General features: G+C 40.1%; 1 protein-coding gene across 1 annotated transcript; it reads right to left on the minus strand.

The window, feature by feature from the left end:
* Nucleotides 1-1,461: 1,461 nt before the first annotated feature.
* On the minus strand, nt 1,462-47,507 carry SMARCA5 (SWI/SNF related, matrix associated, actin dependent regulator of chromatin, subfamily a, member 5). The gene is made up of 24 exons (XM_062199556.1): nt 47,267-47,507; nt 44,029-44,103; nt 39,063-39,229; nt 35,293-35,393; nt 33,042-33,142; nt 31,686-31,865; nt 29,896-30,051; nt 29,677-29,808; nt 25,835-25,903; nt 21,562-21,671; nt 18,513-18,739; nt 16,780-16,901; nt 16,546-16,698; nt 13,950-14,082; nt 11,511-11,659; nt 11,234-11,353; nt 10,348-10,458; nt 10,027-10,140; nt 9,546-9,668; nt 8,705-8,837; nt 7,730-7,848; nt 7,099-7,311; nt 4,164-4,271; nt 1,462-2,733 (listed from the first exon to the last, which is right to left on the minus strand). The coding sequence occupies exons 1-24, from the start codon at nt 47,441-47,443 to the stop codon at nt 2,668-2,670; spliced, it is 3,159 nt and encodes a 1,052-aa protein (XP_062055540.1). The 5' UTR covers nt 47,444-47,507; the 3' UTR covers nt 1,462-2,667.
* Between the last annotated feature and the right edge of the window lie 24,582 nt (nt 47,508-72,089).

Here is a 72,089-nt window from a genome sequence, read left to right on the forward strand (position 1 = left end):
TCCCGGGCCACAGCAGAGAGCTGGCCTGGAAGAGGGGCAACCGGGACAGAATCCGGCGCCCCAACCGGGACCAGAACCCGGTGTGCCAGCGCCGCAAGGCGGAGGATTAGCCTGTTAAGCCACGGCGCTGGCCTATCCCAGGTTTTAACAGTAACTTTTAAACTACTACTAAGATGATAGTAAATATTGCATTTCATTTACCAGAGTATCATATAATCATCCCAAAAGATATGAGGGAGCTTCAAGTTAATAGAAAATTCACATTACCAGTGTAGCACTTAGGATACGGCAAAGTACCTGTGTTCAAGTGCCAGCTCTGCTCCCGATTCTAGTTCCCTGATGATGCACACTCTGAGAGGTTGCACATAATGGTAGTAGTTGAGTCCCTAATACCCACCTCGGAGACAGATTGTTCCTGGATCCTGGTTTCAGCCTGGCCCGGCTCCAGCTAATGTAGGCATCCATAGAGTGAACCAACAAATTGGAGATTTGTCTCTCCAGCTTTCAAACAGAATAAAAGGAAAATTGAATAGTATCTTTTAATTCCCACGAACTTTTCTGAAGACCCGTTACATATAAGGACTTATTCAACCAGTAAATAAAATATTCTGCTTAGTGGATTGTTGTGATCTTGCCACCCCTATGACACAAACCTTTCTAGGCTGGGTTCAGGCACCATCCTACCAGTTTAGGGCTTTCTCTTCCCTAAGAAATTTTCGATTTGAGTCTATCATTCACCTCACCATCAATTTCTCTTGTAAAACAGGTAAGTAATTTTGAGCTCAGTCACTGTTGCGTCTTCCTTTAAAAGGAAACATGAACACTTTGAGACAAACAAGCAATTATAATGCCTCAAACACCATTTAGCATCGGCTAAATCATAATGCTAAGTTTGGATATTACTTTTTCATACCTTTTTTCCAAGTTTCCCTTTTGTTTCTTTTATATTTGAATCCCCAAGTTTTCTGTGACCAGCACAATATCTGATTCATTTTGCATTTCCACTGTGACCTTCTAAACTTCTCTTCCTCTTGAAAACATCACCTTTATGACCTCCATAAATTTCTCGTTCGTCTTCAATTTTTTCAATTAAAATTCCAAAAATGAAGATCACAATTCTAATTATGCTTTTTTCAAGGAAGGTAATTATTATTTTTAACTGTTAAAATTCAATGTTGTTTGAAAATCTATTTTGAGAGAGCAGGGGATAAATTCAAATTACTATACAACTTGACACAAACACTGAGTTTTGCTTCCACATTAGCAGCGGCTATCACACATTTCAGAAATTTATGTAGTATTACTGACTTCAGAATTTTTAATTTTATGTGGACAAGTGGAAACAGGAAGTTGAGAGGAAAAAATTTGATTAAGTAAAGATATAGAGAATGTCCTCAGGGAAAAAGTGAATAAAAATTAAATGAGGAAAAATGAAAGAAATGGAAAGAAAAGACCACTTTTAAGATTATAAAAGTTATATTTATTCACGATGCTACATTTATTGCATTCCCTTAGAAAAATGGAGAACTATTTATGTACCCAATTTGCACATATAAAACTTTATACAAATTATGTGTAGCACAATAAAGGCCTCTGGTACAGCTAAAATCCTGACACTACAATTTGGGTATTCCTGCTTCAGGGTCTCCAGTTTATCAAATCTGTTCCATAGAAAATAAAAACTGGCATTATAGTCAGTCTTGCTGTGAACACTTAGAAATTATTTTAAAGTACAATAAAATAAAATTTTCTTTACTCTAAAACTCAAAAATACTATAAACTGGAAGGGGATACATTTTGTTACCAATCTCAATTTAACAGTATGACATATTCACACCTCATTTTGGTTGGGTCTTTCAGAATAAAAAATTAAAAGAAAAACCTTAGTTCTGACATTATCTTTCTAATGTGGCTGCTTCAGAAGGTCATGTCAAAATATTTATCAAATAATTAAAAAATAATAATAATAATATTCCTTTTACAAAATGGTACAATAACACCTTAAGGAACCAGGAAATACTAAATGTCTTTGGCTATACAACTAAAAGCCACTGTTCCAACAGAACAGGGCATATTCACTTCAGAACCAAAGAGAGAAACAGAAAGCATAACAGAAATATGCATAAAAATTAATTATAATTTGTCTTGCTTTTTTCCCCCATTCTACCCACATAATAAGGAGAATGCAATTTACATAATCATTCCAGATGAGACTCAATAGCACTACAAAGAAAATACCCAAATTTCTGCAAAGGCAAAGTGAATTAAAACAATTACACAACTAAGTGAAGACTTGAAGGAACAAATGTTATTTGCAACTTTTTTTACTTTGCTTGTTTGTAAGCCTGACAAGTGTAGAACTTATAGCTGATAAACAAAAAGCCACAAATCTTCACAAATGGAACTATAGAAAAATAAATCAAATGAAACATTTATTAATAAATGAAGCCTATTTTATTACTTCAAGTGTTAATGATAAAAAAATTTCAGCACAGCTGTTGCATTTAAAAAAGTGAAACTACATACTAATGTTTCTAGCTCAGTAAACAGATGAACCTGATGTCTTTGAATGACATAACAATTGAGCATTGTACAGTACATCTTATGAAGACCCGTAAATTAAAGAACTACTGGTTTAAAGTTAGTGATTATGAAACAAATAAGTATTCATAGTTTCAGCTTCTTTTTTCTTCCTCGACCATCAGGTGCTCCATCCATTTTACGCTTCTGTGTCTACAAATAAACAGAAGGATTATTTTTCATGATAAGACCAATGTAAACATGAAATATATCTTCAGCAATATTGTAGCACTTATAGTTAGTAACTGCTACAGAGTAACAGTATGAGATTTTCTTTCCAGACTATACAAATCTTTCAAAATAATCAAGTCTCCAAATAATTCTATTTATTCAATAAAAATATTTTAATGTTTATGTAATTCACAATTAACATTAGTATATCCATACACCAAACAAATGTGTAATGGGCCTTTTTTCAAAAGAAAGCAGTTGGGGCCAGCACCATGGCTTAGCAGGCAAAGCTGCCGCCTACGGTGCCAGCATCCCATTTGGGCACCTGTTTGAGGCCTGGCTGCTCCACGTCAGATCCAGCTGTTACAGACTGGGAAAATAGTGAAGATGGTCCAAATCCTTGGGCCCCTGCAACCGTGTGGGAGACTCAGAGGAGGCTCCTGGCTCTTGGCTTTGGATGGGTCCAGCTCTGGCCATTGTGAACATTTGAGGAGTGAACCAGTAAATGGAAGACACCTCTCTCACGTGCGCACTCTCTCCTTTTCTCTCGTCATTGTGGCCATTTGAGGAGTAAACCAGTGGATGGAGGACACCTCTCTATCTCTGCCTCCACTTCTCTGTAAATCTGCCTTTCAAATAGTAAATAAATAAATCTTTAAAGATTAAAAAAAAAGGCAGTAATACATATTTTGTGAGGGTTGGCACTGTGGCATAGCAGGCAAAGCTGTTGCCTGCAATGCCAGCATCTATCTGTCTAGGCATTGGTTCAAGCTTCAGTTGCTTCACTTCTGATCCAGCTCCCTGGAAACAGCCTGGGAAAAGCAACCTAAGATGGGTCTAAGGGTTTGGCCCCTGCCACCCACGTGGTAGACCTGGATGAAGCTCCCGGCTCCTGATTTTGGCCTGGCCCAGCCCTGGCCATTGCTCTCTCTGTAACTCTCTCAAATAAATAAATAAATATTTGATGTGTGTGTAATTTGTGAATTTTTAAAAGGATGTAATATAAATACCTTATATCATTTAGAGATAGTCATTACTCATGAAAGCAATTAATTATTAAATAAAATACAAGGTAAATTTTTCCTTTAAAATTGTTTGCCTTCAGATTTTAAAGACCATTGAAACAATAGTTTAGAAACTAACAGTAAAGGCTGTAAAGTCACTGCTTTCCTAATCTTCCTTATTCTAAAATTATAACTTGTATCAATTCCTAAGACATACCTTTCCAGTATTACAAACCACCATCATGTGACTTTTTCCCAGACAATACAATCAATTTTGTACTTTTAAATGAAAATTAACTATTTTAAGGAGAGAAAAAGACTAACACATCAGTGATAACCGAATAGCACTGAAGTATTTAAAGAGGAAAATGAAGTTTATATAATCTTTACATATATCCGAATACTTACTGAAGGCTTTGGTCCTCGTTTCTTTTTCTCTGCCTTCTCCTTTTCTTCTAGCTCCATGTTTTCTCTTTCAATCAAAGTAATCAAGGTATTACACCTCCTCTGGAGTTCCTGAGTTAAAAAAATTAATTTACATGGTAAATTTTTACTTTTCAATGCAAGTTTTCCTCCAATTTTAAACAATTTTAAAACAAAAGTGTGTTTGAACATAGTAATAGAAAATCACTCACATATCTTTGATAAAAACAAGAAAAGGAACTGATTTTCATACACAACCTATATGAGAATAAAAAGCAAAATACTAAATTATTTATTACTTCATTCTGTAAGGCATTCTGTTGTATATATTTTTCATAAATCCCTCCTTCACTTAGAAATTAAAGCAGTGAAAATGAAGATCTCATGTAATACTGCTTGGTGGCTGCCTGAGAATTCAGCTACCTAGCACAAATATTTGAGGGTCAGAATCAACTAAAACTTTAAGAGGTATAAACTGTTTCCATAAAAGCATTATCACTAGAATTATAGTAGGTGACATACCACACACTCTTCTCAATTTTGGAAAAAGAACAACAGAGGTCTACAATGAGTTCTTAGCTGTTAACTTGCAATCTATATAAGATTCAGAAAGAATTTAAAGGGTAATGCAGAAGCAGTAAACACTGAAAGAAACAGCAGTCCATCTGCATCACAGTTGGGTAGCAGCTCCATCTCCTTACAGAGCAAAATTGTTTTTCCTTGAAATAAGTGATACTATTACAAGCACAACAGTAAAATCATCCTAAAATACTTTGTAGAACATACAAGACTTAGAAATATTTGCAATAGTATATAAAAATAGAAAGTAATATACTACATCAAAGCTCTGTTTTCCTTAACAGATGAATTATGATGAATGTACCATGAAGATGCTACACATGTGTGGAGGCATAAATCCTACTGAATAAAGACTTTGGCTCATTAATTTACCAAAGGGAGGAGATAAATATATATATACATTTATATATATTAAATCATTTTTTGTGTGCCTTAAACATGGAAACATGTTGGAGGAACCACTGTTTTAATCATAGTATTGTGCTGATAAATCAATGTGACACTATGTGTCACTACAAAAATCATTGCTTATTCAACTACAAATTGTTCCTACTTCAAAAGATATAAAATAAAGCTTACAGCACCTTAATCTTTCTTTTGGTCAAATATTTACACAGTACTTTTATCTTCAAAGTAGCATCACGTTATTTTAATACATTTCTCTAATTAGAGCAACACAAAACAGTAGCTCCTTTCATATTTGTTGAACTCTTAGTGTAGGGTTAACCTTATGATCATTAAGTAAACTGAAAATAGATCTTTGTAAAAATTAAGAGTGGCAATAGAAGAGGGAGGAGGAAGAAAGACTGGAGTATGGGCAGGAGGGAGGGTACAGTGGGAAGTATCACTATGTTCATAAATCTATATATGAAATATATGAAACTTATAAAACTTAAATAAAGTTAAAAAGAAAAAAATGTTTCAGTGGTCACTTTGGAAACACTGCACATCACCCACTGTCTACAGAATGACAACATACTTTAAATATGCTAAGAAATCTTACTATAAATACAAAATGTTTAAACTTTATCCCAGTATAAATCAAACCTGAAAAAAGAATCTTTTTCACACGTTATCATCCTACAAAACACAAATTGAAGTTAAGTATTCAAAGGTGGTGAAATACAAAATAAAAGGGGAATCCACCAAAGCTAAAACTCTCCTGAATCCTAAGGATGTTAGAAATGGAGATGCTTTGTCTAAGTTAGACACTGGGAATAAAAACAAAACTTAACATTAAATCAATACAAAAAAATACTGTTTTACTATACTAAGCCATGTAAAAACTACCCAGATCCAGCATTCTGCAGCGTAGATAGAGAAATTTATTTGCAACATTAAAAAGACATCACATTCAGAAGCTGAAACCAATGATTACATTTCCTTTTTCTTGGAACTTAATTAAAATGAATATCAAAACTAGTTATATCATACACAGTCATGTTGAAAGACATATAATGTTATAGGACAGGACCAATAAACTTTGTCAAAGTCACCAATGATATTAGCTTTTTAAACTGTGGACATGACTGGTTTCCTAAGGAACTGATTTAATCTCTGACACTATTTAAAACTGTAACAAAAATCTACTTAAAAAAAAATTTTTTTTTTTATTTGAAAGTTACAAGAGGATTGGGGGTTGGAGGGGGAGAAAGAGAAAGAGAGATCTTTCATCCGTTGGTTCACTCCCCAAACAGTCACAACAACTATGGCTGGAGCCAGGCCAAAGCCAGGAGCCAGGAGCTTCCTCCAGTCTCTCAAGTGGCTGGCAGGGGCCCAGGGACCAGGGCCATCTTTTGCTGCCCTCCCAGGCACATCAGCAGAGAAGTGGGTGGGAAGAGGAGCACTTAGGCCTTGAACCAGAGCCCTTATGGGATGCTGGTACTGCAGGTGGTGGATTAATCGCCTGTGCCACAGCACTCACCCCTACTTCAAAAACTTTTTACTTCAGTTAAAAAATACTAAACAGGTGTTCAGCATGATGGTTTAGATGCCAGTTTAGACATCTGTGTCCCACATCATGTACCTGGGCTCTGACTCTAACTTCCTACTATTATTGCAGACCCTAGAAAACAGTAGCGTTGGTTCAAGTAGTTGGGTTCCTGCCACTCATGCAGGAGATCTGGACTGAATTCCAGCTTGCCCATCCCAGACAAGCCTATTGTGGATATTTAGAGAGTGAACCAGCAGATGGGAGTTATATGAGACCATTTAAAACTAGGTTTTACCTAGAGTTTTGTCTGTCTGCCTGCCTCTCTCTCACATGAAATTTTTTTCAAAAGATGAACATACTTACACTTAACTTTTTGCTATATTACACAAAAAGGTCTTAAGCACTCACCATTGCAGTTCTGGACTTAAGAAACCAGTCAAATCTAAACTGAGGAGAATTTCGAATACACTGTCGCAACTCATCATAAACATTTTCCTTGTCAAATCCAAGCTTGTGAAGCATACAAATCAGAAAACGATCCTCTTCTTCAGTGTAGTTTTTTCCTTTGTTAGTACCATAGGATATTCTCAATTGATGGAAAGGTGCTTTGTACCGTCCAATCTATAAAAAAGTAATGTTAACTTAAATACAAATCTCTTGTAATCTGTATTTCAAGCTCAGTTTTAGCATAACTCACTCTGTTATATTTCAGATCAGAATTTTCCAACCAGAACACTTCAATTGCATTATATAAAACCTTTGTCCTAAAAGATCTTTACAGTCTTTATCATTATTGTAAGAGGAATAGTCTTAGACTTTAATTCTATTTATTAAGAAGCTAACTTTGTGCCTCTGACCCAGATGTTACCAGTGTAAGATAAATTCTATTGACAGTATCTATTGTCATTAGGTATTAGACTGAACATTTTTCTTTGATGAATTTTAAATCCCCTCTTTTTTTCCATGAAAAAAATTATTGAACTCAAATTCACACGTAGAAGTTATTTTATTAACTACTATTTATTAATATGCAAGGTACCTTTGTGTCAAGTGCCTTTTTGATACTTATTCTTCTTTGAATTCTTGCCTCTCCCCTTTCAATCTGAGCCATAATTTTCTCTATGTCCTGGAGTTCATTGCATCTTTCCCAGAACACAGCTATAAAACAGAAGTTGGGTATGAGGAACAGGTGTAGGAAATGGGTAAAATGTAAGTAACTTGGTAGCACATATGCTGTAGTTTACTTGCTAAGAATTAAATATTTCTACTTATCCTATATCTAATATTAGAAATTAAATCACTTACAATTTCTGTTTCCTTAAATGTAAAAAAATGAAGTGGATGACTTAAGTTAACTTACAACTCTATCTCTGCTGTTCTAAAATTCTAAGCAAACAACTCAGCATAACTACACATATTCAATCTGACAATACAACTTACTTCATGAAACATAAACACATTAATACTTCCGCAGTTACAGAGAAATGAAATAAAAGTGAAAGCTCTCTCAGAGATCTATTCTGGTTTTCTTGGCTAGAGTTAGCTACGGCTTAAAAACAAATACAGTGGGTTGAGCTGCTGCCTGTGATGCCAGCATCACATTTTAGCACCAGTCTGAGTCCTGCCTGCTCCACTTTCAATCCAGCTCCCTGCTAATGTGCCTGGGAAGGCAGCAAATACAGCCCAAGTTCTTGGGTCCCTATCGCCCTTGCAAGAGACCTACAGGAAGTCCCAGGCTCACGGTTTTGGCCTGGCCTAGCCCTGGCTGTTGTAACCATTTGGGGAGTGAACCAGCAGATGAAAGACCTGTCTCTGTCTCTCCCTCTCTCTCTGTAGCTCTGCCTTTCAAATAAATAAATATTTTTAAAGTATTGAGTTTAAAAAATATAAATTACTAAATTATAAAATTAGCTTATTTTTAGTTTTTAATTCAAACTAAGAAAAGAGCCTTCGAACTACTCATTAAACTCCAAAAGCATACATTCTTTTACCTATTAAAACAATCAAAAATTACCTGAGTATTCAATGACTTCTTCTGGAGTTTTTCCTTCTACTTCTCTTGCTATATTTTCAATATCATCACGACCCCATTTCTCATTAGCTTTGATAAACTGGTTAAAATCTCTCTTATTCCAATTGGTAAATCCCTTCACAGCAACAGAAACAGGTATTTAATTACAGCAAAGGGGGAAAAAATATTAGAATTTACTAATGCTCCTAATTATTACTGAAAATAAATTTTCATTAGCTGCTAGTGTATCTTTTCTTATTAAGTTCTTTTATAGTGGTAACCTTTCATGTATACAGATGTCTTTTTTAGCAACATATATGTACTACTTAGATATCCAGGCAACTAAAGCTGTGTGGGTATAACGAATGCTGCATGAAAAGGTGACATTTTTCCTGAGCTATGAATAATTCTTAAAAGTTTCCAGTAAATAACATAAGCTAAAGAACATAACTGAATAACAAAGAAATAAGCGAGTGGGAAAATAAAGCTTTAATGCAAGGTTAAAGGTCAAGTACTAAAAGGCTGTGAATAAACCCTGAAAAGTGTTTGGAAAGTAACAACCAAAGATTTATGATTAACAATGGAAATTTGGTAGCAATGGGAAAGATTTCAAAGGAAAAACAGAAAAAACTAAAAGTCAGGTGTTCAAAAGGCTACAAGTGTAAAAATATAATCTTCTCAGCAACTCGTGACAATATAAGCATGTACCAACTGCCCAGGTTTTACTGTCTCCAGTGTCACCCTCTTTGAAAGCAGAAATGTCCTTAGTATGCTCCCAACGCAACTTAACACAGTATTTCGCAAAGGAACTGCTATTAAATTTTGTACTGACTGAAGGATATACCTGTGTTAAAAGCTTCTCTTTTTCCTCTAACTCTTCATCATTAAGGGGTTCAGCTTCATCAATTTTAAGCTGTTCTTCTTTCTGTGCCTGTGCTGCATTTGGTAAGTCAGGACTTCGAGGTACCTGTAAGATATTTTTCTATGCCATCAACCAGTTAATTTTAAAGCATATGTGATGAACTAAATTCCTAATCAACTAATTAACATTCCACAAGTTCCAATTCAACCATGAAAAGAAACATAATGATACTGCACATTTATTACATTTTTTAAAAACCAGATTAGTTAATATGAGAGTCATTTTCCCTTTTAAAAAGAGTCAACAAACACAAGTTTATAGACTGAACACATACGAGGATACAGTGAATCAATACTCTTTTCTCAATTAGGCCCAAATTAAGCAAAGTTTAATAATTAACGTATACGTCTTCCCTTCACTGTTTCTGGACAGAAAAGGACAGAAAGTGGAGACTTTCAATTACCTTGTACCCAATAGTTTTTCTGTAATACAGAATTTCTTTTTCTAGTAACTCAAACAAACGTGGGGGAAAAAACTGGAAATCCTGAACATTGGGCTGCTTTGGAGGTCGAGGAGCCTAAGAAAAATAAAAGTGATTATCTATTAAAAAGAAATTTCATTTTAAATCTACCCCAATCCTCATTTCATTAATTAAGATAGCCAATTCTCCAAGCAAACGAATGACCTTTCAATGAACTTGCTTTTATCAAACTTCATTTAGAATGTAAGAAGAAATCATATATGTTCCCAATAATTTTAATTTTTTTGTGCTATGTCAACTCACCTTGGGCGCTTTAGGTTCACTAACACGAAGAGCTTCCCTGAAATATGCATCAACAGCATAGTTGGCTTTTCTTTCTCGTTTAGGTGGTTCAATCCACTCTGTGAATGCAATCTAGCATGCAGAAAACAATTCAAAACATCAATAAAATTAAGAGGGATGTTTGTAAATAAAGATACTAAAAAATCCTGGACTATAAACAGTGTGACACTACAGCCTGTGATACTTTGCTAAATTCCATGCGATTAACATACAGCACAGTGTCTAGTAAGCAACATAGGCATTCAGCAACTATTTCTTGCCCAAACTAATAATATTGGCACTTAAGAGGGTGAAATGCTACAGAACTGCATGCTACAATCCAAATTAGAAGAAAAATGTAGATATATTCAGCCCAGAAAACTTCTTAGGTGCACTTCAAAAATACATTTTCCATGAACCTTTTGAAGACCTCTCATATGTCCAAAAGTTAACAAAGAAAACAATGGGTAGAACGTCTCTTCTACCATAGGTATATTCCAATTTTTCTCTATACTAGCAAGTTTTAATGTACTAAATTAAGAAATCTTTCCATTTAACTATTAGCCAATTCTGCTGTTGAAAGGAACGAATCAGGCTACAACAATTTTTGACAATTATTTTCACTTTCAAATATCCTGCTACATAAAAAAATTTAACAGAATGCAATAACTTCATTACATAAATTTTAAAATAATTAAGAGCTTATCAAATTAGAAGCCAACATTAAATTTTACATAATAAAAATACTTAGATGTAAATAAAAATTATTTCTGCTTGAGACAAAATTACAAAGCATTATATCTAACACTTAAAATTCTAAGTTTCCAGTAAAATGAAGCTTTTATGTAACCCAAACTTCCTAAAATACCTTTTGCTTTTCTCTATAATCTTCTCCTTCAAAGTTATACACACTCGATTCTGTATCCATTGTAAAATTTCTAAGTGAGCTTTCACCCATCTTGGAGAGTTTCTCATTCATCTCTGCAGTCTAGAGAACAAAGAAACACATTATATTGAGTACCACAAAATGAGACTTCTCATTATACAAATAAGCTTACCTATAATTCGCTTAAGAACATTTCATTAAACAGTTCTGGTCTAAAACATTTTGTATTAAAAGCTTTATCACTTAATCTACATCTCACCTTCTTTGCACCTCTTTCCAAAATACCATCAATATCCTCATCTGTAATCTCACTTTCCTTTGAAGCAAACACATGTGTTGCCCCATGTCGAATCATTTGAAGCATTTCATCTTTCCCGATTTTGTTCAGATTCTGATCCACAAGTCTCCCTGAAAAAACATTGTGTTGCACAATATTAACCAGACTTTATACTACTGGAAACTTGAAACTTTACACGTTTTAATGTTGTAATTTTTTCTCAAAATATCAATCATTTCTGTTTACTACTTATTCACAGATCACTTTCATTTCTACATTAATGCTAAGTTTTCAACTTGTAAAAGCTTCAAAACATTTCTAAAGCTTACATATTAAGAAAAGAAGCCTGTACTGTCTCAATGGAATGATTTTTTTGTGTGGTAAACATAATGATCTTGGGATATTTGAAAATCAAAATTTGTGCATAATTTTTAAAATTCCACAAGTTTTTGAGGCCAGCATTGTGGCATAACGGGTTAAGCCATTATGCAGGCATCCCATGTGGATGCCGTTTCATGTTCCAGCTGCTCCACTTCAGATCCAGCTCCCTGCTAATGCGTCTGGGAAAGCAGATAAAGATGGTCCCAGTGCTTGGGCCCCTGTATCCACATGGGAGACCCAGATGAAGATCGTGGATCCTGGCTTCAGCTTGGCTCAGCCCCAGGCATTGTACCCATATGGTAGTGAATCACTGGATGGAGGACCTCTGTATTTCTCTAACTCTGCCTTTCAAATAAATAAAATAGACCTTTAAAAAAAATCCAAAAAGTTTCAACGAATGTGCACTATAGATATACAAGTTTTATGGACAAGCATATTACAAAATCCGTCTCGAATAAGTAAAGATAAAAATAATCTTCCTGGGTCTGGCGCTGTGGCATAGTAGGTAAAGCCACTGCCTGCAGTGCCGGCATCTCATATGGGCGCCAGTTCAAGTTCTGGCTGCTCCACTTCCAATCCAGCTCTCTGCTATGGCCTGGGAAGGCAGTAGAAGATGGCCCAAGTGCTTGGGCCCCTGTACCCGCATAGGAGACCCGGAAGAAGCTCCTAGCTCTTGGCTTCAATTCGGCTCAGCTCCAGCCGTTGCGGCCATTTGGGGAGTAAACCAGAGAATGGAAGACCTTTCTCTCTCTCGCTCTCTCTCTGCCTCTCCTCTCTCTCTCTGTGTGACTTTCAAGTAAAATAAATAAATCTTTTAAAAAAATAATAATAATATTCCTATCACCAAAATTTACTAAAAAGTTAACTATTTAACATTAGTTTCTAAAACTTCCTGATCTGTAGAACTAAAAATTTACTTATAGCTTCCTTTAAAACTGATCTGGTGTAAAAAAAAAAAAAAAAAAAAAAAAAACACAACAACAACAACAAAACCTGATCTGGAATGAGAACTCAAAGTTTTGTTCAACCAATCCAAAACAAAATCCCACCGCTCTCACCTTTTAGTCTTATTTTTTTTTTTCTTTTTTTCTTTTTTTTTTTTTTTTTGACAGGCAGAGTGGACAGTGAGAGAGAGAGACAGAGAGAAAGGTCTTCCTTTTGCCGTTGGTTCACCCTCCAATGGCCACCGCGGTAGCGCGCTGCGGCCGGCGCACCGCGCTGTTCCGATGGCAGGAGCCAGGTGCTTATCCTGGTCTCCCATGGGGTGCAGGACCCAAGGACTTGGGCCATCCTCCACTGCACTCCCGGGCCACAGCAGAGAGCTGGCCTGGAAGAGGGGCAACCGGGACAGGATCGGTGCCCCGACCGGGACTAGAACCCGGTGTGCCGGCGCCGCAAGGCGGAGGATTAGCCTAGTGAGCCACGGCGCCGGCCCTTTTAGTCTTATTTATGTAACGGTTTACTTGATGTCTCCCTTCCACTAAAGCATAAATTCCTTCAAAGAAACAATGCTATGTTCCACTCATCATTACATTCTCAGCACCAAAACAATGCTTGGCATCTTATGGGTGCTCAATAAATATTTGCAGATATGAAAAAATAACAAAACCAGATTTCTTTATTCCTTCAGTAGCCCCCAGAATAATGACAAACACATGGCACATGTAAATCAGAACAGCCATAGCTCCATTTAATGTGTACCACCCTGAATAGTCAGATGCTTTATAATACTTTAATCCTTAAAAAAAATCCTAAACAGTATTTACTTCTATCGTCATTTAACAGATCAGGCAACAAGATCAAGTAGTGGAAGATACATGCTACCTAGCCAAGTCAATATTAAAGCTTCAGTTTTCCTGAGCCTAAAACCCATCTTTTTAACAGTAAAACTAAAGTTCAATATCTCTAAAATACAAGACATCTCTGTAGGCTACTAATTTGACTAAAACAGATGTTTAGTGACAATCTCCTTAAAATTTTTAAAACAAAAATAGGTTGTATCAACCCAATCTAATAAATTTTTCAAGTTCTATGGCTCACCTTGTTGAATGACTATTGAGTCCAGTCTGAGTTTCATCTCAGCTCGTTCTACTATTCTTTCTTCCACGGTGTTATCAGTTATGAAGCGGAACACTCTGACAGTCTTAGTTTGTCCAATTCTATGGGCTCGATCCTAAATCAATTACCATGTTATTTTGAATATGGTTAAAGTCACTTAACTAACATCTGAATGTGTACACTGAGAAACAAAATTAAAATATCCTTAGTGTTTTTTAAAATATGTAACAAAATATAATAGGTTCATATTACATTAATACTTTTTAAATTCTGTTTAAATCAAATTACTTGCTTAGCTCAAAGAAACCTTTCAAGAGGTACAAAACACATAATTGCTGAATCTATGAAAAACCATCAGATGAATTTTGCCATGTTATTATCAGATAAATGCACATCTCTAGATAATACAACAAAGAGTTAGATGAAATATCTTTCTCTTGGGGCTGGCGATGTGGCATAGCGGATAAAGCCACTGCCCACAGTGCCAGCATCCATATGGGCGCCACTTCAACTCCATTCCAGCTCCCTGTCAATGGCCTGGGAAAGCAGTAGAAGATGGCTCAAGTCTTTGGGCCCCTACACCGATGAGGGAGACCCTAGAGAAGCTCCTGGCTTCACAGCTCTGGCCGTTGCGGCCAATGGGGGAGTGAGCCAGCGGATGGAAGACGTCTCTCTCTCTCTGCCTCTGCTTCTCTCTGCATAACTCTTTCAAATAAATAAATAAACCTTAAAAAAAAAATCTTTTTTTCTTGGGCTTAAATTCAAAATGTTTTTCTACCTAAACTGAATCCAAATTTTCATTGCTATTAGAAATGATATGAAAAAATAAACTTCACAAGCAATGTAAAAATCCTAGTGCCTTTAAATATTACAGTTAACTAAACAATTCTAATTATTTAAAGCCACTTTCTACTTCATTCATAAAACATTCCTCCAAAACATCTCTTCTTATATATAACTGATCAATTTTCACTAGCTACTCTTACAAGGACTACAGGATGAGTGAACCATGCTAAAAAGTTAACAAAGCTGGATTTATGGTCACCAACATCATGTATTAAGACATCAGCAGTACCAAACTTAAAAAACTATGTTTTTTGGCCGGCGCCGCGGCTCACTTGGCTAATCCGCCGCCTGTGGCGTCGACACCCCTGGTTCTAGTCCCAGTTGGGATGCTGGATTCTGTCCTGGTTGCCCCTCTTACAGGCCAGCTCTCTGCTGTTGCCCGGGAGTGCAGTGGAGGATGGCCCAAGTGCTTGGGCCCTGCACCCGCATGGGAGACCAGGAGGAGGCACCTGGCTCCTGGCTTCGGATCGGCGCAGCACGTCTGCCATAGTGGCCATTTTGGGGGTGAACCAACGGAAGAAAAACCCTTCTGTCTCTCTCTCTCTCTCTCACGGTCTAACTCTGCCTGTTAAAAATAAAAAAGGCCAGCGCCGTGGCTCAACAGGCTAATCCTCCGCCTTGTGGCGCTGGCACACCGGGTTCTAGTCCCGGTCAGGGCGCCGGATTCTGTCCCAGTTGCCCCTCTTCCAGGCCAGGTCTCTGCTATGGCCCGGGAGTGCAGTGGAGGATGGCCCAAGTCCTTGGGCCCTGCACCCCATGGGAGACCAGGATAAGCACCTGGCTCCTGCCTTTGGATCGGCGCAGCACGCCGGCCACAGCAGCCATTGGAGGGTGAACCAACGGCAAAGGAAGCCCTTTCTCTCTGTCTCTCTCTCACTGTCCACTCTGCCTGTCAAAAAATAAAATAAAATAAGAAAAGAAAAGAAAATTTAAAAAAACTATGTTTTTGTATTAATCTACAAATCATAAATTTCCTCAATGTAAGAGCAGCCTTTCTGATCTGGCCAGATGCTTCTACATAGGAGTTTAAATGTTCAAGAATCTAAAATGGCTAGACATAGGCAGGCTAGCATGTGGCACAGTGAGTTAAGCCACCACCTACAATGTGGGCATCCATTAGACATATCCCCTATCGAAGTGCCAGTTCCAGTTCCCTGTCACCCATATGGGAAGCCAAGATAGAGTTCCTGGCTCCTGGCTTTTGCTTGGCCCAGCCCCAGCTATTTGTCTTTCGGGGAATAAGCCAGCAGACAGAAGATCCTCCCCCTGCCCACTCCCCACCCCCTCATAGCTCTGCCTTTCAAATAAATCTTTAAAAAAAAAAAAAAAGTCAAGAAAAGCTAGTTGCTAACTGAACCCATTTATTTCCCTTTGCTTCTGAGACACAATTATGCTATCATTTACCAACTCCCTTACAATCACGCTACAGACTTTTTGGTCTCAGCAGTAAATGTCGGGGCACTTTCAGGTCTGACTCATTAAAATTTCCTGGGCAATCTTCAAGTGCCTCTCTTCCCCTTCTGCCAGGAGGAAGCACACAACAAAGCAGAGGACTCTAACATCTTAAAATACAGATGGGCATACCCTGATTAGATATAGATCACCTCAAAAAAATCCACGTGCCCAATCAAAGTAAAATAAAATTCTATGTCATGAAGTCATTAACATATGCAGAATTAGCTTGCCTGATGTTAAAAAGCTAGTAAGCACAGATATAGTTGTTATTTCTTACCATAGCCTGAAGATCTACTTGGGGATTCCAATCTGAATCATATAAAATTACTACATCAGCAGTAGCAAGATTGATGCCAAGGCCACCAGCACGTGTGCTTAACATGAAAACAAATTTTGTGCTGTTTGGTTCATTGTATGCATTAATAGAATCCTATGATACAAATAAAACAAGTGTCAGAAAATATTTGACCTGATTTTTAAATTAATCCTCCCATCCCATGATTTTACTCACTTGTCTCTCATCATGGGGTGTCTGCCCATCCAACCTGCAGTACTCGTAATTTCTCCACATGCAATAATCTTCCAAAATATCCAATACCCTTGTCATTTGACTGAAGATTAGCACTCGTGAACCTGTTGATAAATATGATAGCTTGGTATCATAGGTTTCAAAAGATAAAAATTTAAAGACAGCCAAAACTAAGACCAATCAAGAACCTCTCAATTCCAAGTTACCCACTTGGCTATGTAGCCAAGAAGAAAAGTCTACATTATTAACCAAATCAGTCACTCTCCACCTCTTCCCTATTATGATAGGTAGAAACAATATTTATATAGCACAGTGAGGTAAACAGAAAAGTATTTCCTCTGGTCTGAGAGGTCTTACCATCCCAAAGACTGGAAGAATCATTAGGTTGTTACCCCCACATACACAGGAGTCTTTAATGGAAATATGTATTATGAACAAACTGTGCATGGACTTCAAAAATTTTAGACCAAAATAATCTTTTAATTCTACCTATCCAGAAACTTTCTGAAGTACCCTCACATATTTAAAAATAATTTTTCTTCATCTGACAACTCTTCCATTCATAATCACCACTACCCCTAACTCAATACCCCTGGATCCCATTCCTATTTGAAGGATCATAAATGTAACACATGTACACTGATTATCCTTCATTATTTGCCATTATTCAAATTATATGATTGTCTTCCATTTCTTGAGCCAGTTGTGCAACACACCGTCAGCACAACATATGAAGATAAAGGGATCATTTGAAAAATAACATTAGACATGGATTTCAAAATTTAAACACTAAAAGCAACCTATCTTTAAATTCTATTTTCCATGAATTTTCTGAGGCACTCTCATAACAAAGGGTCTGGGAACTCTTTATGATAGGAATATTCTAGGCATTTTATGACAAAATGCTAAAACTTCTAGGAAAGCATAAACAAAATGTGAACATTCGCCCAAATGTAGGTGTGGTTGTTCTAACTCCTGATCACCTTCTAAGAGACTTGAGCCTGTGAACTCAAACCCTAGAGAAATGGAAGACAGCCAGGATGCTGTCCTTGCAGTAATGATGCCCTGCAATTAGTTTCCAGTTAACGGGACCTTTCAATAAACCTCAGTTGCAACCAAAGAACTATCAACCATGACAAGGAACATCTACTGTAGGCTGGTCCATTATAGAAAGAGCAATTAACAACCCCACTGTTTGCCTCTCCCCACATACAGACAACAACCCATTTGGGAAGGAGCATGGGGATGTAACATACTTCCTTAGTCAATAATCAAGTGTTCTTCAATTTTCAGTAAGGTATTTATTCTCTTTCAATGTAATTGATAACTAGACATAAATCTGAATTGTTTAAATCTGACTCAATGCCATGTACTCAACCTGCAAGAAATATATAAACCCTGTAACCAAGCAGGCTTGTAGAAATGACAGCTCAGGCAACTGAGTAGTTGTTTCTGGATTTAAATCCTCAGACTAGCTGAATAAACTTCAACTTTGATTTTTCAACCAGACTCTTGATTTTTCAGTTAACAGGCCTAAAATTAGGGTTTGGAGAGGAAGTGAGCTCAGCTGACAATGGAAAGACATTTTTAATGTTCTAGACTTCAACATTAGAAAATGTCAAGAGTAGACATTTTTAAGTGTAGCACTCTCTCATTTTAACGTTGGAATTTTTAAAGTTTTTAATATTTTTCAATTAGACGCCAGTAACAAATACCTTGTTCTTTTAATTTAGGGAGCAGTTTGTCTAATACAACCATTTTGCCACTGTTGGTAACTAGATGCATATCTGTTGTGTAAGGTGGACCAGGCTCAGCTCCATCAAAGAGATACGGATGATTACAGCATTTCCTCAATTGCATCAGGATGTTCAATAACCTCATTTTGTCCATCTTCCCTGCTGAATTTAGGATATCTATATCCTTCATTAATATCCGAGTATACCTGTTAAGAAAAAAATATTTTAAAGGAAATATGTAAGGGAAAAATAATCTTTTACCAATCCCTTCCCCATCTCAATCCCAAATACCTGTAAGAAACAATCTAACAACTTCCTAGGTGAGATTAGGAATCTAATATTTATAATCACTTTTTTTTCTCTATTGTCTAGTGTTCCTAATACTCTCACTTGTTTTTTAATTGTTTGTTGGTTTTTTTGAGAAACAAAGGGACAAAGAGCTGCCACCTACTGGTTCTCTTCCCAAATACACAAAACCAGCCAAAGCCATGAGCCAGGAACTTGATCCAGGTCTCCCACTTGGGAGGCAGGAACCCAACCACATGAGCTATCACCACTGCCTCCTAGATCTGCACCTTCAGGAAGCTAAAGTCTGAAGCTGGTAGCAGGTCAGAACCCAGGCACTCCAAAACAGGATTGTGGGCATCCTAATAAAAAGCTCAATTACTGAGTCAAGCACACAACCCTAGTTTATAGTTTTTTTGCAACACACAGTACCACTACCAATTAGAAGACACATGCAACCTAGCAACATTTTGATGAATAGACTACATATACAATGTTGGACTCCTAAAATTATATAATCTAATAACTTCAAAGTTGTCATAATATAAACATAACAAAACTGCCTAACAATACATCTCTCAAACCACATTCCTATTGTTAAGTGACACATTACTGTACTATATAACAGGCAGCTGACATAGCATTTTGGTAATAATCCTAAGATCTGAGAAGGGAAAAAGAATCATGAGAAAGTAAGGCATTAAGATGAATATAATGTGATTTAAACATACGTATAAATATATAAGGGAAGATATGAAGCACAGTCATGGGCGAGGGCCAGATCTTAAGAAATCATGAAAGCACACTAAAAACTTAAATTATCCTGAAGGATGAGTAACATGTCAAAACACCAGAATATCATGACTCTGACTCTTCTCAACAAAATATGAGCAACTTAAATGTCTAAGCAAGCATTATTTTAATAGCATAATTTTAATAGAGGGGCACAAAATATTCTTTAGATAGACCTTTCCATGATTCTGATAAAAGTTCAATATATTTAACTAAGAAGGATTTATATTACTTTAGCACTGACTCATGTCTCAGTTCTATTGTTTTAGAGCCATTCAAAACAAGCCTAATACTTTGCTACCCTATAAATGCTTTTCAAAAATGTTCAGGATATTTAGGATTGCCCATCTTCTACTGTGGATCTTTCTTTTCCAAATAACATGCTAAGTTCTCTACATGATATCTTTTAAGTCCTTTCACCAACAACTTTGAAATACTCATAATGAAAATATGGAACTGAATATATCTGATATGGTGAGAACAGCATAAAAAAAAGGTGGCTCCACTTCCCTCCTTTGAACATTACATTTACATTAAAATAAACTAAGGTAATATATATATATATTGTTGACAGGCAGAGTGAACAGTGAGAGAGACAGAGAGAAAGGTTCCTTTGCCATTAGTTCACTCTCCAATGGCCACCGCGGCCGGCGCGCTGCAGCCAGCGCATCACACTGATCCAAAGCCAAGAGCCAGGTGCTTCTCCTGGTCTCTCATGGGGTGCAGGGCCCAAGGACCTGGGCCATCCTCCACTGCACTCCCGGGCCATAGCAGAGAGCTGGCCTGGAAGAGGGGCAACCGGGACAGAATCCGGCGCCCTGACTGGGACTAGAACCCGGTGTGCCGGCGCCGCAGGCAGAGGATTAGCCTATAGAGCCAAGGCGCCAGCCGCTAAGGTAATATATTTTTAAAAGATTGATTGATTGAATGATTTTACAGACAGGAACAGGCAGAGAGAGAGGAAAGTCTTCCATCTGCTGGTTCACTCCTGAGATGGCCTCAACGGCTGGAGCTGGGCCAATCAGAAGCTGGGAGCTAGGAGCTTCTTCTGGGTCTACCACATGGACACAAGGGCCCAAGGACTTGGGCCATCTTCCACAGCCTTCCCAGGCCACAGCAGAGTTGGAAGAGGAGCATCCGGGACTTGAACTGGTGCCCATATGGGAAGCCGGAACAGCAGGTGGCAGCTTTACCTGATATGCCACAGTGCCAGCCCCAAAGTAACATATTTTTTACAGTATCCACTTCACATTGTTGATTCATGTTAAGCTTTCTATCTCCAAAAAGCACTAATATTAAGTCAAGTGGTTTCTAACCTTTTGAATTTCAGCTATCTATGAAATTTTTAAACTAAACAAATTTTAATAATGAATTATAAAAATCAACTTAATTTTGCCCTATAAGTATGTTCAAAGATAGTTACCATGTATCATCACCATTTCACACAGGGTATTTTGCTCTAAAATAAAATTTAAAAAAATCCATCTAGAATGGAGAATCTTTTAAGCTAAATAAATGTAGCAATCTAGAATAAAAGAAAGCACATAAGTATTCTCACAACTCTACAATCAATCTACTCCTTCAGAGGCTAGCACTATTCGATGACTCAGAATTTATGAACCACCAACTTAATCACATATGCCACAAATTTCCTTAAAAAAAAAAAAACAAAAAAAACCCAGGCTTTACAAGAATCCCTGTTTAAATCTCAAATTTAATTTTTGGATTATCATAAATCTTTTATCCTCAATCTGTCATCTAACAGGTCCAAGAGTTTGTATCACAGAGTTGCTGAGCAAGTTCCAGTTTAGATTATATGACCAGAAAACACTTTTCAGGTTGATTTCGATTCAGCATACAAGAATTTCATGAAAAGACTGATAAATCAGAAAAACAAAATACCGTACAAGTGAAAATTAGGGAAAAATCAAGAATGATATCAAACACATACCATTCCCTTTGCATTTTACTAAGACCCACATAGATTTTTACTTCCTTCTTCGGAGGCAAACTTTTTTCAACATCAGCCTTAATTCGACGGAGGAGAAATGGACGCAAAACCTTAGAAAGAAAAAAAAGACACATCCTTACCTGTAATATTACTATTAATTCAGAATCTTAAAATTATCTATTAAATATCTAGGAAAAAATTCTCTGCTTTAGTATCAAAGCAATTTTTAGGACTTCTGCCTTCCAAATATATAATGTACAACTAGGCTTCTGAACAGCAATAATAAGCGGTCATTATTTATTCAATATCTAAATGAGAATAATTTACTATGCTCTCATAAAATACTAAAAGTAATAGTAAATTTTCAAGATAGTGTTTCCAATATTTACTACTTTTCAGGTTTAAAACTAGCTACTAAAATGTAGGCTGTCGCCGGCGCCGCGGCTCAGTAGGCTAATCCTCCACCTTGCGGCGCCAGCACACCGGGTTCTAGTCCCGGTCGGGGCACCGATCCTGTCCCGGTTGCCCCTCTTCCAGGCCAGCTCTCTGCTGTGGCCCGGGAGTGCAGTGGAGGATGGCCCAAGTCCTTGGGCCCTGCACCCCATGGGAGACCAGGAGAAGCACCTGGCTCCTGCCATCGGATCAGCGCGGTGCGCCGGCCGCAGCGCGCTACCGCGGCAGCCATTGGAGGGTGAACCAACGGCAAAAGGAAGACCTTTCTCTCTGTCTCTCTCTCACTGTCCACTCTGCCTGTCAAAAATTAAAAAAAAAAAAAAAAAAAAAAAAAAAAATGTAGGCTGTCTAACACTGCTTAAGGAATGGCTGGGTCCACATCAAAATCTTTGTGGTCAGCTTTTAAATTTACTAACATAAATTATGAAGAAAATACCCGAAGTATACAAATCCCAAGAATCCAATTCAATACATTTTCATTAAGTAAACGTATCTATGTAATCAGCACCTAGGTAAACAGAACACCCTAGAAATCCTTGTGCCCTACCCCAGTCACCAACTCTCTCTCCCTTTCCTCAAGGATAAGCAATACTCTTACTTTCAAATATAATAAATATATTTTAGCCTATTATTTTTAACTTCATGTACACACTCATTCATTATATATACTCCTTTCTATCTGGTTTCCTTTACTCAAAATGTTTTTGAAACGTAAACAAGTTGTATGCAGCAGTTCACTTTAAAAAAACTGTTTTAAAATATCTATAAAGTTAAAATTATCTTTTTTTCTATTTTGTACCATTCTATTCTATTTACCCTCTCTGTTCTATTTACATTGACTTATAAAGATATTAGCTATATCACAAATTAAAAACTGGTGAGAAAAATAATCATCAAAATTTGTGTAATAGCACCATGTAAGGAAACTATAGTTGTATTCAATAATCAACACCAACAGCCAGCCATGTGGAGTGAAGACCTTGTGTCCCACTAACTGCCTTCCAGAATTACCTTGATAAACCCAGGTGAAACTGATGAAGAAACTATCTAGTTAACCCCTAAATTCAGAAATTGTTGTTAAAATATCAGCTATTAAGGTGTATTGCAGAGGGAGTAGGGGCCTTGAGGGTGGTGGTCTGCAGCATTAAAAAACGGATACATTATGTAGGTTACTCATGCCTCGTCATACCCACGCTGACATTTTAATCTGACTTTCATTATCACAGGCACTTATACTGGGAATTTCAGAGTAAGAAGCAAAACAGAGTGGAGAGCAGCTAACAGATCTCTTCTCCCTGACTCCATAAGAGCCTCTTTAAAAGCTACCCTCTAACAAAATAAATAGCAAAGTCAAAACAGCTTGATTTTGTTTTGTGGGTTTCAGTTTGTTTCACCTTTATTACCCACTTATTTATTAAAGGAAAAGTCAACAGCACAGGATTAAGGGGAAAAAAAATAAGAAAAGAAAAAGCAAACTCCTCTGCCCCCCTTTCCACCATTAAGACCACATAAGTGGTCCACAATTCTTCACAAAAGTCAGTCAAATGTTTAGATGCCTGAATGATATTCAAATTAAAATAAAGGTACCTAAAAGATTATTACTTCCAAGGATTTAACAAAAGTCTCAGTACACAAAAATGTTAAAGTGCCTTATAGTTATCTTCCAATCAGGGGTGGGGAACATCTGGCCCATGGGCTATGTAAGTTTCATGAAACCATCTGGTCCAGCCCTGCAAAGGCAACACAGGTGGGACTTAAAATTCAGTAACTCTATAGCAAGCTAATTTTCAAGTTGATAATATTGCATGGCTGGCAAATAATGCTACAAATATCCAGACAGCTCTTGGCAAAAAAAAAAGTTTCCCCACCTAAGACTTACATGAAGAAATATTTGAACATTCATAAGCTTAAATTTCTTTTCCTGATATCCATTACAAATAGGCATTGTGTAAGTAATATAAAGAAAAATGTAAATTTCCAGTCTTAGTGTTTACAATCCACCAGGGAAACACCTGTGTTTCAATAGCTTTTGCAAAGTCCTATACAGCATTAGAATGTTTATTATTAAAGATGGAATACACACTATTGAGTTCCCAGGTCAGCCCCAGCCTGGGTGTTCAAGAAAAATGATGTCACCAAGTCTTGTGCTGGATCAGCAAAAGGGATTCTAGATGTAGTAAAAAATCATAAACACAGACTGGAATTAGCACAGTGTTTGCAGAAAATTTACAGTGGGGCCAGAAATACTACTGAATTAAAGCTTCATAAACAATAAGTGAAACAGAAGTTTGAGTACATTAGAAAGGTCAAGAATGGAGGAAAGCAGCAGGGTGTGATTTTGCAGCAGAGAACATCTGCAATGTCTAGAGACATTTATGAATGTCGCAACTGGAGGCGTATCATTACTAGCATGGAGGAAGGCCAAATGTCAGGGATGCTGTAAACATACCATAACACAACACACAAAACACACAAAAACCACCATCTCACACCAAACAATTACATAGACCAACATGTCTATAGGGTTTGAAAATCACCGTGGAAGGTCATGATGGGCCTTTACAGTGACACATGACATGCTTTTACAAGTTTTGCTTTATTCTGCTTGACCAGGATATCTTAATGTGAAGTCTCTTTTAAAGAAACTTCTTTTGAGGCAGGCACTGTGGCAAAGCGAGTTAAGCTCGTGTCACGTGTTCAAGTGCTTGGCTGCTCCACTTCCTATTCAGCTACCCAATGACATACCTGGGAAAGCAATATAAGACAGACCAAACATTTGGGCTCCTGTCAATCATGTGGGAGACCCAGATGGAGTTCTAGGCTCCCTGGCTTTGTCCTGGCCCAGCCCTGTGTATTGTGGCCATTTGGAGAGTAACCAGCAAACAGAAGACCTGTCTCTCTTTCTCTCTGTAGCTCTCCTTTTCAGGTAGGTAATCAATCTTTAAAGCAAAAACAAAATTTCTTGACCTACCAACTGTCATTTGTGAATTTTCATCAAAAACAAAATCAGAACAACTCTGTTCATAATGCACATATACACAGTGACTAGATTTGACAACAGATGGACCTTTAGCCCTTTCAGAGGTGAATTTATTACAGTCTCACATGGAATTAAAAATCTGTCTGTGGAAGTCATTAAGGAATTCTTTTTTGATTTTTTAATCCTAAGCAATTACCTTTCTCCCTGATTAAATTAGGATTCTATCATGAATTCTAGTAGTAAACCATATACTTCCTATCCACATAAGAACAAACAGGATCAGTGGTATGGTGCAACCAGGTTAAGCCACACTTGCAACACCAATATCCCAGGAGTGCTGATTCCACTCCTGGCTGCACCAGTTCTGACCCAGCTCCCTGCTAATGCACCAGGGAAAGCAGTGGAAGACCAAACTGCACAGCAGCATAATTCAAAAATCTGATTCTAAACCCAGTATGTCTTTTGTTAAAATAAAAATAACCTACCAAGTTGTCTCTTTTTCCCCACTGAAAATATGCTGGGAGTTGGCATTAAGCAGCACGTTAAACCTCCACCTGCAAATGCTGGCATCCCACATGAGAGCTGGTTCAAGTTCTGGCTGCACTACTTCTAATCCAGCCCCCTGCTAATGTGGCTGAGAAAACAGCAGAAGATGCCACCCATGTGGGAGACCTTGAGGGGAGTTCAGAGTCCTGGCTGCAGCCTGGCCCATCCCCAACCATTGCAGCCATTTGGAGAGTGAACCAGCAAATTTGAAGATCCAGCGCACACTATCTGTTTACTCTTTCAAATAAATAAATTAAAAGAAAAAAAGCTTTAACATTACTATAACACACTTACCATATGCAGCCTCTCAACTAGTTTTTGATCCCCAAGGCAGTTGTTTGTATCAAACCAGGAATCAAAATCCTAGATTAACAAATAAATACCTTAAGATCAGACATAATATTAACAACAAATACCATATAATGTCAGTTACAATGATTGCTACAATCAGTACATTTGAGTTTTGATCCATAAAAATCATTTATCTGAAACCACTAATTTTCATGTGTGTCACTGTTAATAATTTGAACAAGTAGTTTAGGCATACTAGTTCCTAAACATTTTTCTCAAAAACATCAAGATGACAAGTTTCAGTGAAAAAACTGGAAACAAGGCAGCTCAGTGGCGAAGCGTGTAAAGCCACAGTATGCAGTGCCAGCACCCCATATGGGTGCCAGTTCACGCCCTGGCTGCTCCACTTTCAATCCAGCTCCCTGTTAATGAGCCTGGGAAAGCAGCAGAAAATGGCCCAAGTGCTTGGGCCTCTGTACCTACAGGGGAGACCCAGAAATTCCTGCCTTCAGATCATCCCAGCTCCAACCATTACAGATATTTGGGGAGTGAACTGGCAGATGAAAGATCTCTCACTCTAACTCTGCCTTTCAGATTAAAAAAAAAAAAAAAAAAAAATGGAAATGACAGCCAAAATATGGACTCAACCTAGGTAACCTTGTCAGATACATAAGAAAATGTGGTATATATACATACAATGGAATATTTATTACTCAGCCATTAAGGATGAGATTCTACCATTTATATCAAAATGGATACATGTTGAGTGAAATAAGCTGGACACAAATACTGTTCCCATATATGTGGGAGCTAAAATTAAAAAAGAAAAAGAAAATGAAAAAACAAGGTGTTGACATTGTGGCATAGCAGGTTAAGCCACCATGTGTGGCAATAACATCCCACATGAGGGCCAGTTCAAGTCCCAGCTGCTCTACTGCCGATCCAGCTCTCTGCTAAAGCACCTATGAAAGCAGAAGATGGCCCAAATATTTTGGAATCTGCCACCCACAGGGGAGACCAAGATGAAGCTCCTGGCTTCAGCTTGGTCCGGCCTTGACAGCTGCAGCCATTTTGGGGGGTGAACCAGCAGATGCAAGCTCTCTTTGTAACTCTGCCTTTCAAATAAATAAATCTTAAAAAAAAAAAAAAAAAAATTGTATGCTATCAGTAGTGCTGTAAATATAGTTTCAAACTATGTTTTACATCTTTGGCAAACCAATGTTTACGAATGATATGCCACTATAGTTTTAATGTGATTACTTTAAAATTTACTGTATATGTGTGAAATGGTCATATTTTCATTATTGTTTTATAGCCCTTGCCTACATTCCTACAGAAATAGTCTTTATATTTTATTTGTTGAATTCTTTAATTACTGAAGGATTAAACCTTTAAATATCATGTAAATAAAAAATAGCATCTCAAAAATTAAAAAAAGAAAAAGGGAGGGTGAGGGGAGGAGAGAATATCATTATATTCTTAGAATTATATTTATGAACTACACTGAATCTGCTCTTTTTATCAATATGTTAATATGAGAACTGATGAAAACTGTGATGTAGTAATTATCATGCATTTGCGGTGATCCTGAGAATCTAATGTATTAAGTCCTTAAATGAAAAAAGAAGAAATGGTTGGAAAGGAAGTCTTAGAGACAGTCAGAAAATGAATATTCTTGAAAAATATCCTTCCTCATTTTCATAAAACCTCAAAAATTAAAATAAAATCACTCCGTAATTTTGCTTTTATGACCAGACTACTCAAATACAAGGTTTCCAAAGCAGTGTCAATTCAAATTTAACTAATACCAAATATGTTATCACTAGTATCTCATTAGTATTTGGGTATGATTCAAACAAGAGCAGTTTCCCAATTCCTACCTTTTGAACCTATGTATTAAATAATCACTTTGTTTTTGAAATTAACATAAGCTCAGAATTCCTTGTTTTAACTAAAACAAAACTTTAATAGATTATACATCATGTATCAATGTAGTAAGAAATTATCTCTAAGATATCAAAATATGTAAAAACTAAAATTGCTTTCAGACTTCAAATACATCTTTTTGTAACACAGACTTCATTTATTCTTTTAAGATCAACCTCAACATAACAACCCATAATGACTGCCCTTTCAGAACTTCAAATTTGTATAAATGGACTAATAACAACATGGAGTTCTTCAAAGCTCCAGTCCCCAGCCCCACTTAGTCGTGGGAACAAAGATTCAAAAATGAGCTCTGGTCCAGAAAAAAACTGTATATACCAATAGCACTCTTCACATACTTTTTATGTTCATAGGTAGAACTGATGGTACAAACAGCTAATCTCACCATTGCTATTACTTTTAAAACTGCAAATAATCGGCTGGCGCCGTGGCTTAACAGGCTAATCCTCCGCCTTGCAGCGCCGGCACACCAGTTCTAGTCCCAGTTGGGGCACCGGATTCTGTCCCGGTTGCCCCTCTTCCAGGCCAGCTCTCTGCTATGGCCCGGGAAGGCAATGGAGGATGGCCCAAGTGCTTGGGCTGCACCCGCATGGGAGACCAGGAGAAGCACCTTGCTCCTGGCTTCGATCAGCGAGATGCGCCGGCTACAGCGGCCATTGGAGGGTGAACCAACAGCAAAAAAGGAAGACCTTTCTCTCTGCCTCTCTCTCTCTCTCACTATCCACTGTCACACACACACACACACACACACACAAAAAACTGCAAATAATCTACAAATGTAAAGATTAGATTGTAATGATTTGTTAAATTATTCTGTAAGAATGGCTAGACAGATTTCATACTTGAAGGCCATCTCTGGGACTTAAACACATAAAATTTTAGACATCCAAATTCACTTCAGGAGTACTTTTACCTAGCACCTTGAAAACAAAAGCTGTCAGGGGCCGGCGCTGTGGCACAGAGGGTTAAAGCCCTGGCCTGAAGCACGAGCATCCCATATGGGCACTGGTTCGAGTCCCAGCTGCTCCTCTTCTGATCCAGCTCTCTGCTATGGCCTGGGAAAGCAGTGGAAGATGGCCCAAGTCCTTGGGCCCCTGCACCCACGTGGGAGACCCAGAAGAAACTCCTTGATTCAGATCGGTGAAGCTCTGGCCGTTGTGGCCATCTGGGGAGTGAACCAGTGGATGAAAGACCTCTCTCTCTGTCACTTTTTTATTTTATTTTATTTTATTTGACAGGCAGAGTTAGACAGTGAGAGAGAGAGAGACAGAAAGGTCTTCCTTCTGTTGGTTCAACCCCCAAATGGCCGCTACAGCCGGCGCTGCGCCGATCCAAAGCCAGGAGCCAGGTGCCTCTCCTTGTCTCCCATGTGGGTGCAGGGCCCAAGTACTTGGGCCATCTTCCACTGCCTTCCTGGGCCACAGCAGAGAGCTGGACTGGAATAGCAACAACCGGGACAGAATCCAGCGCCCCATCTGTGACTAGAACCTGGGGTGCCGGCGCCGCAGGCGGAGGATTAGCCTAGTGAGCTGTGGCACCAGCCTCTCTGTAACTTTTTCAAATCAATAAAATAAACCGGAAAAAAAAAAAAAAAAAGGAAACAAAAACTGTCAACCTAAAGCCACTGAACAAAGTTAGGCTGATATAACTACCAAAGAGGAGTGATAATGTGTCATTCCAGTTAGAGGAAAGAATGATTTAAATGAGATTGAAACCAAAAGGTCCAAAAGTAAATTCTCAGAATGCACAGACAATTTAGTAGGGTTACATTATATTAATCAAACAAAAAACATGAAAAATTAATATTATCTAATGCAGTGCTGAAAAGTAAACCAATTCTATTACAAAACTACATAGCATTAAACAAAACATTATTAACCAAGAAAAAAAATACTTACATCAGCTGAATTAAACACATCTGGCAATAAAAAATTAAGAAGTGACCAAAGCTCATGCAGGTTGTTCTGAAGTGGTGTTCCAGTTAATAACAATCGATTTGTAGTCTTGAATTCCCTCACTATTTCTGACAACTGAAAGAAAATAAACAAATTCATCATCAGAATATTAAGCATATTAAACCACATTCTTAAAGAAAGGTATATCTGATACTGAATTACCTTAGATTTTTCATTTTTGATCCTGTGAGCTTCATCTATAACTAAGTATCTCCAATTAAATTTTTTGAAAACAGACTTTTCTTTGATAAGCATTTCATAAGATGTTACACATACATCCCATTCTCCTGGTAATAAAACGTCTCTGACAAAAGCGGCCTGTGTAGCAAGAGAATTACATCATTGAGAAATCAATTACACATTAAATTTATTGGTGACAAGCAATCTAAAATATAAAAGGTGGAAGACATATTAAAAAGGGGTAGCGATATTATACAAGCAGTTAAAACAAGCTTTCCTATCAATGAAGTAGCTTCATTAATCACTTAAATGTCAGAGCCATTAAGTTAAAAAAAAAAAACTGGCAAACTTGTAATGTATCTTCTAAGATCCCACTAGCTCTTGAAATTCTTGGGATATGAATTTATGTAAAGGAGAACGGGATTATTAAGTAAAACTGAAGGACAGTTTACAATAAACATTTTTCATTCTTTCAGGCTTATATATGTATTAACATATTGTGTTATTCTCATTTTACAGATAAGGAAAGATGAAAAACAAAGGTTAAGTAACTGAATCTCAAAACATAAAAGGCAATTTGGTAACTTAAAATATCCAAAGTACCTAAAAAATGAGAAAAAAAACTCATCAGTAACATATCAAATGAAGGGAAGACAAAAGTACATATTCCAGACTATATGAATACATTTCCAAATCTGAACTCTATATTCTTAATAGTGTCATTATTTCCACATTTCCTCTGCAAAAGGGTACTGTCAACTGATTAAGATTTTAACTTATTTTGTAGATTTCATAACTCACCAAGTTACTGTAACTGACTCAATCCATCTTTAAAAACTACTATTCTAGGAAAAGGCATGTAGCACAGCAATTCAAGACAATCCTTGGGATGCCCACACCTCCTACAGTATTGCCTGGATTCAAGCCCTGATGACTCTGCTTCCGAGTTCAGCTTCCAGGGAAGCAGCAGGTAATGACATCCACTCAGGAGACCCACACTGAACTGCAGACTCCTGGCTTCACCTGCCCCAGCCCAGCCCTAGCCATTGTGGGCATTTAGAAAGTGAACCAGCAAATCAAATCGCTCACTCACACACACGACTCACTTGCTTGCTCTCTCTGCCTTTCAAATATTTTTTTTAATTAACCTCACATACCCAAAACCTCTTTTACAAACAAGAAAATAATTCTAAGAGAGAACATAGCCTTTGATTTTATACACTCACTCCTGAAAAGGGGAGAAATTAGGTTCATATGGCTTTCTAGTCTCTTGACTTATCTTCACTGAGTCTTAAACATCAATATTATATTTTTAAATTATTAAGAGTTGTGAAGATTCTTCTCTTTTTATCCTTCTAGTTATGCCCCAACCTAAGCCTGAATTAAGATTCTTTAAGGGGCCGGTGCTGTGGCATTGCAGGTAAAGCAGCCGCCTACAGTGCCAACACCTATATAGGCGCCAGTTCAAGTCCCAGCTGTTCCACTTCCAATTCAGCTCTCTGCTATGGCCTGGGAAAGCAGAGGAAGATGTCTCAAATCCTTCGGCCCCTTGCACCCACATGGGAGACCCGGAAGAAGCTTCTGGCTTCAGATCGGCGCAGCTTTGGCGTTGCAGCCAATTGGGGAATGAACCAGTGGATGGAAACTTCTATCTCTCTCTCTCTCTCTCCTTGCTTCTCCTCTGTGTAACTCTGAATTTCAAGTAAATAAATAAATCTTAAAAAAAAAAACTCCTTTAATATAAAAAATGTAATAAAAGACTAGAAACTTACTCTTTGTTCTTTATCACCTATTAAACAAACAGACCTAAGTGTTGGTACCCATCTCTTGAATTCACTCATCCAGTTGTGCAATGTAGACTTAGGTACCAAAACCATATGAGGACCAGGAATGTTTCTATAGTGTTTCATGTACCCAAGGAGAGAAATTGTTTGAAGAGTCTTTCCCAGGCCCTGAAAGATTTCAGAATAATCACAAATCAAAACTGGAAAAACAAAAGAGTTTTCATGTGTATAGCTCCCAATATTATATAAGGGTACTTCAAAGTTTGTAGGAAAATGGAATTTAAAAGTGTATTTTGGTGCAAAGTTTCAAAATCCATGCATAATTTTTTCCTAACTCAAATTCTTCACAAGTTTTTTGGATTATTCTTATACAGGACCATCATAAAAGAAACATCACGAAATACAATGCTATCATATGGCAAGAATTTAGTATGTTTCAAAGTTCACCAGTGTCAGTCATATAATCTTTGTAAGTCTATGAGGGAGGTTCTGTTATCACTCTCACAAAGCCTAGAATATTTAAATGATTTACCCAAAGTCACCAGCAAAGATAGAACTGAAAAACATTTCTTTTGACTCCACACTTTCTCCAAACAATTAAGTACATTAGCGCTACAGTACTAAGAAATTTTTAAATCTTCATTATGTAACTTGTAAGCAGTAAACAAGAAATGATACAATTCATGAAAAAACTATAGAAGTCGACACTCTGGGGAAAAATAGTGCTTATTGGGAAAAAACATTCCATGACCTCATTTCTGTTCTATTGAATTAGAAGTTAATGGTCAAACCATTGTATTATAAAAGTCCAATAAAAACAAGTTTCTTGAGGCTGGTTGTCTGGCACAGGTTAAACTGACACCTGTGACACCAGCAGCCCATGGTGGAGTGCCAGCTGGAGTTCTAGCTTCCTGCTAACGCCTAGGAAGACCAGGGATTACGGCCCAAGTACCTGGACCCTTCACCAACACAGATGATCCAGATGACTTTTCTGGTTCCTGGCTTTGCTGGTCCAGCCCTGGCTGTTGCAGCTATTTGGGGAGTGAACCAGTGGATGAAAGATGTGTCTTTCCCTGTCCCTCTCTGCCTTTCAAATATTAAAACAGACAAAAGATTCTCAAAAGTATTACTTTAAAATTCATTCTACTTTGACAGATAATTTCTCAACAGATATATATTCTCTACTTGTACAACTAAAGCAAGCTGCTTTTATCAGTCGACAAGACTAGTCTCCTAACAGTTCTAGATTATAATAAAAAACACATGAAATTACCCTAACTTTTGTAATCTATAAAATATTTAAGTGAAAAAATACAGCCTTTGAAAAAACTATCAAACACATACCATTTCATCTGCAAGGATACCATTGATGCCATTCTCATACAAAGAGATGAGCCAATTTAAACCTCGGACCTGATAATCTCTCAGTTTACCCCACTTTACATCTAAGAACAACAACAAGAAAGAAACCAAAAGCACATTTTAAAGACAAGAAATAACAAGGCATTACACTTTTATGATTCTCATAGGTTTAACTAGAACCAGCATGTATGTACTAACTACTTTTTTTTACTGAATGATTCTCACCCAATGTATTTACTACAAGTTTCAAGTCACTAGATTCTGTGGTTGTGGAGTAGAGTAGGAGCAAATAGAAATATAATATAACCAAGTGCAGGAATGACTGTGGATCTCAGAGTTCCAACCAATGACTCAGTTCCTATGTTAAACCTAAAGACCCTTTTGCTTCCTTATTTCTACTTATGTTGTCAAGTACTTCTACCCAAGAGTTTTGGTGTTTCACAAAGACCAGAAAGATGTTCTCTGGGGTTATTTTCCTCCTAGAAAAAACAAAAACAAAAAACAAAAACAGGAAACAAGCAGAAACTTCCTATTCCTTTACCTTCCATGAGTTATTTTTCCAACAGTTCTTAAATAGACAACATCTCTTTCAGGGTACATATCCTATTTATTTTGCCCCTCAGAATAATTATAAGATATACACACCACAAACATTTGATGATATTTTTTAAAATGCATATATCCAGCACTCCAACACCTTTTGAAAAACAGTGCTATGGGCTGCCACTGTGGCGTAGTAGATTAAGCCTCTGCCTGCCGCACTAGCATTCCATATGGATGCTGGTTCGTGTCCCAGCTGCTCCTCTTGGGATCCAGCTCCCTGCTTATGGCCCGGGAATGCAGAAGATGACCCAAGGGTTTGGGCCCCTCCACCCACGTGGGAGACGTGGAAGAAGCTCCTGGCTCCAGACGGGTCCAACTCCAGCAGTTGTGGCCATTTGAGGAGTGAATCAGCGAATAGATGACCTTTCTGTTTCTCCCTCTCTCTCTCTCTCTCTGTAACTCTTCCTCTCAAATAAATAAATCTTAAGGAAAAAAAAAAAAACAGTGCTTAAGGGTAAAAAGCTAATCAATGCTGGGGCAACTAGTTATACTGTAGGAGTATGAGAAAGAAAAACCCAAGTAGTCCACAACTTCCTTTCTCCCTTATGCCATATAACTAGCTCTGGCCTCTAGCTTCTGGAAAAGAAAAACTATACACTCTGTAGCCACCCCTCCTTCTCCCCACCCCTAACCCCTCACACACACCAAATTCTGAAAATATACACCTTAAAGGGAATGATAAGTTTCTAATGAGATACTTATCTTACTAGTAGTTCAGAGTTATAAACAAGTCAAAATAGAATAGGCAACCATGATGATCACAAAAACCAGTTAGCAAATGATCAGAGGAGGAGGTAAAAAAAAATACTAGGATTCACTTAAAGCAAAGGAAGTCTGTGCCCTAAGACAATCAAGATTATATACAGGCAAAATTCAAACCTGGTTAAACATGCTTTCTCTTGTTGAACTATTAATAACAAATGTATTTCCTAAAAATTGAAACATTAATTACAAAAACATCAGGAAATGAGTGAGCAAAAGTCACGATTATTTTTTAAATTAGTTTTCTTTCCTGGGACAAATATAAAGGCATAAGATTCTGGTTTTATATATACCTTACAATACTAATAAAAATGGCATTCTCTATATTTTTGAAATATAGTATCAATTGGGGCCGGTGCTGTGACGTACTGGGTAAAGCCGCTGCCTGCACTGCTGGCATACCATATGGGTGCCTGTTCGAGTCCTGGCTGCTCCACTTTAATCCAACTCTCTGCTATGGCCTGAGAAAGCAGTAGAAGATGGCCCAAATGCCTGGGCCCCTGCACACACATGGGAAACCCGGAAGAAGCTCCTGGCTCCTGATCAGTCTAGCTCCAGCCGTTGTAGCCAATTGGGAAGTGAAACAATGGATAGAAGACCCCTCTCTCTGTCTCTGCCTCAGCCTCTCTGTGACTCTGCCTTTCAGATAAATAAATATTCCCCACTCCCCCCCCAAAAAAGAAATACAGTACCACAATAATGTAACATTCTATCACCTGTATCAAAAAAAGAAATTGAAGCTTATTTCATAAGCAATAAAAAACTCCCTTTACAAATTATAGCCAAGCCAATTCCAAAACATTACCCAAAGGAAATCTTGTCTCAAAAGGAGACTGTTTTAAAAACCAAATAATTAACTATAACATACATGATGGAGAATCTTCAAATCGAGTGCAAACATTGGTGGCTTTGGAGCTTTCTGTTAACAGTTCTTCATCTTCCTCTTGCTCTGTTCTGCGGTGTCGGTAGCTGTAAAGTTGAAAATTTAAAAAAAAAAAATGGATTTTTTTCACTTTAATCTTAACTATTTCAACATAACAAACAGTTAAGGGTTCACCAAAAACCCTAAAATACAGTTAAGGGTTCACCAAAGCCTTAAAATAATAATTTTTTAACAGGTATCTAAAATCAAGATTTAAATAGTAGAGTAGAAACTTTTAGTTAAGCTTAAATCTAAAATGTTTTACATGGTGCCTAAGTTATACATAAAATTGTTATTAAAATACAGTAATACCACAGATTAACCAGTACCTGATAAACTGAAATGAGTCCAATTTCAAGGAAACATGCACTAAGAGAATCTGATACTTTGTGTTTCAAATTTACCTTTTTAAAAGTTTTCCTACCAAAGGAGAAAATTAAGATCCAGAAAACACATTTTTAAACTTGTAACTCTGACCAAAAGCTACAGAATAAGGACTTGTGTGTTTAAGCTATGATTCCCCTTTGGAATTTATCGGAATTACTCACTTTTTAAATCCCCATGTACAGATTTTTCTTATACTCCAAGAGTGTCCCTCTAAAAAACATTTTCTGAAGTTATAACACTGCCAGATTTCTTACTCTCTAAAATGCTCAGGTTCCTAAACTACTTACTCCCCAATTCTGAAAGTTCCAACTTCATAACCTTAATACTTTCAACAAATATTTTCACAAATTATGCCTGGATCAAGACCTCTAATTCTAAATTATAGCTTAATTTCTTTTTTTTTTTTTTTAAGGATTTATTTATTCAAAAGTCAGAGTTACACAGAGAGAGGAGAAGAGGCAGAGAGATATCTTCTACCCACCGGAGCTGCGCCAACCCAGAGCCAGGAGCCAGGAGCTTCTTCTGGGTCTCCCACGCAGATGCAGGGGTCCAAGTAATTGGGCATAAGGAATTGGGGCCATCCTCTACTGCTTTCCTAGGCCACAGCAGAGAGCTGGATGGGAAGCAGAGCAGCCAGGACTCAAACCAGTGCCCATATGGGATGCTGGAGCTGCAGGCAGTGGTTTCACCCACTATGCCACAGCGCCAGCTCCGTTTTATAGCTTAATTTCTATAAAAGTCAATTCATATTGGAGCTGGTGCTGTGGCACAGCAGATAAAGCCACCACCTGAAATGCAGGGATCCCATATGGGCGCCAGTTCGAGTCCCGGCTGGTCCACTTCCAATCCAGCTCTCTGCTATAGCCTGAGAAAGCAGAAGATGGCCCAAGTCCTTGGGCCCCCCGCACCCTTGTGGGAGACCTGAAAGAAGCTCCTGGCTCCTGGGTTCAGATCAGTGCAGCACCGGCTCACCTGGGGAGTGAGCCAATGGATGGAAGAGTCTGACTGGCTGACTCTCTCTCTCTCTCTCTCTCTCTCCCTGCCTCTCTGTAACTCTGCCTTTCAAATAAATGGATAAATCTAAAAAAAAAGGCCAATACTTAGGACCGGCGCTGAGGCAAAGCAGATTAAGCCACTGCCTGGGACATCAATATGGCAAGAGTCCCAGCTACTCCATTTCTGATCCAGCTCCCAGCCAATGTGCCTGGGAAAGCAGTTAAAGATAGCCCAAGTGCTTGGGCTCTTGCCACCTACATGGAGTTACTGGCACCTGGCTTTGGCCTGGTTCGGCTCCAGCCATTGCAGCCATTTGAAGAGTGAACCAGCGGAAGGAATCTCTGTGTTTCTACTTCCCTCTTTGTAATTCTGCATTTCAAATACACAATTAAATAAATCTTTACAAACAAACAAACAAAAAAGGTCAAGCTTAGTGGAAGTTAATCAGTCTTCTCAAAGGAGCATCCCTCAGAAATTCACACCAAGATAGTACTCAGGGCTTTCTTGCTTGTCAGCTGAGGAGTCTTTAAATAACTCATGGAAAATACGTAGTAAGTGAAAAACTGGGCCCGCACTGTGGCATAGTGGGTAAAGCCGCCGCCTGCAATGCCAGCATCCAGTATGGGCACCAGTTCGAGCCTTGGCTGCTCCACTTTCAATCCAGCTCTCTGCTATGGCCTGGGAAGGCAGTAAGAGACCCAGAAGAAGCTCCTGGCTTGTGGCTCCGGATCGGTGCAGCTCTGGCCAATGCAGCCAACTGGGGAGTGAACCAGCGGATGGAAGAACTCTCTCTCTGCCTCTCCTTCTAACTCTGATTTTCAAATAAATAAATAAATAAAGACCATACTTTATATAAAGACAATTAGGTACGTAACAAAAATTTTAAACTGCTGTGAATTAAGTCATCATAATAGTCCACATAAGCAGAGACTTAAAATAAAAACCCTAATATGGGGTAGGTGCTGTGGCGTAGTAGGCTAAGCCTCTGCTGCAGCACCAGCATCCCCTACAGCATCGGTTTGTGTCCCAGCTCCTCCACTTTTGATCCATCTCTGTGCTATGGCATGGGAAAGCAGTGGAGGCTGGCCTAAGTGCTTTGGCCCAAGCGCTTGGGGGCCCTGCATCCATGTGAGAGATAGGGAAGAAGTTCCTAATTCCTGGCTTTGGCTAGGCCCAGCACCGGCCATTACGGCCATTTGGGGAGTAAACCAGAGGATGAAAGATCTCTCTATCTGTCGCTCCCTCTATCTAGAACTCTCTCAAATAAATAAAATATTAAAAAAATAATAATAATGCAACCCTAATTCATGTATGTGGTTTAGAGACTAAAGCATACTCATGCCAGACCCAGTTCAAGCCTAAATTACTCTACTTCAATACGATTAAACAGGCCATTTAAGCTCTTCCATTTGTTTCCTCTTTAAGGAATGGTATAATACCTAAGTTCTGCACTTAATATAGTTGTTACAACTCAGAAACTATATGAAGCTACTTTTTAAAAAACGGCTTAGGCATATTTTAAAATACTTATACATTTACAGCTACATCTTGCTAAGCCAACTGGAGTAAAATAAGTAATAGCATTAAAATTACTTTTTAATGATTTTTATACTTCTAATTAAAGACTATCATATATGAACTTCATGGTATGCTTTTATCCTAGGGGTTAAGCCACCAATTAAGACACCTGCATCTGTTTCTAAGTATCTGGGTTCAAAATCCAGCTCAAATTCTTGACTCCAGCTTCCTGCTAATACAGACCCTGGGAATCAAGGGTAATAGCTCAAATAACTGGGTTCCTAACATGCACTAGAAAAACCTGAATTGCGTTTCCAGCTTCTGACTTTGGCCAAGCCCAGTCCCAAACACTGAGCATTTGGGCAATAAAGCAACAGGTGTGAGTTCCCTCTGTGTTTATCTGTCTCTCTGCTTCTTAAATAAATTTTTTAAAAATAAGAAGTTTAGGGGCAGGTGCTGTGGCGCAGTGGGTTTAAGCCCTGGCCCGCAGTGCCGGCATCCCATATGGGTGCCAGTTCTAGTCCCCGCTGCTCCTCTTCTGATCCAGCTCTCTGCTATGGCCTGGGAAAGCATTGGAAGATGGCCCAAGTCCTTGGGCCCCTGCACCAGCGTGGGAGACCCAGAAGAAGCTCCTGACTCCTGGCTTTGGATCGGCACTGCTCTGGCTGCTGCGGCCATCTGGGGAGTGAACCAGCAGATGGAAGACTTCTCTCTGTCTCTACCTCTCTCCGTAACTCTTTCAAATAAATATAATAAATCTAAATTTAAAAAAATAAGAAGTTTGGTTCCACTATGAGGTATAAACTATTACTCACTCGCCAACTGACAGTAAGTTCTGTTTCTCATCCTTTTTTATTCTTGGACGTCCTGGTTTCATCTTCAAAGGTGAGGTTGGAGTCTTCTGAGCAGCAGGCTGAATGAAATGTGCAAACAGCTCTGTCTGCTTTAATAAATACTCAAATCTATTTGCTCTGTCGGTTTGCTGCAAAAATTTTAAGACACATTTTAGGAAGACTTCAGATAGCAAAGTTTCAACATGCCTCCATACAATGAACTCAGCAATAAAAAAAAAAAAAAATGAACCACTGTAACATGCAGCAAGGATGAGTCTCAAAAGCACTATGCCAAGTAATAGAGGCCAAACACAAAAGATTACACCCTTTATGAATCCTTCCATTTAAAGTATACAAAATATTAACTAGTGATAGAAAGCAGATTAGGAGTGACAAAGGCAAGGGGCAGTAACTGGGTGCAGACGGGCAAGAGCAAACTTTTGTGGAATAATGGTGTGTAGGTAACTTCATGTATTTGGCAAAACTCACTAAATTGAAAACTGATTTAAATTATACTTTAATTCCACTTAATAGAGTTGTAAAAAAATGAATACACTGTGAAACAGGTGAATTTATTCAGAAGTATAGGGAAATGTACTAGTCATTCTTTTAGGTTGCTTCCCCTGGTAATGTCTATACATAATCAGCCTTAGTTGTTTATGTTTTTCAAGATTATTAAAATACTGAACTGAGAAATGTGTATATGTTCACAACGTGTGCACAATTATATTTCTTATGAATCTAGAACATGTTAGGACTGAAAAGAAACTTCATTTACTTTAATTATGTTCAGGATCAAGATAAATAAGCTCTAAAAATAAACTCAGGCCAAATACTAGACATTCATGGAAAAAAAAACATTATATAGTATTCAAAAATCTCAAGTCATGGGTGTATTGTTACTGTCATTATAAGGGGAGAAAACAGGTACATGCCTTGTTGCTTGAAGGAACGGGAAGTTTAAAATTGAAAGAAAAAGATCTTCAAAGGCTAAAAAAATGGTGACAGGAGAAAAACTAACAGATCTTAAAAAGTGGGAAACTATTACTACAGTAATATGAGAAACCTGAAAGAAATCAAACAGAGCAACCATGGACTCACTTCTTTCTCTGAGACAGAAGGAAACGAGATTAAAAAAAAAAAAAAAACTATACATATGTCTGAGAATAGATGAAATAAATTGAAGAAAGATCTGCAATTTTTTGTGAAGGAACACTGGAAATGAATGTGTCAAAAATACAGAAGTACGATCAGAGCAGTCAAATTTTAGTATAGCTAAATGGAACTGGTGAGCAATAAATACTAAAAATCCAAGAGAATAAAAACCACAAACTTATTCTGCCACCAACCAGCATCACTATTTAGTTTCTGAAGTAGTGATCATCAGCATCCCAGGTTCAAGAATCAAGAGAGTGAGACTTACCTATCATTAGGAGCTAGCAGATGGAAAGGAAGCTTGTTTAGAAGAAAACTCCTCAAATGAAGATCACAAAAGGATGTCACAAAAGGAAATGAAGCTGGGAGACTAAGAAACTTGGGAGAAATAAAAGTTCCAATAAAGGCCATTGTGAAGAAGTATACCATTAGAGAACCACTACAAATTTCTATAATAAAATCAGATTTGTATCATAAATACTACTCTTCAAAAATGTGAAGAAATTTGAAAGACAGAAGATTACAAGAACTGAGACAAAGCCCTCAAAATAGCACAGTAATAGAGGAATACTGAACTAGGGCAATGGGGAAATGGTAAGAGATATTTACCAGACTACACTTGCAAAACTATTAAAAATATGAGGCACTGTCATAGAAACCTTGGGTATGTATTAAGAGGAACTTTCATCTTGCGATCACTGAGGTATGAAGTAAATACTATGAATTAATTCAGTTTTTTATATTCTAAAGAGGTATTAATGGGATTGAAAAGTAAATGTACAAGTAAATGAAAATACTGACTAGAGGCATCTGCACTAGAGATAAAGATTTACAAGTATCCAGTTTAAAGACAAAGGGGGAAAACCAGTGATAAGAATCCAATTATCAGATTTTAACATAGCAAGACAAAATAATCACATAAATAGAAAACAAGTAAGAAAAAAGGATCTCCCAAGGCAAGTAAAGATTTTTCAGAGGTGTTCAACAATGTCAAACACAAGCAAGATAAAAAACAAGGAACTAAAACTAAAGCCACAGAATGGCCAGTTAAATTCATTAGAACAGAGTTAGTGTTAGAATCTGAATTTTGTAAAGGTTTAAAGCAGTAATCACTTTTAAAGTATATTCCATTCATTTTAAGTAGTATTCACTTTTGGGGTGGGTGTTTGGCACAGTGTTAAGACATCATTTGAGGGGCCAGCTCCCTACTAATATTCCTGAGAAAGCAGTGGAAGATGGTCCAAGTCCTCAGGCCCCTGTACTCACTATAGGAGACCCAGAAGCTCCAGGCTCCGGGCTTCAGGTCAGCCCAGCTCTGGCCATTGCAGCCATTTAGGAGTGAACCAGCGAAAAGAAGACCTCTCCCTCTGCCTCTCTCTCCCTCTCTCTCCGCTTCTGCCTTTCTGTAACTCTGCCTGTCAAATAAAGAAACTTTTTTTTTTTTTTTTTGACAGGCAGAGTTAGAGAGAAAGGCCTTCCTTTTCCATTGGTTCGCCCCCCCAAGTGGCCGCTATGGCTGGCGCGTTGCGGCCGGCGAGCTGTGCCAATCCAAAGCCAGAAGCCAGGTGCTTTCTCCTGGTCTCCCATGCGGATGCAGGGCCCAAGGACTTCCTGGGCCACAGCAGAGAGCTGGACTGGAAGAGAAGCAACTAGGACAGAATCCGGCACCCCGACCGGGACTAGAACCCAGGGTGCCGGCGCCGCAGGTGGAGGATTAGCCTAGTGAGTTGCGGCGCCGGCCATAAATCTTTAAAAAAAAAAAAAAAAAAAAAGACACCTCTTGGGACAACTGCATCCTGTACGGAGAGTACCAGGTTTGAGTCCTGGCCCTGCTTCCTATCTAGCTTCCTACTAATGTACACATTAAGTAGTTCAAGTACATTGGTACCTGCCCATGTATGTGAGAGACCAAAATTGAGTTCAGGCCTCCTGGCTTTAACCTGTTCCTGCCCTAGTTGTGGCAGGCATTTGGTGACCGAGCCAGTGGATAGAAAAATCTCTTTCAATTAAAAATCTTTAAAAATTAAAAGCATTTTTAATTCAAAAACAAAAGATTTTTAAGAGAAAGAAGAGACGAGGATAAAGTACATTTCAATAAATACGTGTTAAAGGGTGGGTGACTGGCCCAGAGGTTTAGGACTTTCATATCTTGGGAGTGCCTGGGTTCAAGTCCCAGCTCCAGTTTCTGCTATCCCTTCCAGCTTCCTGATGATGTAGATCCTGAGAGCAGTGGTCATGGCACAAGTGGCTGGTTCTTGACACTCTTATGGGAGACCCAGAAGGAGTTCCTGGCTCCAGCTTGAGTCCAGTCTCACCCACGTTGTTGCATTCAGAGTAAACCAACAGATAGGAGCTTTCTATCCATCTCTCAAATAAACAAAAATTAGAAAAAAAAAAGAGAGAACGCTATAGGCAAGCAGCATACACTATTCTTTGTAACCTATAGAGTATAATGCCAGACAGATGCAAAATAAACACACAACTGAATAATCACTTCTCTGGTCTGCTAAAATATTAAAGGTGTTAACATAATCAGACAGTCACATTGTACTATGTGAATTCATAAAACACTTGCGTTCGATTTACACAGGCAAATAAAATACACAAGTTATAGAACATCATGTTCCACCTAATTTCAATTGGATGTTTGTACCCCAAATTATTTTTTAACTTTTATTTAATAAATATAAATTTCCAAAATACAGCTTTTGGGTTACAGTGGCTTTTTCCCTCCTATAACTTCCTTCCCACCTGCAACCCTCCCATCTCCCGCTCCCTCTCCCATTCCATTCACATCAAGATTCATTTTCAATTCTCTTTATATACAGAAGATCTATTAGCATATATTAAATAAAGATTTCAACAGTTTGCACCCACACAGAAACACAAAGTGTAAAGTACTGTTTGAGTACTAGTTATAGCATTAATTCACATTGTACAACACATTAAGAACAGAGATCCTACATGGGGAGTAACTGCACAGTGACTCCTGTTGTTGACTTAACAATTTGATACTCTTGTTCATGGCATCAGTAATCACCCTAGGCTCTTGTCATGAGCTGCCAAGGCTATGGAAGCCTTTTGAGTTCGCCAACTCTGATCTTATTTAGACAAGGTCACAGTCAAAGTGGAAGTTCTCCCTTCAGAGAAAGCTATCTCCTTCTTTGATGGCCCATTCTTTCTACTGGGATCACACTGGGATCTACTGGAGATCTTTCATTTAGGTGTTTGTTTTGTTTTTTGCCAGAGTGTCTTGGCTTTCCATGCCTGAAATACTCTCATGGGCTCTTCAGCCAGATCCGAATGCCTTAAGGGCTGATTCTGAGGCCAGAGTGCTGTTTAGGACATCTGCCATTCAATGAGTCTGTGCCCCAAATTATAAAAAGTAAATTTAAGGGGGGGGCCAGTATTGTGATACTTCTGACACCAGCATGCTATTATCAGAGTGTCAGTTCAAGTCCTGGCTGTTCCAAATCCAACCCAGCTCCCTAATGTGCCTAGGAAAGCAATGGAAGATGGCCCAAATGCTTAGGCCCCTGCCACCCGCATGGGAGACCTGGATGGAGTTTCTGGCTCCTGGCTTTGGCCTGCTCCAGCCCAGGGCTATTATGGCCATTTCAGGAGTAAACCAGAAGACGGAAGATCTCTGTCTCTCCCTCTCTGTCACTCTGCCTTTCAAGAAAATAAATCCTAAACAAATAAAAAACAAATCCTACACATGGATGTTTACTACATTTAATCACCTAATGAGAAGTTTTTCATTAAACTTTCTATTCATGCACCTAGGACATACCATTTTTTCTTCATAGGTAGGATCTGGTTCTTGGATTTCTTTTTGCTTTCCAGGTGACGCCTCATCAAATACTTCCTGGCAGGAGGGAAAAATCATGGAATTGTTCTTCAAGAATAGACAATACAGCCTTACATACTAATTTCTACCCAAAACACATTCTAAATAATATATTCCTACACCATGCTACCCTCAACTTTCTAGATATTCAAAATGCCACCATCTAAGCTGAAAGGAAACCTGATGAAATGAAATTAAAAACTACAGGGTTAGGAACCCATTTAACCCAGTTATATAAAACGTACATAGATGTTGCCAAGACATGCAAAATATTATCTACATCATCCTAAAATAAAATTGATTGCAATATAAGCCTTCTGGGCAAATCTACTTCTTTTTTTTCTAATAAAAATTATGAAACCTGATTAAATAGTGTATGTGAAAAAAATCCCCTTTTCATCATGAAATTGCATTATCTTCAGTGCTATTACACAAACATACAGATAAGGCAACATTAGCCACTTTGGTAACTACCTTCTGGTATATTACAAAAAACTTATCATGCAGCCTAAATTGAATACTCTACAGTATTTCTAAATTGGTAATAAATACGCTGTTCTTGGACACTGATATGGAAATTTGTGCTTGGCAACACATACTACAATAAAGATACTGTGATTGCTTAAAAAGGGAGGAGAGGGTGGGAAGGTGGTACAGTACTAGACAGAGCCAAATGACCTAAATTTAAATGTAACTTCATTGCAAAGATCTATAGGCACCTCTAAGTACCTCCGAACTCATTATAAATCTCTCATGACAAAGCCACTGGGGTTGACCAGTTTATAATTTTGCTGGAACACCAAGAATAGTCAAAGACACCCTACAAAAATAAAAGGTGCTTTCCAACAGTGGTCATTATTTCTTAAAAAACTGGACTCTAGGTATTTTGAGGTTCTATAATTTTTGGTACATGGTATGCCTACCTATCAAGTCAAGTTAATAGCCTGAAATAATGATGAAGGGCCAGCACTGTGGCATAGTGGGCTAACCCTCTGCCTGCAGCACCAGCATACCATATGAGCACTGGTCATGTCCTGGCTGCTCCTCTTCTGATCCAGTTCTTTGCTGATGGCCTGGGAAAGCAGTGGAAGATGGCCTAACTGCTTGGGTCCCTGCACCCCCGTGGGAGACTTGGAAGTAGCTCCTGGCACTGGGCTTCATATCAGCCTAGCTGTGACCATTGCAGCCATTTGGGGAGTGAACCAGTGGATGGAAGACTTTTCTGTCTCTCCTTCTGTCTGTAACTCTACCACTTAACTAAATCTTTAAAAAAAAAAAAAAAGGAAAATGATGAATAAAAACCCCACACTGTCAATATGAAAGTAATAACCAAAAAATGAGATTGTCCCTTCAGCTTATCAGTACCAAGTTAAAAGGAAAAACTGAATACAAAAGAAAGGTTGGATAATGTTTCTGAAAAACCAGCTCTATCAAAAAAAAAAAAAAAAACCTGAAAAATACCTGGGGTTATTTTCTGATTTTGTAAAAACCCTTCTTGAATTCTACTTTCAAACAATAAAAAGCACTTAAAAATATCTTTGTACCAACTGTGAGACTGGTTCAGGCGGTCAGATTATGCATGTGTGCTCAAACTGAGTTTAACAGTGGATCTCAGTAACTGCAAATTCAGTGAAAAGAGTATCTTCTCAAAGCCAAAACACTTAGTTTAGCCTTAACATTTACGCTCCTTTCTAATATTTAAGGAAGACCTCTAAAACTTTCGTTATGCTAAAGTTTTGAATGGCAGATTCTTTTGAAAAGCTAAGGGAAACTCTGAACATCTCTGTAGAGAATTGAACATTTACACACAATTGCTTTCAGTGCCATAGGCTTTCTCCTTAGGACACTGAGCAAGAATCCAAGTTAAACAGCATTGATAATCCAAAAGAACTACTCAAAACCTCAAGGGGGTGGGGGCGTTTGAGAAGGCAACACTGAGTTCATTTTAATTTGAAACAATCTCTATCACTGAAAACTACAGGATATCAGAATTACTATTCCACTAACTGCTGATCACTAACAGTTCCTTTAAAAACGAGTATGCTACTGCATCCTAGTTGCCTAAATAAAACTACTGTGCCAAATACCTCAAAGGTGAACTGCACCAGCATTTCCTTATTGCGCTAGTTCTCCATCAAAGCTCAGTTTTAGAAGTTATTTACTTCTATTCTATCTAGAGATTTTAAAAAAAATTCCCAGAAGTCTTCCTTCCGGCTGGAACTACAAAATGTTTCAAAACAGGGCGAAGGCCAAAAATAAAAACTGGAAGGAGCAATCTCTTTATTCCCAGCCATCACAGCGCCTAGAAACAGACCCAAGAGACCAAACTGGCAGCGTCCCCATCTTTCTACCCCCACAGTACAGTCACCATCCCTTGGCTAACCCAACACCAGAAGGCTCAGCAAGCGAGGGTACCAACTTTGTTTTTAAAGACCAAAGCCCAGAAAGGGGGAAATGCGCTGGTCTAAAAGCCACCCAACCACCCACCGACGGTTCTCCTAATTCATTCACCCGCCCATGCACCTCCCCAAATCAGTGAGGATTCAAGACAGCTGGCTGCTGCCGGGGTCGCTCCCCTCCCTCCCTCCGGAGCAGTGCCTGGGAGGGGCCTCCTTCCCCTACACAGAGGCAGCTGCGCGCCGCTCATCCCCACTGCGCACTCGGCCATCCAGCTCTCGCCATTGTCTGGGCCCAGGACACATACCGCCCCCACCGGGACCGGGAAGAAAAAAACCAGGCCCGAATCCTCGGATGCGCCCCTCGCAAACGACTTCCAAGCCCCACCCCCGTATCCTACTCCCAGGGGGCCTCTCCCTCGCCCTCCCCACAAAGTTTGGTGGAAACTAAAACCCGAATAGGAGAGGGGATCCTGGGAGAGCTTTTACAAAGGTAAATCCCCCTCGGCCCCAGCAATCCAGCAGATCCGTTTTGATAAGAGCGCTGAAGGATGTGTGAAGATTTGCTAAAAGAGGCTGAGCATTTCAACGTGGAGCGGCAGACATCCAGTCCCCGCCGGCTCGGGTCTGTGCAGCACACGCGCAAAAAGTAAGAGCATCCTTGCAAAGGCTCCGAGGCCGAGTTCGGGTGCAGAGGAGCGAAGTGTGCCTCGGAGCTCCATCACCCGATCGCCGCCGAGGAAGCAGCTCCTCCCGTCCCCCCCGCGCGCGCCAGCCGCCCTCACCTCCATGTCGGCGTCCGCAGAGCCCGCGCTGGCCGCAGACGCCGCCGCCGCCGCTGCCGCGACGCCCTCGGGGCCGCCTTTGTTGCCGCTGCTGCTCCCGCTGCTGGCGGCGGAGGCTGCGGGCTTGGAAGGCGCGCTCTCGGGAGGCGGGGGTGGCGGAGGCTCGGCCGCGGACATGATGTTCCGTCTGCGTCAGCCGCCGCTGCCAGATCCCGGGCCGCCGGGGATGGAGGAGGCCTAGGCCCGGGCGGCTGCGTCGCACACAACTGATGGGGGCGCGGGAGGCCCGCCCGACCGCTCGCCCGCGCCGCGGCTCCGTCGCCGGCCTGAGCCGGGCCCAGCAGCCTGCCCCTGAGTCGTGCTCCTCTTCCGCGGGACTCCGGGTTCGACCGGCGCTTACCTCACGGCGGGAATCACGTCGGCGAGGGTGGGCGGGGCCAGCCGGGTCACTGAGGTCAGGGGAGGCGGGCAGAGGAGGAGGAGGGCGGAGGGTTAGGGGAAGGGGAAAGGAAAGCGAAAGAGAGGCTGAGGCGGGGATCGCGCTCCGCTTCCTCCTCTTCCTCCCCTGGCAGATATCAGCTATCTCGCCCGCATCCGAGACTACTACGTACGCCACCGACTTTCAACCCTCGCGAGATTGCTAGTTGGTTCACCGGCTGGGTCCGCAGAGCGCATGCGCCGTCTCTCCTCGTCGCGCTCTGCCCCTCCTCTTTCGGACGTCTAGCGGGAGGGTGGGCGGGGCCTCGAGGGATTGCTCGGAGACGTAGGTTTGTGCGTCGGCTCCTTGGTATGACGCAATGGCTCTCTTAACACGCGTTCTTAACGGCTCGCTAGCCCGGGCCGCCCTGGGTTCTGTGGCTGGCTCTGCGGCACTCTCTCAGAACTTGCTCTGCCTGCTTTCCCGCGGAGGCCTGTGCTGGCCATCACCCACCTGCGGCTCCTGTTAGAGGTGTGACACCTCGGCCTTTACGACGTTTTGGTTTTCCCAAGTGATGCTCCGTGGAAAAAATATCTGCTAGTGTTTTGTTTTGTTTTGTTTTGTTTTGTCGTCGCATGTTAGCTACGTCAATCATTCCTAAATATTGGCTGCTTCCCTTAGGTACAGAGTTAGATGGCATTGCTTCTGAATTTACATGGTGCAAGTTAAGCAAAGAAGTTAGCGTGCACACATAGGAATGAGAAAGATGAATAATCACTAGATGAACAAATGATCTTTTTTTAAAAAAAAGTTTCTTCACCGAGAAAAGATGGTGTGGATGACTAACAGGCGGTGTTTAGGGTGGTACCCTGTAAGCATTCTGTTTAATATGTATATTGTTATGTAGAAACTAAATATTGTTATGTAGTAACTAAAAGAGTTACTTATTTGAAAAGCAGAGACACAGGGAGAGGAGAGAGAGGTCATCTGTCGGCTGGTTCACTCACCAAATGGCCCCAACTGCCAGAGCTGGGCCTGGCCGGAAGCTAGGAGCCAGGAACTTCCTCCAGGTCTCCCACCTGGGTGCAGGAGCCCAAGCACTTGGGCCATTTTCACTGCATTCCCAGGCACATCAGCAGGGAGCTGAATCAGAAGTGCAGAAGCCAGGACTCAAATCTGTACCCATATGGGATGCCGGCACTTCAAGTGGAGACTTAATCTACTGTGCCACAGCACTAGCCCCTTTCTTCCACCCTTTACAGTGTTAGGTTGAAAACTTGGGTCTGGGCTGCAAAAATCCGAAAGTTATATATAAGTATATAAATAGAAGTATCTTAAGTCTGATAGCTAAAGAAAGCTGCAAAGAAAACAATGTCCATAAATAAGTTAAAAAAAAAAAAACTCTAAAATGGCAAGTGTCTTTTAACATGTTAGTTTATATGTGAGTTTCTCATGTAAGCATATGAAAGTTGTGTAAGACTATTATTGGGAAAATATTAAAGAGGGAAAATACATAGGAGAAGCTAGAAAGAAGAGACAGAATGTTCAAATCCACTCAAAAGGGAAAAAGATTTTGAGAAGTCTAGAACTAGAGAAGAGGAGAGAGAAGCTACAGAAAAATACGGTGCCTAGAAACTAGGCTGAAGGGGCATTAGCTGTGTTAGGCAGATAGCAGTACTTACATGGAAGCCAAATCACAAAGACCCTCTTTTTCTTCAAAGACTGAAACCAACAGCTAAGCATGATACAGAATTAGTGTAGTAGTCATAGAATAGGCTCAGGAATCAAGCCAGCCTAGATCCCAGTGCAGGTCTAGAATCAGCAGCTGTGTGAATGTAGGCGAGTTATCTAGCCTTTCCAAAATCAGTCCTCTCATCTTTTCATCATATTATTCCAGCTTTATAATGAGATAATAGTTTTATCATAATGTCATGAGAATTCAGTGAGCCAATACATGCAAGGGGCTTGTTACAATGCCTGACATCTAGTGAGCTCTGAGTTCAAATGTTAGGTATTCATATCCTGAAGGATCCTAAGTCTAAGTGTCGGGGACAAGTTGGAAGAAGGGAAACCTAATAAATTTTTAAGACAGAAGAGAGTAAGGAGAATGGTGACAAGAAAGCACTGTAAGGAATAGGTGCTTTAAACACATTCACAGAAAAGAAAAATGCTACAATGTAAAAGCATGTTAGTTTTATATCTCAAACATTAAATGCACATTGTTTACACCTAAAATTCCTTTTTGTTAGATTTAGTGGCTAGAACAGCTTGTGCTGTACTGAAATACAGTGGAACAAAGAGATGTTGCCAGAGGATAAAGGACATCAAAGAGCAAGGAAATCGCACTGCACTGTGGCCTTGAATGGTAACAGAAGGGGGTTCAAGTTTTATCAAGGACAAAGTAGGAAGGCTGCCCCTCTTCACTGAATGCTCATTTATTTTGTAGAAGCCTGAGAAAGTCTCGTTACTATGACATAAAACGATATGGTGTTTGTGAGTATGTGAGAATGGGGATTTCCCAAACCAGATACCAGTGATCATTATTTATATTCTTTTCAGAGCGCTCTAACACAGGGTATCATTCGTGGATGAGTGGAGATTCCAGTTAAAGAGAAACATTAGACTCATAAGTAAGGCTTAAATACATTCTCCCCATTTTCCATCACCATCTCCTATCAGTGGGTGACTTTGGTCTGTTAAGTGTATTTACATGTATTTATGCTGTCAGTTAAAATTGTTCAAGTTCTCTGGTATTTCCTTGCTGTATGTGAAGAATAATTTATCTATTGGATTGACTAGAGAAAATGCTCTCAGGAACCCAAATATTAGTGAAATTTAACTAACAACCTTGAAGCATTTTTGAAGAAAATTTGGATCTCTGTTCAAAGTCGAAAGTAAGAAAATAGAAATTTATACCATTCAAACATTAATCAAAAGAAAAGGACCATCTCCGTGTCAAATGGTCTTCAGAACAAAGAAAATTACAGGAGACAAAGATGAATATTATATGGTGATGAGCATGTCAATCCACCAGGAAGACATAATGATTCCATGTATGAAACAATATAGCTGCAAAATATTTGAAAAAATTGACAGAATTAAAATGAGAAATGACAAATGCACCATTATATGTTAACTACAGCATCTGTGAATTGATTGCTAGAACAAGTGGGCAGAAAACCAGCAATGATACAAATTAATGCCACCAACAACCATATCATTGAGTTTATAGAACACTTCATACAATAAAAAACACACATCCTTCTCAAGAAACCATATAAAGCATACCAAGATAGACCATAAGACAAACCTCAACAAACTTAAAAGAATTTAAATCTACAGAGTATGCTCTCCAAACACAATGAAATCAAATTAGAAATCAATTATCAAAAGTTACAAAGAATATCTCCAGATTAAATAAGATACTTCTAATTTGTCCAAGGATCAAATATGAGATCTCAATAGAAATCAAAAAATCTGTTGAACTGAATGAAAATCTGATATATTATGGAGCATAACCAAAGCAGTGCTTAGAGGATAATTACAGCCCTAAATGCTTACATGCAAATGCAAAAAAAAAAAAAAAAAAAGGAAATAGACTCAAAATTAAGCTTCCATTTCAGAAATCAAGAAAAAGAAGAGCAAAATAAGCCCAAGATAAGTAGAAAGAAGAAAATAATAAAGGGAAGAGCAATCCATAAAATTAAGAACAGGAAAACAAAGAGAAAATGAAATTTTAGAAAGAACAGATTCTCAGTATAGTTGATCTTCTGTATATAAAGATGATTAAAAATGAATCTTAATGAGAATGGGATGGGAGAGGGAGTAGGAGATGGGATGGTTTGCAGATGGGAGGGTGGTTATGGGGGAAGAACCGCTATAATCCAAAAGTTGTACTTTTGAAATTTATATTCATTAAATAAAAGTTTTCTATTTAAAAAAAAATAACCAGATTCTTTGGGGCTGGTGTTGTGGTGTAGCAGGTAAAGCCACTGCCTGCAACCCCACCATTCTATATGAGCATCTGTTTGAATCCTCGTGGCTCCACTTCCAATCTAGCTGCCTGATAATGTGCCTGGAAAAACAGCCAAATAGGACCCAAGTTCCTGGGCCCCGATGGGGTTCTAGGCTCCTGGCTTCAGCTTCACTCAGCCCTGGCCATTCCAGACATTTGGAGAGTGAATCTGCAAAGGAAGATCTATCTGTCTCTCTGTCTCTCCCTCCCTCTCAATAACTCTGTCTTTCAAATAAAGGAAATAAATCTTTTTTAAAAAAATTGATTCTTTGGGGCTGGCGTTGTGGTGTAACTGTTAAAGCCACTGCCTGCATGGCTGGCATCCCATATGGGCACTGGTTCATGTCCTAGCTGCTCCACTTCTGATCCAGCTTCCTCCCCTCCACCCACATCATGCACCTGGGAAAGCAGTGGAAGATGGACCAAGTACTTGGGCCCCTGCCACCCACGTGATAGACCCAGAAGAAGCTCCTGGCTCCTGGCTTTGATCTGGCCCTGCACCAGCTGTTGTGGGCTTCACTAGGGAGTGAAGCCTCAGATGGAAGATCTCTGTCTCTCCCTCTCTCTAACTCTTTCAAATAAATAAATAAATCTTTTTTAAAAAATTGTTTCCTTGGCCGGCGCCGCGGCTCACTAGGCTAATCTTCCGCCTTGCGGCGCTGGCACACCGGGTTCTAGTCCCGGTCGGGGCACTGATCCTGTCCCGGTTGCCCCTCTTCCAGGCCAGCTCTCTGCTGTGGCCAGGGAGTGCAGTGGAGGATGGCCCAAATGCTTGGGCCCTGCACTCCATGGGAGACCAGGATAAGCACCTGGCTCCTGGCTTCGGATCAGCACGGTGCGCCAGCTGCAGCGCGCTACCGCGGCGGCCATTGGAGGGTGAACCAACGGCAAAAGGAAGACCTTTCTCTCTGTCTCTCTCACCGTCCACTCTGCCTGTCAAAAATAAAAAAATAAACAAAAAATAAAAAAAAATTGTTTCCTTGGAAAGTCATATTTATAAGCAAATCTATAGGAAAACTAAGAGAGGAAGGGGGAAGAATGGAAGACACAAATCACCAGTAACAGGAATGAAATAGGAACTACCACTCCACACCCTGAAACATCAGAAGAAGAATAAGAGAATACTGCAAACATAAATTTGGCAAGTTAAATGAAAGAAACTACCTTCTTGAAAAATATACTATAACTCAGGTAATGTGAAATATATATCATTATAAGAACTAACTATTTTGGAAATTAAATTCATAATTTAAAAACTCCTGCAAATAAATCTATAAGTACAGATGGTTTCAATGGAAAATTCTTCCAAATGTTTGCAAAAGAACTAATCCCAACTCTATGCAATCTCCTACAGAAAACAGAAGAGGAAGGTATGCTGCCAAATTCCTTTTATGGAGTTACCATAACCCTGCTACCAAAGCAGATGAAGACACCACCAAAAAAATGGCAGACCAATATCCCTAATGAATAGATGCAAAAATCATTTTTGAAATATTATCAAGCACTGTGTAAGGAGAATTATGCATTCTGATCAAGTAGGATTTATTCTAGAGATATAAGATTGGCTCAATATTTGAAAATTAATCAGTGGTAGCTGCCATATTAACAGGTTGGAGAAGAAAACTCAGATGATTTTATTTGACCAAAACTTAACACCTATTCAGTAAAACTCTCAGAAAAAAAAGAGAGAGGAACTTCCTTCACTTGATAAATAGCCTCCATAAAATATCTTCAGGTAGTGTTATGTTTAATGACTGAATGCTTTCCTTCTAACATCAGAAATAAGCAAGGATGTCTGCTTACATCTTTCAATTCAACCCAACACTGGAAAAAAAAAAAACAGAAAACTGTTCCCAATTACAGATAATATAATTGTCTCCATTGAAAACCCAAGAAATCTGCAAAAACTTACTAGGCCTAATAAATGAGTTCTAAAAAGTTTCATCATACAAGATAAGTATTAAAAACTCAGCTGTATTTCTACATACTACCAATGAACATGTGACATCAGAAATTAAAATTACAGGATCAGATACAAGTATCATTGCTCAAAGACATGAAATACTATGTGTAAATGTGATTAAACATCTATAAGGTTTGTATGCTGAAAACTATACAATGCTGATAAAAGAAATTAAATATTTAAATAAATGGAGACACAAACCATGTTCATGCACTAGAAGATTCAACATACTAGAGAAGTAAATTCTCCCCAAATTGATACACAGATTTAATGCAATTCCTATCAAAATGAAAGCAGTGTTTCTAGTAGATAGAGATAAACTTATAACATTTATATGGAAATGCAAAGGAAGTAGAATAGCTAAAATAATTTTGAGATAAAAATAATAAAAATATGAATCAGTTATCCAATTTTTTTAAAGATTTATTTATTTATTTGAAAGGCAGAGTTACAGAGAGGCAGAGGCAGAGAGAGAGAGAGAGAGAGAGAGAGAGAGAGACAGGTCTTCCATCTGCTGGTTCACTTCCCAGATGGCTGCAACAGCTGGAGCTGCGCTGATCCAAAGCCAGGAGCCAGGAGCTTCTTCCAGGTTTCCCATTCAGGTGCAGGGGCCCAAAGACCTGGGCCATCCTCCACTGCTTTCCCAGGCCATAGCAGAGAGCTCAAACCAGTGCCCATAGGGGATGCCGGCACTGCAGGCGGCAGCCTTACCTGGTACACCACAGTACTGACTCCAGTTATCCAATTTTAAGACTTACTATATAGCTATAGTGATCAAAACTGTATAGTATTGGTGGAGTGATACATAAGTCATGGCTAGATAAATGGAGTATAAGGAGAACCCAGAGAGACACATAAAAATATAAGTATACTCAACTGAATTTTGACAAAGGTGGTAAAGCAATTCATTGGAAAAAGAATATGGTTTTCAAGAGATGATCCTGGAGAAATTGAAGCCTTGACCTTGACCTAGGTCTTAAGCCTAGTATAAAAAGTAACTGAAGGGGCCAGCGCTGTGGCATAGTGGGTAAAGCTACCGCCTGCAGTGCCAGCATCCCATGTGGGCACTGGTTTGAGTTCCGGCAGCTCCATTTCTAATCTAGCTCTCTGCTATGGCCTGGGAAGGCAGTAGAAGATGGCCCATGCCCTTGGCCCCTGCACCTGCATGGGAGACCTGGAAGAAGCTCCTGGCTCCTGGCTTTAGATGGGCGCAGCTCAGGCCGTTGTGGCCATCTGGACATGAACCAGGAGATGGAAGACCTCTCTCTCTCCCTCTCCTCTCCTCTCTCTGTGTAACTCTGACTTTCAAATAAATAAATAATAAATAAATAAATAAATATGATGCTAGTTGTGTGCTTGTCACATATGATTTTTCTTATGTTGAATACATTCCTTTATACCTAATTTGTTGACAGATTTTTTTAAAGATTTATTTATTTGAAAGGCACAGTTACAGAGAGAAAAAGAGAGAGAGAGCTATCTTCCATCCACTGTTTTACTCTCCAGATAGCCACAGTGGTTGGGGCTGGGCCACGCTGAAGACAGGAGCCAGGAGCTTCATCCAGATCTTCCATGTGGGTGCAGGGTCCCAAGTACTTGGGCCACCTTCCACTGCTTTCCCAGGTGCATTTAGCATGGGAGTTGGATTGGAAGTGAACCAGCCAGGACTCATCCAGAGCCCATATGGCATGCTGACATTGTAGGCGGTGGCTTAACCCACTGTACAACAACACCAGCCCCAACTGTTTTTTGTTTGTTTGTTTGTTTTGTTTTTTTATCATGAAAAGATTTTGAATTTGGTTAAATGATTTTTTTCTGCACCTACTGATATGATCATGAATTTGTATCCTTTCTGCTAATGTGTTGTATCACACTTGTGGTTTATCCATGTTGAAATATCCTTATTTTATCATAGGCATAAATCTCCCTTGATCATGGTATTTTATGCTCTAAAATTGAGGAGTGTTTTTTTTTTTGGTATTTTGTTGAGGATTTTTGCATGTATGTTCCTCAGGGATTTGACCTGTAATCTTCTTTTCTTGCAGTGTCCTTCTGTGTCTTTACTACCCAAATATATAGCTCATAACATAAGTTTGGAATTTTTTCCCTCCTCTTCAATTTTTGGAAGAATTTGAGAACTATTGTATTCATTCTTCATTAAATCTGACAGAAGTCACCAATGCAGCCACTTAGTCCTAGGCATTTCCTTGTTGACAGATTTTTGGTTACTCACTAAAGCTCCTTACTACTCACTAGTCTGTTGAGACTTTCTACTTCTTCATGATTCAGTCTTTGCAGGTGTATGTCTCTAAAAATGTTGGCATATAATTGTGCAGAGTAGTCTATCGTGTTCCTTTATATTTCTATGGTGTCACTTATGTCTCCTGTTTCATTTAAAAATTGGCTGTAGTCTTTTTTCTTCTTAGTTTACAGGTTTTTTTTAAAGATTTATTTTATTTATTTGAAAGACAGAGTTACAGAGAGAGGTAGAGACAGAGAAAGAGGTCTTCCATCTGCTGGTTCACTCCCCAATTGGCTGCAAAGGCAGGGACTGGGCCGATCAGAAGCCAGGAGCCAGGAGCTCCTTCCGGGTCTCCCACAAAGGCACAGGGGCCTAAGGACTTGGGCCATCTTCTACTGCTAGCCCAGGCGACAGCAGAGAGCTGAATCGGAAGAGGAGCAGCAGAGACTAGAATTGGCACCCATATGGGATGCCAGAACTTCAGGCCAGGGCTTTAACTCGCTGCGCCACAGCACCGGCTCCCATAGTCTAAAGGTTTTCCAATATTGTTTATCTTTTCAAAAAACTCTCAGTTTCATTGGTCTTCTCTATTGTTTTCCAGCATTTTTTCACTGATTTCTGCTCTAACATTTATTATTCCTTTCTGATTGTGTCTTACTTTGTTCTTCTTCTAATTCTTTGAGGTGCAAAGTCAACACCTTTGAGATCTTTCTTTTTATTTTTTTTTAAAGATTAATTTATTTATTTGAAAGGCAGAGTTACAGAGAAGCAGAGACAGAGACAGATCGAGAGAGAGAGTCTTCCATGCACTGATTCACTCCTCAAATGTAGTTCGTTGTAAGTACAGTTTTATAATTGTAATTTGTTTTTTATTTTTTAACTTTTATTTAATAAATATAAATTTCCAAAGTACAGCTTATGGATTACAATGGCTTTTTCCCCCCATAACTTCCTTTCCACCCATAACCCTCCCATCTCCCGCTCCCTCTCCCATTCCATTCGCATCAAGATTCATTTTCATTTATCTTAATATACAGAAGATCAATTTATTATATTTATAATTGTAATTTGTAATTAATACTTTGGATTAATTGACCTCTTTATCATTATATAACTAATTTCTTTGTCTCTTGTTACAATTTTCAACTTGAAGTCTACTTTGTCAATTATAAGTATAGCTGCCTCTGCTGTCTTATGATTACCATTTGCATGAAATATCTTTCTTCATTCCTTCACTTTTTTTTTTTAATTTTTGACAGGCAGAGTGGACAGTGAGAGAGAGAGAGACAGAGAAAGGTCTTCCTTTGCTGTTGGTTCACCCTCCAATGGCCACAGCGCGCACCACACTGACCTGAAGGCAGGAGCCAGGTGCTTCTCCTGGTCTCCCGTGGGGTGCAGGGCCCAAGCACTTGGGCCATCCTCCACTGCACTCCCGGGCCACAGCAGAGAACTGGCCTGGAAGAGGGGCAACCGGGACAGAATCCGGTGCTCCAACCGGGACTAGAACCTGGTGTGCCGGCGCCACAAGGCGGAGGATTAGCCTGTTGAGCCACGGCGCCGGCCCTCATTCCTTCACTTTTAACCCACGTGTGTCCTTAAAGGTAAAGTGAATCTCTTGTAGGCAGCATATAGTTGAATTTTTAAAAAATTTTTTATCCATTCATTCATTCTATGTATTTTGATTAGAAAATGTAATCCATTGCTAATTGTTTTCTGTTTGTGTTTCCTTTGCTTTTGTTTTCCTGTCTTGGTATCTTTATGATTCGATGATTTTTTTTGGTTGGAGTATGCTTTGATCCTTTTCTGCTTATCTTTTGTGCATCTACTAAAGGCTTTTTTATTTGTAGATACCATGAGGCTTACATAAAAAATTTTATAGTTAGAATAGTCACTTTAGGCTGATAACAACTTAATGTCATGCAAAAACTCTACCCCTAACATCTCCCTCCCTCTCCAAGTTGTATTATTGATATTATAAGTTATATCTTGTATATGCTGTGCATCCATTAACAATTATAGAAGCTATAGTATTTTTAAGATATTAAATTCTAACTTTATACCAGATTAAAAGTGATTTACACATTACCATTATGGTATAAATATTATGATTTTCACAATCTTCTTATTCTTGTTTGAGTACAAAGGAATTTCATACTTTCATATGTTTTTGTATTACTAGTTAGTGTAATTGTTTTAAAGATTTATTTATTTATTCAAAAGTCAGAGTTACACAGAGAGAGGAGAGGCAGAGAGAGAGAGCATCCGATAGGTCACTCCCCAGGTGGCCACAACGGCCGGAGCTGTGCCGATCTGAAGCCAGAAGCCAGGATCTTCTTCCGGGTCTCCCACGTGGATGCAGGGGCCCAAGGACTTGGGCCATCTTCTACTGCTTTCCCAGGTCACAGTAGAGAGCTGGATGAAAAGAGGAGCAGCCAGGACTAGAACTGGCGCCCATATGGGATGCCAGCGCTTCAGGCCAGGGCGTTAACCCATTGTGCCACAGCGCCGGCCCCAAGTTAGTATAATTTTATTTCAAATTAAGGAACTCCCTTTAACATTTCTTATCAGTCAGATCTAGTAGTGATGAATGCCCTCAACTTTTGTTTCTCTAGGAAAATCTTTCTCCCTCCTTCATTTAGGCAGACACTTTTGTCCAGTATAACACTCTTCATTGGTAGTTTTGTTCTGTCAGCATTTGAACACATTATCCTACTGTCTCCTTCCTGAATGGTCTCTATTGAGAAATCTGATGATAAGCTTGTGGAGGTTCCCTTCTATGTGATGAGTTGCTTTTCATGTACTGTTCTCAAAATCCTCTTCACCTTTGATTTCTGAGAATTTTATTGTAATGTCTCAGTGAAGACCTCTTTGTATTAAATCTGTTTGAAATTCTTTGGCCTTCATAGATTTTGAGTTCATTTCTCTCCCCATATTTTGGAAAATTTTCCATCATTATTTCTTTATATCAACTTTTTGGCTCGTTCTCAACTCCTTCTAGGACTTTCATAATACATGCATTGGTTCCCTTGATTGTATCCCACAAGTCATGTAGACTTTCTTCACCCTTCATTTTTTTTTTTTTTTGTCTTTTTCTTCTGACTGGGCAATTTCAAATGACATATCTTCAAGTTTGCTGAGTCTCTCATCTCCATAATCCACTATGTTACTAAAGCTCTCTATTTTTTTTTTAATTTCAGTCATTATGTTCTTCACTGCCAGAATTTTTGTTTTATTTTTTTTTTATGGTTTGTGTCTCTTTATTGTGCATACTTTGTTTTCTTGATTTACTTAGTTATCTATTTGTGTTCTCCAGTAGCTCACTGAATTTCTTTAAGGCTATTATTTTGAAATTTTTGTCAGATAGTCCATAGATCTTCATTTATTTAAGGCAAATACATGGTGTATTATTATTATTATTACTATTATTTTGAAAGTATGTTTCCTTGGCTATTTCAGATCCTTATGGGCTTAGATTTCTGTTTGTGCACTTGAAGAAATAGGTACCTCTTTCGGTCTTCACAAACTGACTTCAGCAAGGAATGTCCTTCATCACTCAATCCAGTGAGAGATTTGGTTAGCTATTTGATAGATCCACAGGCAGGCTTGATGCTGGGGTCTGAGCAGATTGATCTGGTGCCTGGATTAGCAGGCTGGCAGATTAGCCTGGTCCTTGGTCCATAGGGATCAATGCTCCTACATCCACAGAGGCTACACTGCTGCCTACGTCCACAGGGGCTGGTTTAGACCCTGGGCCTACAGGTATGGGCCTGGCAAAGGGGTCCCTGAGGGCAAGACTAAAGTCTAAGTTTGCAGGGATATCCTGATTCTAGGGTGGGCTTGGCACCTGTATCTGTGGGGATAGCCCTTGTCCTGAAGTAACATAGGGGCCAGTCAGGGACCTGTGTCCACAGGGTTGTCTTGGCATTGGGACAGCCTGGGAGTGGGTCCACAGAGGTCAGTCTGGAGCCTGTATCTGTCTGGTTCAGCCTGGTGCAGGGGTTCCCAAAGGCATATCTGGTGATAGGGTTCATGCAAAGTTAGGTGTTAACTTCATTTTCCTTCCTTCTCAGGGAGAGCATCTCTCTTCATGCAACAATGCCAAAGCTTGAGGGAGGAGTGACACTGTATTCATCATCTTTTTGTTACTATAACAACAACCTGTGACAGGCTACTTATGAAGAAATAGATGTTTGGGGCCAGTGTTGTGGCATAGTGGGTTAAGCCATTGTCTGCAACACTGGCATACTGTAGGGACACCAGTTCATAGTTCATAGTTTCCCAGCTGCTCCACTTCTAATCCAGCTCCCTGCTAAAGTGCCTGGGAAAGCAGTGGAAGATGGCCCAAATGTTTGTGCTCCTGCACCTATGTGGCATATGCAGAAGCAGCTCCTAGCTCCTGGCTTCAGCCTGGCCCAGCCCCAGCCATTATGGTCATTTGAGGAGTGAAATTTGAGGAGTGAATCAACTGATGGAAGATCTCTATCTCTCCCTCTCTCTCTGTATCTCTGTCTTTCAAATAAATACTTAAGTCATTGAAAAAAAAAAAAGATGTTTACTTACTCACAGTTTTGGAGACTCAAGGCATGATGCCTGCATCAGCTTAGTTCTGGTGAGAACTGGTACATTGTGGATGGTGTAATGCATGCAGAAGAAAGATCTCATCTTGAAAGGGAAGCAGGGAGAGTTGGTTGGGGCCGTGCTTGCTCCTTTTCTGATAATCTCATGAGAGCTCAAGGGGTCACATGAGGACTACCTTCTGATTGCCCACTCCCAGTGACCTAAAGACCTCTCACTATGTCTTATCTCTTAAAGGTCTTACTACTTCAAAATACCACTCCTGGGGACCAAGCCTTTAACACATAGGCCATGGAGGGGACAACATTAAATCATATCCAAACCATAATACACAGACAATGTGAAACTGGCCTTCCTACCTACCTCACTGCTTCCTTCCTTATTTCTGTGCTCCACCTGTGAAGGTGTTTATGCGCATGACTGGTTATTCAAATTGACATTTATGTCAGAGGATGAGAAAGGGAAAATCCTATTCCACCTTCTTACTGATGTTACATATTCTAGGGAAAGAATTCTTAACTTTTGACAACAAAAACATGGCAAATGACAGGGAAAACTAACTGAATTCCACAAAGTTAAGCCTTTTCTCTACAAAAGACTTCAAGAAGATAAGAAAATAAGCTAAATAGTGGGGAAAAATAATTGCAAAATATACCAAATGATGAGTACCTAGAATATAAAGTACCTAGAATATAAAAATGCAACAGGAAAAACCTAAATGATATGATTAAAACATATGGAAAAAGACTTGAAAAGTCATTTCGCTGAAGCTGCAGCTATCTCCCCTAACCCATGATTCCATTTTTCTGTCATTAGCAGCAGTAATGGTCCAAGTGCTTGGGCCTCTGCCTCCCACAAAGGAGACTCAGATGGAGTTCCAGGCTCCTGGCTTCAACCTGGCCCAACCTCAGTCATTTGGGGAGTGAGCTAGTAGACAGAGGCTCACTTTCTCTCTTTTTCTGCCTCTCTCGTTCCCTCCCTAACTCTGACTTTGAAATAAATAAATACATAAATAAATAAATCTATCTTTAATAAAAAAGAAAAAGGCATCAGGTGGAGGGCCAGTGTGGCACAGCAGGTTAAGCTGACACCTGTTACTGTGGATTCGTTCTGAGAGGAGGAGCGTGGTGGGGGCAAGAGGCACAGAGTCACCACACAGACCCGGGAGTCAGGTGAAAGCAGGCCAGAGGGGAGCAGCCCGCAGACTTGTTTATTTCAGTTGCTACAGCAGCTTATATAGCCAAGGCAGCCCATCCGGTCAAGGGGCAGTCTATGCCCTAACCAATCACAGCCTGCTGCCAGGCAGGCTTTGTTGCCAGGTGGTTTCCCAGGGGTTTCAGAGCCATTCCTGAGTAACTGACGCTGGCTTGCCAGTGGCCATCTTGGCATGGCCTTCTCAATCCATCACATTTCCCCCTTTTCATTTATTTTTGAGCAACAGGAGGCATGATTCTTGGCCATACCATTGTTGACCCCATTTCCATGTGATCTCCATATGTGGCTGTGCCTGTCTTAGGATGTCCCCCAGGGGATATTACCTGTTGTTGACTAACCAGCGCTCAAAATGGGAGACCACAGACACCAGCAATGTAGGCATCCCATAATGGCATGCCAGTTTGAGTCCTTGCTGATCCACTTCCAATTAAGCTCCCTTACAATGTGCCTGAGAAAGCAGTGGAGGATGATCCAAATGCTTGGGTCCCTGGCATCCATGTAGAAGAGTAGGTGGACTTCCAGGCTCCCAGTTACATCCTGGCCTAGACCTGTCCATTGCAGCCACCTAGGGAGTAAACCAAGAGATGGAAGTTATCTCTGTGTATGTCTCTCCCTCTCTGTCACTCTGTCTTTCCAACAAATAAGTAAATCTTTAAAAAAAAATGCACAAGGGCTGGCATTGCGGCATAGTGGGCTAAGCCTCTGCCTGTGGTGCTGGCATCCCATATGGGTGCTGGGTCATGGCCCAGCTGCTCCTCTTCTGATCCAGCTCTCTGCTTATGGCCTGGGAAAGCAGTCGAAGATGGCTCAGGTGCTTGGGCCCCTGTACCCACATGGGAGACCAGGGAGAAACTCCTGGATCCTGGTTTAGATAGGCCCAGCTCCAGCTGTTGTAGCCATCTGGGGAGTGAACCTGCAGATGGAACACCTTTCTCTCTGTCTCTCCCTGTCTGTATTTGTAGCCCTACCTCTCAAATAAATAAATAAAATCTTTAAAAATATGCACAAAATATACACAAAAGTATCCCCCATGGGATGCCGGAACTGCAGGTGGAGGCTTTACCTGCTATGCCACAGTGCTGGCACCTACATGTGATTTTAAATGCCAAGATGTTCTTTGCTATAAAAAGTTCACCAAGGTGCTACAGTGGTCACACAGCAGGTTAAGCCACCACCTGCAACACTGAATCCCTTGCAAGTGTCTGCTCAAGTCCTGGCTGCTCCATTTCCCATCCAGTTCTCTGTTTATGTGTCTGGGAAAGCGAAGAAAGATGGCCCAAGTATTTGGGTCCCTGCCACCCATACAGAAGACCTGGGTGGAGTTCCTGGCTCTTGGCTTTGTCCTGGCCCAGCCTTCACGGTTATGAATATTTTGGGAGTGAGCCAGTGGTCTCTCTCTCTCTCTCTCTCTCTGCCTTTCAAATGAATAAAAAAATAAATAAAGTTTTTAACAAAGAGAAAAATCTGTATATGTTTAATACAGATGCCACCGTGGTAGTCTTACCTAGCTATATCGGTAACAACATTTTTTTTTCAAATATTTTTTATCTCAGTTTAGTTGAAACTGAGGTTGCAAGGATGCAGAACCTGGATATCCAGAAGCCACCTGCATATACATATCCATTTACACATATATGAGTAAAAGGATGAAATAGTTCTAGGAGAATTCAAAAGGTTGCTGACCTGTTGGTTTCTGTATATTTTCCTGAGAAAGTACTTTTTTAAAACTATTTTTTTAAAGATTTATTTCTTTATTTGAAGATCAGAGTTACACAGAGAGAGGAGAGGCCGAGAGAGAGAGAGGTCTTCCATTCAATGGTTTACTCCCCAATTGGACACAATGGCCGGAGCTGAGCCAATCTGAAGCTAGGAGCCAGGAGATTCCTCTGGGTCTCCCAAGTGGGTGCAGGGGCCCAAGGACTTGGGCCATCTTCTACTGCTTTCCCAGGCCATAGCAGAGAGCTGGATTGGAAGTGGAGCAGCCAGGACTCAAACCGGCGCTCATATGGGATGCCAGCATTGCAGGCGGTGGCTTTACCTGCTACACCACAGCGCTGGTTCCCTTGAGAAAGTATTTTTTATTTATTTATTTTTTTTAATATAATGTCTCTTTGATGCTTTATTTTTTTATTTTTTATTTTTTGACAGGCAGAGTGGACAGTGAGAGAGAGAGAGAGACAGAGAAAGATCTTCCTTTGCCGTTGGTTCACCCTCCAATGGCCGCTGCGGCCGGTGCACCGCACTGATCTGAAGGCAGGAGCCAGGTGCTTCTCTTGGTCTCCCATGGGGTGCAGGGCCCAAGAACCTGGGCCAACCTCCACTGCACTCCCGGGCCACAGCAGAGAGCTGGACTGGAAGAGGGGCAACCGGGACAGAATCTGGCGCCCCGACCAGGACTAGAACCAGGGTGCCGGCGCCGCAGGCCTGTTGAGCCACGGTGCCGGCCAATAAAAGCTTTCTTAAAAAAAAAAAAAAAAAAAAAAAAAAGTCAGATCTAGAGGGAGAGAGGGAGAGGTGGAAAGATCTTTCATCTGCTGCTTCACTCCCCAGATGGCTGCAATGGCCAGGGCAGTGTACCAAGCCAAAGCCAAAGCCAGGAGCTAGGAGCCAGGAGCCAGGAGCCAGGAGCTTCATCTGTGTCTTCCACATGGGTAGCAGGGACCCAAACACTTGGGCCATCTTCTGCTGTTTTTCCCAGGCCATTAGCAGGGAGATGGATTGGGAATGGAACATCTGGGACACTAACTGATGCCCATATGGGGTGCTGATGTTGCAGGTGGCAGCTTAACCAGCCACACCACAATGCCAGCCCCCATAATATCAATTCTTTGTGAATTTTTTGAAGACTTCCTGTGCATTAAAAACTTTTTTTTCTTTAAACAATCTGGCCTTAATACTGATCTTTCAAAACCAGTTGAGATCAAGTTGGGTAGGGGGAAGAGTTTAGAGACAGAGACTCAAAAGTGTTTCTCTATGTGGAACAGGTACCCTTCTAGGGAATTCAAAAGGGTATCATCAAGACAAAAATTTGAAACTTTTCACATGTTCATGAATCAGTTTCTTTCTAAAATTTCTGCTCCCTAGGTGAATGTGTGCATGCTACCTGTTTAGATACAATGGTAAATGTTTGGTTAAAATACACTTCTTAAGACATTTAATTATTACAAAGATTGTTCTTTTATGATTATTATTTTTTACTTTATTTGGGAAGCAGAGAGACAGAAGGAGAAACAGAGACAGAGCTCTTCCTCTGCTGGCTCATTCACCAAATGTCCATAATACCTAAGGCTGGGCAGGTTGAGGTTGGCAACCAGGAACTCAGTCCAGGCTTCCTACATAGGCAACAGGAGCCCAAGTCCTTGAGCCATATGACTGTTGCCTCCCAGGGTGTGTATTGACAGGAAGCTAGAATCAGGAGTGGTGCTGGAGTTCCAACCAGGTACTCTGATATGGGATGCAGATGTCCCAACTGGTATCTTAAGCACTAGGCCAAATGTCCACCCTTGGTTAAAATACATTTGATACATTCATAATTATAAATTCCAACAATTCCCAGCTTTTTCCATAGCTCATACGGTTTTATTGACAATATATCAAAATATTAAATAACTTATTCTCAATTGTCAAAAGACAAAATTACAACAAACTGAGCTTAAAGATCTTAATTGCTTTTATTTGAAATTCTAGAATCAGGCAACATCTCTTTCCACAAAATAGGAGTGTTCTGGTACATTGGGCATAGGAGAGCAGGTTGGTTTTTTAGACAGAAAGAGGCTATGGCAAAAAAAAAAGTGAATTGGTGATTTCAAAGTTATTTTCTTTATAAAAGTTAAAGCAGAAAGGACTTCCTTATCATGCTGGCTTTAACAGGCCTGTTTGTGATATCAGAGATGAACCCCTAAAATCTATATCAAAAATGTGGCCCCTTAAAGTTCCCCAGAAACACATCTGCCACATATGTTACTGGAATTTGGGGCGCCATACAATTTCACCATATGCTTATTAATAAATCCCCAATATTAATAAGCCTGAGAAGGTTCTTGCCTAATATTTAGAGAAGAATTCTAAATACCGGCACAGATAAAGGAGGCAGCATGGTACATTTTAAGCCTTTATTTAGTGAGAAAGATGCATAGGAGAGTGAGGGCTCTAGTAAGAGAGAGGTAAATCTGGGTTCATACTGAGCACCCGGAACCAGCCACGTGGAGGAGCATCTAGGCCAAGAAGCCTAGGGCGCGTGGCCTTCAGTGTAGGGCTACAGCAAGCCTCCTCCTGGCAAGAGGCCAGGGAAAAGAGAAGGGGCTGGACACACCGTGTCCCAGGCTTTTAACCCACTTCCAAAGGAGAGTGGTTAATTAACCTGATTGGCTGGTGGGCACCCAGGTGTGGCCAGTAGGGGCATGAGGTCACACAGGGGCGTAGTGAATGTATCAGGTAGGGAGTGAGGTCACACAGGGGCGTGGCAAAGGCGTGGTCTTCCAGCTCACAAACCTAATCGATTTTAACCTATATGCCTGTCTACTTCATTTGGGGATTTAGCTATTATCTCTTTCACTCCTAAATCAGACGAATAACTTAGTTTCATGTTGATGGCATAGAATGTTAGTATTCATGTCTCAATTTTGGTTTTCTCTGTTAAGCCTCCTATAGATTTTATTTAACACTATTACATATATAATTTTACTCAAGTACAGATTACTTTCCTATGTTGAGATAAATAAGAGAGGTTAAGCATATAGCTTGAAATCATCAATTTATTTATTTATTTATTTATTTTTTTTTGGACAGGCGGAGTGGATAGTGAGAGAGAGAGAGACAGAGAGAAAGGTCTTCCTTTTTGCCATTGGCTCACCCTCCAATGGCCGCTGCGGCCGGCGCATCTCACTGATCGAAGCCAGGAGCCAGGTGCTTCTCTTGGTCTCCCATGTGGGTGCAGGGCCCAAGCACTTGGGCCATCCTCCACTGCCTTCCCATGCCATAGCAGAGAGCTGGCCTGGAAGGGGGGCAACCGGGACAGAATCCGGCGCCCCAACCGAGACTAGTAGTACAATGGTTTACATTAGCTTGAGAGCTTGTCCTGTGTCTACGGATTCTGTGGTTTTAGAAATGGGAAAGTTTGCGAATATTTTATCTGTAGTAATGTGCCAGGGGATTCCAACACAATTCCATCAAGATGGCATGTACCAATTCCATCGCACTAGTCCAAGTGATCAATTTCAGCTCACAATTGATAGCTCTGATAGGTCTAAGAGTCAAAGAGATCACACAAACAAGACAAGTATCTGCTAATACTAACTGATAGAATCAAAAAGGGAGAGAAAGATCCAACATGGGAAGTGGGATACACAGCAGACTCATAGGATGGCAGATGTCCTAAACAACACTCTGGCCTCAGAATCAGCCCTCAAGGCATTCAGATCTGGCTGAAGAGCCCATGAGAGTATAGCAGGCATGGAAAGCCAAGATATCATGGAAAAAAAAAAAAAAAGACCTAAATGAATGATCTCTGTGAGTGAGATCCCAGTGGAAAGAACGGGGCCATCAAAGAAGGAGGTACCCTTCTCCGAAGGGGGGAGAGAACCTCCACTTTGAGTATGACCCTATCGGAATAAGATCAAAGTCAGCGAACTCTAAAGGCTTCCATAGCCCTGGCAACTCATGACTAGAGCCTAGGGAGATTACTGACGCCATGAACAGGAGTGTCAAATTGTTAAGTCAGCAACAGGAGTCACTGTGTACTTACACCCCATGTGGGATCTGTCCCTAATGTGTCGTCTAAAGCCAAGTGATGTTATGACTGGTACTGAAACAGTATTTTTATACTTTGCGTTTCTGTGAGGGCGCAGACTGATGAGGTCTTTGCTAATTATATACTGAATTGATCTACTGTATATAAAGAGAATTGGAAATGAAAAAAAAAAAAAACAACCTGGTGTTAAAATGGAAATGGCATAGAAAATTAATTAATTTAAAAAAAAATTATGTAGGATCTCTGTCTTTAATGTGCTGTACATTGCTATTTAATGCTATAATTAGTAATCCAATGGTAGTTTTTTCACTCGATGTTGCTTTATGGGCAAAATGTTGAAATCTTTACCTAATATACACTAAACTGATCTTCTGTATACAAAGAGAATTGAAAATGAATCTTTACATGAATGGAAGGGGAAAGGGAGTGGGAAAGGGGAGGGTTGCGGGCGGGAGGGAAGTTATGGGAGGGGGGAAGCCATTGTAACCCATAAGCTATATTTTGGAAATTTATATTCATTAAATAAAAGTTTAATAAAAAAAAAAAAAGAAATGGGAAAGGCAGGGTGTTGGAATCTGAGAATAACTCTTTCCCTTCCTCATTGAAAGGATGTTAAATAACTATTACTAAAGAGAGAGGAAAACCACTTTTTGTTGTTGTTGTTCATTAACAAGGTGTTGAGTTTCCCAGGTTTTATTCCAAGTCTTTGTCCCCATGTGAGATAAGAAGTTAAGCAGAGGCATAAATAAGGTGATAAATGAAAACAGGATTTATTTAAAGTGGGAGATAAGGAACTGGCAATGTGGCCCAGCGGTTAAGCTACCACCTGCAGTGCTGGCATTCCCATTCTGATCCAGCTTCCTGCTAGTGCACCTAGGAAAGCAGCGGAGGAGAGTCTAACTACTTGGGGCCCTTGCACCCACATGGGAGACCCAGATGAAGCTCCTGGCTCCTGGCTTTGGCCTATCCCAGCCCCAGCCGTTGTGGCCATTTGGGAAGTGAGCCAGTGGATGGAAGATTGTGTGTGTGTGTCTCCTTCTCTCTCTCTTTAACTCTGCCTTTCAAATAAATAAAGAAAATCTTTAATTTAAAAAAAAAAAAAAGGAAAGAAACAGACCTCTGAAGGCTTTAGGGTCTGTTGTCCTGTCTCCACCCCCACATAATTAGTGAGGACAAGGAACAGAGGCTGTATTCCCAGCTTTCTGGTGAGGGAAAAATCTAAGCAGCAGAATGAGAGGGGAAACATACAGCCTCAGAGGAGAAATTGCTAAAACCAGTCACAATCGCAGGGGCATATCAACTCTGCCCAAAGGCAGAGCCAAGAGGAGGACCTACCCTGGATTTACTCCAGGAGGTAGGACAGAAAACAGGGAGATGTCAGGCTTTTAGTCTCCTAGGTAGATGGAATGTGCTAATTGGTGCACACAACAAAGTCCTCTGGTATTACCAGCTCCCAGGCAAAGGTCTCTAAAGTACCTGAACTCCTGGGAATATCTTGAGACCAGGCAACCCATAACACTCCCCCGACCCCCGAAGTTTAAAATATAAATAACCAGACTTGTCAGTTTCATAAGGAAAGTTGAATGCCTGATAGGCTGTTTAACTTTTGACAAAACCACTCCACATTCTTGGAGCTATTTTCGATGCCCTCTATCTCAACATACAAAAAGAATGTGACCTTGTGTTTCTTCTCTGTAATGGCCTTGCAGTTATCAGAGAATTCACAATCAAGAGTGTTGGTTTTAATTTTTTTTTTTTTTAAGGACAGTTTTTTTTTTTTTTTTTTTTTTGGACAGGCAGAGTGGACAGTAGAGGGAGACAGAGAGAAAGGTCTTCCTTTTTGCCGTTGGTTCACCCTCCAATGGCCGCTGCGGTTGGCGCGCTGCGGCCGGCGCACCGCGCTGTTCCAATGGCAGGAGCCAGGTGCTTATCCTGGTCTCCCATGGGGTGCAGGGCCCAAGGACTTGGGCCATCCTCCACTGCACTCCCTGGCCACAGCAGAGAGCTGGCCTGGAAGAGGGGCAACCGGGACAGGATCGGTGCCCCGACCGGGACTAGAACCCGGTGTGCTGGCGCCGCAAGGCAGAGGATTAGCCTGTTAAGCCACGGCGCCGGCCTGATTTTAATTTTTAGAACAACCTAAATATTTCTGCTAAGAGAGCTTAGTTATAACTTGTGAACTTCTTAGGGACTGTTGGAGAAATGAAAATCTCTGAAAAATTAATTGTGGGGCTGGCATTGTGGTGTAGTAGGTTAAGCCTCCACCTATAGTGCACACATATGGGCACCAGTTCGAATCCCGGCCGCTCCACTTCTAATCCACCTCCGTGATAATATACCTGGGAAAGCAGTGGAAGATGGCCCAAGTGCTTGGGCCCCTGCACCCACATGGGAGACTCAGAAGAAGCTCTAGGCTTCTGGCCTAGCCCTTTCGGGGAATAAACCAGTGGATGGAATCAATCTCTCTCTCTCTCCCCTCCCTCCTTCTCTCTCTGTAACTCTGTCTTTCAAATAAACAAAAAATAAATCTCTAAAAAAAAGCAAAATTAATTGTGACGGTATTGGAGCATAACTAAACATAGCATAAGTATACATTTATAATGAGAATGTTGTATTAGCTTTTCATTACTTCAAAATACCTGAGAGAAGCTATTTAAAAAGAAGATTTGTTTTTAGAACATACTTTGGCGTTTAACAGTGCAGGTTGGGGCGGTCCTATCACTCTGGTGTCTGATCAAGACTGGCAATGGCCAGACACGTATGGAGGAATGACCACGAAGTGAGCCAGGAAATAAAGGAGGCAAGGCCAAACTGCTTATATAAGCCTGCTCGCGCGCAGCGCGTGCTCTCTCTCTCTCTCTCTTTTTTTTTTTTTTTTTTTTTTGACAGGCAGAGTTAGACAGTGAGAGAGAGACAGAGAGAAAGGTCTTCCTTCCATTGGTTCACCCCCAAATGGCCACCGCAGCTGGTGCACAGCACTGATCTGAAGCCAGGAGCCAGGTGCTTCCTCCTGGTCTCCCGTGCAGGTGCAGGGCTCAAGCACTTGGGCCATCCTCCACTGCCTTCCTGGGCCACAGCAGAGAGCTGGGCTGGAAGAAGAGCAACCTGGACAGAATCCGGCGCCCCAACCAGGACTAGAACCCGGGGTGCGGGCGCCACAGGCGGAGGATTAGCCTAGTGAGCCGCAGCGCCGGCCAACCCTGCTCTCTTGAGAACAATCTTCCAAGGACAAGTACCCCGTAACCTAAAGCCCTTACATTAAGCCTGGCTCCTAGACATTGTAAAGGTCATCTTTCACCGTTAGTCAATTAACAATTAACAGAAAACTGTGGAGAATTAGCCCCTAATACATGTGCCTCCAGTGGACATCCAAACTATTATCGAAATCATAACAAATACATCATAGTAAATATGGTTGGGGTATCTTATGTTAGTGCTTATGAAACATAAACAATGTTCCAAAAATAAATCCATGTAACCTCTTACAACCAATGTTTTTATTTATTTATTTTTTTTTATTTTTGACAGGCAGAGTGGATAGTGAGAGACAGAGAGACAGAGAGAAAGGTCTTCCTTTGCCATTGGTTCACCCTCCAATGGCCGCCACGGCCAGTGCACCGCACTGATCCAAAGGCAGGAGCCAGGTGTTTCTCCTGGTCTCCCATGGGGTGCAAGGCCCAAGCACTTGGGCCATCCTCCACTGCACTCCCCGGGCCATAGCAGAGAGCTGGCCTGGAAGAGGGGCAACCGGGATAGAATCCGGCACCCCAACTGGGACTAGAACCCGGTGTGCCGGTGCCGCTAGGCGGAGGATTAGCCTGTTGAGCCATGGCACCGGCCACAACCAATGTTTTTAAAGTGTTTGATGATTCTTAATGCTTATTCAGTTACATAAGCTACCTTAATTGACTTTTTTTAAAAATATATTTATTTATTTATTTATTTGAAAGGCAGAGTCACAGAGAGAGAGAGAGAGAGAGAGAGAGAGAGAGAGAGAGAGAGGAGAGACACAGATAGGTCTTCTATCCACTGTTCACTATCCAGGTGGCTGCAACAGCTATGTCTATGCCAGGCTGAAGGCAGGAGCCTTGAACTCCATTCAGGTCTCCCATGTGCGTTGCAGGGGCCCAGGCCCTTGGGCCATACATATTCTGCTGCTTTCCCAGGCACATTGACAGGGAGCTAGATCAGAAGTGGAGCACCTGGGACTGGAACTTGTGCTCATATGGGATGCTGACATCACAGGCAGCAGCTTCACCCACTGCACCACAACACCAGCCCCCTAAATTGACTTTTAATGGTTGAGATAGAATAATAACAAATACCTATATTTATTAAAGACCTTTATATTTTTAAAATTTTTTTAAAGATTTATTTATTTGAAAGGCAGAGTTACAGAGAGGCAGAGGCAGAGAGAGAGAGAGAGAGAAAGGGTATTCCATCTGCTGGTTCATTCCCCAGATGATGGCAACGACCGGAACTGCGCTGATCCAAAGCCAGGAGCCAGGAGCCTCTTTCAGGTCTCCCACATGGATACGGGGGCCTAAGGACTTGGGCCACCTTCTACTGCTCTCCCAGGCCATAGCAGAGAGCTGAATTGGAAGTGGAGCATCCGGGACTCCAACTTGTGCCCCTATGGGCTGCTG

The sequence above is a fragment of the Lepus europaeus genome, chromosome 8, assembly GCF_033115175.1.
Source record: "Lepus europaeus isolate LE1 chromosome 8, mLepTim1.pri, whole genome shotgun sequence".
In the NCBI taxonomy this organism is placed as follows: domain Eukaryota; kingdom Metazoa; phylum Chordata; class Mammalia; order Lagomorpha; family Leporidae; genus Lepus; species Lepus europaeus.

What these genes read in the sequence shown, in the direction of transcription:
- SMARCA5 (XM_062199556.1), bottom strand. Translation starts at nt 47,443, where the DNA reads ATGTCCGCGGCCGAGCCTCCGCCACCCCCGCCTCCCGAGAGCGCGCCT. An exon ending in CTGCGGACGCCGACATGGAG is followed by an intron (nt 44,104 to 47,266) that starts GTGAGGGCGGCT and finishes CCCTCCTGCCAG; the next exon opens with GAAGTATTTGATGAGGCGTC. An exon ending in ATTATAGAGAAAAGCAAAAG is followed by an intron (nt 10,459 to 11,233) that starts GTATTTTAGGAA and finishes TCTGCATGCTAG; the next exon opens with ATTGCATTCACAGAGTGGAT.